The sequence below is a fragment of the Chamaea fasciata genome, unplaced genomic scaffold (genome assembly GCF_029207755.1).
Source record: "Chamaea fasciata isolate MVZ Bird 193981 ecotype frontalis unplaced genomic scaffold, bChaFas1.0.hap1 SCAF_14, whole genome shotgun sequence".
Classification (NCBI taxonomy): Eukaryota; Metazoa; Chordata; class Aves; order Passeriformes; family Sylviidae; genus Chamaea; species Chamaea fasciata.
Window position 1 is genome coordinate 6,412,115 of NW_027094099.1, and position 60,707 is coordinate 6,472,821.

A 60,707-nucleotide genomic window follows, 5' to 3' on the forward strand; every position below is an offset into this window, starting at 1 on the left:
ACATCTGTTGTTGACAAAATAATTTCAAGCGTTCCCTACAGAAAATGAATGAAGTGGAACTAAGAGGTAACATCTTCCATTACGTGGTACAAGTAGAGCCTAATAAATCATAAGAAGACGTACTTCGGTAAAAATTTAAAACATTAGTATTGTGCTTCTGGAATACTTTCAATAACAAACAGTTACACAAACAGATGTTCATTTTCTAACCTCAGACAAGTCAGTGGCCAGAACACACAAGAATCACAGAAGCAGTTAGGTTGGAAAAGACCTCTGGGATCAAGTCCAACCTACGGCTGAAAACAATGTCAGCTGGACCATGGCACCAAGTGCCACGTCCAGTCTGTCCTTAGACACCTTCAAGGACAGTGACTTCACCGCCTCTCTGGGCAGACGGTTCCAATATCACATTTTCTGTGAGAAAATTCTTCCTAATGTCAAACCTAAACCTCCCCAGGTGCAGCTTGAGGCCACGTCCTCCCGTCCCGTCGCTGTTCCTGGGAGAAGAGACCGACCCGCACCCACTACACCTCCTGTCAGGGCACGGTAGGGAGGGATAAGGTCACCCCCGAGCCGCCCGTTCTCCAGGCTGAGCGCCCCAGCTCCCTCAGCCGCTGCTGACAGGACAGGCGCTGCGCTCCGCGGCCCTGCCGGCACCGGGGATGTCCCCGCACGCCGGCGGCGCCGGGACGCGCCGGGCCCCGCTCCCCGCGCGCGCAGGGCGGGCCCCGGGCGGGGCGGCCGCTCCGGGCCAGGTGCGCCGCGCCGCGCCTGCGCAGAGCCGCGCGCCGGCCGCGCTCCATCCGGGCACCGCGCTCATTGTGCGCGCGGCCGCCGCGCTCGCCCGCCCGCTCTAAAATGGCCGCCGCCGCCTCCGCTCCCGCCGCCGCCGCCGCCGCGGGGGCTGCTGCGGCTCCCGCCGCGCCCGCGGCGCCGCCCGCCGAGAGCAAGCGGATCAGCGACCTGCGCGTCATCGACCTCAAGTCGGAGCTGAAGCGGCGCAACCTGGACATCACCGGGGTGAAGACGGTGCTCATCGCCCGCCTGAAGCAGGTGAGCGTTGGGCGCAGGCCCTGCCCGGCCCGCCCCGGCGGCCGCTGCTGTGGCCCGGCTCCGGGGGCGGGGCGCTGGCGGCCCTGCCGCTGTCCCGGTGTGGGGGGCGGGACCTGGCCCCGCCGTGCCGCCGGTGCCCGAGCGAGGGTCCGCGCCGCCGGGCCCCCCGGCGCGGTGTGGCCCCTGCGGGCCGGGCGGGGCGCGGTGTCCGGCTGGCGGGGCGCTCCCCGCGGCCCTGCGGCCCGCCCGCCGCCGCGGGCGCCGGAGCTGGTCCGGCGGGCCCCGGAGCAGGTTGTGGCCGAGGGGTGTCTGCTTGCCGCTGTCCTGTTCTTGAGCTGCCCTTAATGCCATTATGGGTGTCGTTGTGGCTTTCTAGTGTTGCGTTTCCAAAGAGAAACGTGTGGATCCGTGATAAGCTGTACTTTCAAAGTGTCGTTTTAACAGCTGAAACTCTCAGCTTTTATCATTAGTGTTCCCTTGCTTTGACTGAAAGGTTTAACCCAAAGTGTTTTACCAAATATTTTTGAGATGCCGAAAGAACTATTTGGCGTACTTGCTGAAGTCAAACTGTCCAGCTTTCCGGTGAAAGTCATTAAAAACTGTATATTTTTGTCTTATTTAGGCTATTGAAGAGGAAGGAGGTGATCCAGATAATATTGAAATAAGTGTTTCAGCTGACACACCCACCAAGAAACCAACTAAAGGCAAAGGTTAGGATCTGTTGTTATACTTTATATTCTTACACAGGTTTTTTTTGCATGTATCACCTTAAAGAAGGACTGTGGTCTATGGTTTGGGTGCAGTTGTAGTTTTACTGTTTATAACTTCTGTCATATAAGACATCCTTTGCCGCGCATGTCTGTTTTCATTGATTGTATGTAGACAATGTATGGGGATGCTGGAGCAGCGTATGTTGAGAGAGGAATAGAGAAATGGAAAATGACTGGGTTAAGAGATGTGTGTTCTGAGGTGGGGCTGTACTCCCCCCGGCTCCTGCAGAGCTGTGCTGTGTGTGCTGAGGTGCCCTGGGTGAGCTGGGGGCTTTGGTGTGTGCTGCGTTCAGAGATCCTGCACCTGGAGTGTTGGAGGTGCAGGGTGGAGCAGGAGCTGCTGTGGGCTCTGTGGGGTGTCAGTGGTGTCCAGAAGGATCTGTGTAACAGCAGGCCTTCTCCAGCCGCGGGCAGGTGCTGGACTCTGCTGCTGCTGAGGGCCCAGCCGTATGTGGTAAGGAGTCACTCCCTGGAGAGAACTGTGGAGTGTGGGTGTATTAGCATGCTCTCTACTGAAGACAGGATTTATAAACATGAATTTTCTGAATAGGCGTTGAAGTCTCACAGTGAAATGTCTAATTAAGAGATTTTAGTGGTTTTGTTGTGAGAAATTAATATTTAAATTTTGTGCTGATCTGTTTGGCAGTGGTTTTTTTTCAGATTTTTCAGCTCTGTTTTCTTTTGCCTGAGAATTTAAATACTGTTTTGTGAGTTTGGAGTCTGGGGGGTTTTGGTTTGGGTTTGTGTTTTCAGTTGTTTCGGGAGCATCTGTGATCTATTAGTACTGGGAAAGGGCCTATGTGCTTTATGCACAGCATTCTTCATTGAACAGACACACTGAGAGTGTTCACACATGTGCTGCAGGGTCTGCTTTGGACATGAACAGGCTTATACTGCTGCCTCATGTCATGGGCTGAGTTTTGTGGTGAAAGTGATTATTCAATCAGTCTGGTACTGTGGATGGTGAAGTTAGTAAGAAAATCTGTCTGCTTAGAAAGTTTGAGTAACTTCTTTGCACTTTTCACACATTAGAGAAGTGAAAGGAAATAAGCTTTCAAATGTGGTTTCATTTTTTTTTTCTATGACATTACTTTATTCCCTGCTTTAGAAAGGTAACTGCTGATTAAGATAATTGCATGGAAGCTAAATGAGGAAACTCTTCCACAATTTTTCATACAGAGATCTAAGTGGCTCCATGTTCTGCTGTGACAAACACTTCTCTTATCTGCTGCTTTTAATCCTCCTAGTCTCCAAACTACTATCATGATATGCATGATGTTCTTGGACTGGCTTCTTGGGTAGTTAGCTGGTTTGCTTCTGCAGAGCTGGTTTGCCAACCAGTGCTGCTGCTGCCTGAGGCAGGGCTTCACTAGCTCCTCCTTGCCACCTCTCCTGTGCACCAAATCCTAACGCATACACATGACATGTGCCTTCTTGGTAAACCTCAAAGGAAAACACAGCGTTTGTGGAGTTCTTATCAGTTCACTTTGCAAGCTCAGGAGTTTTTCCTCATTACTTTTTAGATTACAAAAGTCTTACGGACAGATTTTGTGCCAAAAGTATGGGGAGTTCATGGAGGAACATGAAAAATTCACTGTTTAGTCTAGGGGAAATATTCTTTTCTTGTATCGGTTTATTTCTAACTGTATGAAATAATACGTTGTTTGATTTTTAACTACTGACTGTGAGGTGTTTTTTCCTCCTGATTTTGCTGACAGATTGATCCGAGCCTTTTTGCTAATGCTTGTTTTCCCCCCCACCCTACAGCTTCAGACTAATACTGATGGGTCATTAATTATTTCACTGCTGGACAGCAATAAAATTAATAGCATTACTAGTTCTATAATATTTTTCCCTGTGCTATTCTTGCTGTGCAAGGGAGGGTAGAAGTATAATGTACTCATTTACAAAGAAAATACATCTTCAAGGAAGGCCAGGGAGTGGAAGTGACGATTAAACCTCCTCATAGCAGCCAGAAGGGGAGGCCAGTGGGAGGGAAGGAAGGAGGTTGTCCTTCCAAAAAATCACAAAGTGTGTCAGGTGGTTGTAGAGTTTAGATCTGAAAGTCTCCTGCAACCAGTTTTGCTGGAGCTCTTAAGGTCTGTGGAAAAAGCATGATGTCTGATTCCCTAACACTGTCCGTTACAAAAACCCGATCTGGAATATTGAGACAGGCCAAACTAGAGTGGGAATGGGCTGTGTGTGGGGGGAGGGAATGATACATTTGTCTTTCCGTGCTTTTTTTTTGTGTGTATGTTTACGAAAAGGGAGAATACTCAAAAGACTGAAGTGGGACTTTATTTCATACAACTTAAAAAATGCTTGTAGAGGGATTCAGTAATCCAGCAAGAATCCTTGATCAATCCTCATGCAGAGTTAGTCAAAATTTAACACCTTTTCCATATGCTACTTTAGTTAAATAATTAGGGTAAAGAACTGCAGAGCAGCTGAGCAGAAGATTATACAGGTATATAGGTAAGATCACTTGGTTTTGCCAATTAAAGTTTGTAAGGAACAAATGCCAAGTGCTCCTTTAGGTGCCTCAGCTGTGCCTCTCCACCCTAGTATTTAGTAGCTATGGAAGAATTTCTCTTTTGTGAAAAGATGACTGTTTTGGGAAAAGCTAATCTTTTCAAGCCTGACCATTCTGCTGCCTAGTCTGGTATCTAAAGGAAGTTACCTTACTACCAGTATGAAATATTTTTCAGATGTTTCTGATATGAATGCTCCTTTGAAGGATCTGCAGTCAAAAATGTTGTTGAATGTTGAAATATTAAAATTGGTAATTGAGAGTTACTTTCCTGATAAGTTCTGGAATTAGTGTGGGTGAAGAACAAATTTCAGGCTTTGGAGCCCTCCATTAATTTGGAGAATTAATGTGAGCAAAGGTGTCTATTTGCTGCTCTACAAGTTTCTGAGGCCAGTTAGATAGCTGTTAGTTTGGGTCTTTAGTACCAGTCTAGTTTGCAGTTGAATTTCCAGATCGGCAATAGTGTTTCTTGGATCAAAGGCTGACAGCTGACAGTGGCTGGCTCATACTATTGCCCAAATAATTTTGACTTATTTATTAAAACTGTTTAGTTACTTAAATATAAGAACAAAACAAAGTAAACTAAGTTGTGCACTTGGTTGTCACAGACCTTTCTTTCTAAAACCAATGAACGACTAAGAACTGTATCTTTAGACACAGTAGTAGACTTAAATATTCCTGTACCTCATGATACCATTTCAGAATTAGAAAAGGATTGTTTACTTTTGTTAATATTGTGGCAAATTATACTTTTCAAATTGCACTAGACCTCTTAATGCTATAGAGAGCTTATTCCATTGTAAGGATTTACCTCTTATCCCTTGTTTTTGATGAATCTTTAGCATTAGGTGTGACAGAACCCTGTTGGGAGTTTCATCTGGAATACCAGAAGAAATACAAACACTAACCCTTCCAGAATTTTCTGATGAGTGTGTCACTCTGCTTCTGCCTGAGATGCAAATATCTAATTCAAGAGCTCCCCAGAATACACTCTTCTATAATTCTGTAAATACTCAGGTAGCCTGAATTTTTCACATGGGGAACCATGAATAGGTAGAATAAGCTTGTGCTACTGTGAGGCTTGTAAATGAAATGAAAGCTAAACCTGCATAATGTAAAACCAACATTTTAAAGATGTTCTAATTCTCCTTCTTACTTATAAGGAGAATGTTTGTTCTCTATGTAATAGTCTGCTGCAATTTTATGGTGTGTAGCAGTTGCCTGTTGCCAGACAAGGGATTGAGCATGGCTTATAAAGGAGTGCCATCACTCCAAGGTAAATGGGTGTTTGTGTTGTTAAACACCCGGATGCGTGGTGAATGCTGCATACACACTGACACTTTCAACAGCCACTGCTTGGATAAACCTGTACAGAAATTTAGGTGTTGACAACCTGTGTGACTTGAGACCAGCTGTGCCTGTTGCCTGCAGAAGGTTCAGCTGTTCTGGCTCTGTTTGTTAACTTACCCTTGAATAAGTTCAGAGAAACAGTCGTTTTCTGCAAGGTGTTTGTTGCAATCTGACTTTGGTTATGTGAATTTAAGAGCCAAGTGTGCCTTTAAGTAGTCCACTATAAGTGGATGCCAGTCAGACAACTGTTGAATTTTTGTGGGTGCTGGCTCTTTGGCAAGTTACTGTACCAACATCTGAAAACTGTCTGTATCAGAACCTTGAAATGCCACTTTTGAGCAATGTAACTCTAACCAGAGCAAAGTAACCTGAAGCATAGAACTTGAGAGGGAGAGCAAACTTACACCACGTTCTGGCTTGAAGTTGAAAAGTGAAGGTCCTTGTGTGGTTCTGCCCTGGAATACCTCTGGTACTCAGAGTAAATGAGACTCGCTGCAAAGACAGCAGACATAGTAAAGAAGGGCTAATGAAATCATTACTTAATCTAGTAGCAAATAAAAGATAAAACAGCTTCATTACTGAATGCTGTAACTTGCTCTTGATGAGGACCAGTCAATAAAACGTAGTTCCCTAGCTGCTATTGCAGAGTAGTGGGGCTAACTTGAGGTAGCTTTGCTGTTGGTTTTCTTTTCTCTTCCCTATAAAGTCCCAGTTCTAGTCCACCAGCCATATCTCCTCAGGCAAAATAAATTATTTAAATAGCTTTCATCATAGTCTGTGCTAGAGAGTTGCTGAATGTGTTGAGTATCTGCCCTGTGTGCTTGCCTGTCTCTGTGGATGCTTCGCTGGATATGGGATGCAGGACAAACTTGGTCTTTCAGGTTTAACAAACGAACTGAAATGTGAGAGGGTAAAACAGAAAGCAGTGGAATTTGTGTAGAAATCCTTGCTGTTTCCTCATTGCTTTTTATTTATGTTGAAGATAGCTGGGATCTGTAGACTCCATCAGAGAATGCTGAAAAGCTAACACAAAACTTGAGTTAGTCTTTGTTTCAGGCACCAGCTGTGATGCACATCAGAAACTGTTCTTTCCAGTGTAAGTCCTCTTCCTGAGAAGAGCTGGCTTCCTTTAGCATACCTGTGCAGGTGGCTTTTTGCACCAAAATCTCACAAACCTATTGCATTACAAGTATAAAACAGGACTGTTTGGGGGTTTTTTTGATTGTTTATTTTAAGTGAAGTAAAATCAGTGACACTGACTTTAGATTTGTGAGTTTAAATCTCATGTTTTGCAGTCACAGAAATAGCTTCTGCCTTGTGCCCTTTCCTGGAGATCAGTGTCTGTGCCTGTACTGAAAACAGCAATGTGGTTTTTTCTAGGAGTGTGGTCAGAGTGCTGCCTTTCAGGGAAATGAGTAAAAGCAACTGGAATCCAGGCAAACCCAAAACAACAGTGTCTCCTGTTGCCCTGTAGTTGAGTACTTTGCAGTTTTGAAGCGCATTTAAGAACTGCATATGAAAGACCACGGAAATTAATGGCTGAAAAAATTGAGTATTTCAGCTAGCAGAGATGTCCATACTGCACGGAACTTTGGCTTATGGTTTTCTTTTATATTCCTTTGGAATAACTGTAAAATTGGTTTAGCCATTCATTAGAGGTTGAAGGGAGGAGGGAAGATGCAATGCCAAAAATGCGGAATTAAGTGTTAATTATGACTGCCATCTCATTTGCATTTGAATTGACACTAAGTTTCAGTAGAAGATACAGTAAAGCCAATTCCTAACAGAGCTGCTTTTGTACCTTGTGCTGCTGCAAACTGTTGCATAGGCTAATCTTTGATAGACTGAACCGAAGAGACAGGACGTTCTTCAGAGGGTGTGTTTGTGTGGAGATGTTTCTATCTAGTGTTCTTAGGTCTTGTTTTTCAGAAGAGTAATGCCATGGGTTCCAAAGGGAGCTGTGTCTAGTCATCATCCCCACAGAGGCATCTCTAATAGAGAAAAATGTGCCTGTGCTGGAAGAACAGAATCCCTCAATGGAACAGGCACTTAATACAGTAAAGCAAACGTAGAGAGCAGAAGTGCTTCACCTACTCAATTCTTCTGCCTCGCTTCATCCTCTGGTGAAAAGCTCTGAAAAAGGTGGCTTGGAGAGGCCTGTAATTGCCATGCTTGTGGATATCCAAAGATGCAGCTAAATAAAGCTCTGAGACATTCCATTGTCCTTGGAACTTCACTGTAATTTTCAGCAGGCGATTGCGGGGACTAGATGACCTTTAGAGGTTCATTCTAACCTAATTTCTCAGTGATGTTAGTTTTCCTCTAAAGCAAGACCTTTCCAAAGTTACAATGTCTAGTTAACCTCAGTAATTCTAGAAATGTTTAGTTTCTAGTTCAGTGTTCTCCAGAATTCCATTATCACTCAAAATAGGATAGGTATTAAGATCACTAGCTTGTTTTTTGAACAACATTGATTGTTCATTCTCACTCAGCTGACATTTTATCTCCTTATCTTAAAAATTCCTCAGTTTTTGGAGGGTTATATTATAGTGAACAATACAGCTAAACTTAAACAAGTAGAGAATAATAAAGCAAGGCCGAACACATAATCAGTATTAAAAGTGTACTCTACATAGCAGGTTAGTCACAGCATATCCCATCATTTCAGGTAAAAAGCAGGAAGCTGATGAATTGACTGGTGATGCTTCAGTAGAAGAGGACTCTTTTGTCAAGGTAATAAAAGTATGTAAAAACTTTTCCTATTTTGTACTTAAAGTCAGTGTTTGACGTCAGTTAATGAAAAAGCTTCCGTTTGCTTTGTGGTAATTTATTTGGAAATTTGAAGCATTGTTTTTACTGCATTTACAGTGTGATGCCTAAGGGTGTGATGCTGGGTGGGTTTTAAAATGTGATACGAATTTTACTCTGCATGTAAGACACTGGTACAGCAGTGATGTAGACTGATGCTAGCAGTGATTTTTTTCAGAATAAAGCTAATATTTTTAGTTATACCAAGTATTTGTGTTCACACCAAAAGGAAAGTGAATTGGAGACTCAAGATGCAAGTGATCAAGATGCAAATGATGAGTTGAAAGACTTGAAAGAATCTGTTGAAGATGAGAACTTGAATTCTAAAGGACTACCATCTGCAGAAAAGAAAAGATACCATGACCTGGGGCCAGTGGAGACAACAGAAGAAGTGGAGAAGGATTCTGAAAGTCAGGTACTTGGCTATATTTTACATCAATTTTTACCAGCAAAATGTACATTTTTCTTAGTGTTTATTACTAGGAAGTCAGAACTAGTTTTTCAGTTTGTCCTGCTTATCTCTAAAAAGTAGGTTTTTTTCTTTTTACTCTACTTTACTCTTTTATTTCTATTTGCTTTGATTTGTATTTGAATAGTCCTGAAACAAATGTGGCACTGACTGATAAAATACTGCCAGACTCCATACAGAGTTAGTTCCTAAGTGGTCCTTTCCCCTTGTACTAGCAGTGGCTTGTGCCTTTCGGTTCAGTGTTCGGATTCTTTACATCAGGACAGCTGCTCACTGATGTTCACATTGTTGAGTGTGTATCCCCTTAAATGTTTACTGAGTAATGGAATCTCGTGACCCTCTGAATGTTTGAGTGTTTTATAAATAGTTTGCTTATCTAGTCCCTTTTCTATTTCTATAGGAAAATGAAGGTCCAGACATAGAAGATTACACTTTTCCAACTGTCCATGTGAGTTCTAAATCCATTCTGTTAAGCTGATTTTCGTGCCTGTTTAGCTGGAAAACATCACTTTAGACTGATTTTTCTATTCCAGTGTGCATGTTAGTGAGACTATAAAGGTAAACAATATGGGAAGCTTTCATTCAAATATTTAGTTATGCAGATAATTGTGATACCAAGTAGGTTGACCTATTTGAAGATATAATTCATGTCTACAATTTGGGAGTGTTCAGTGCATAAACTTCACAAAGAATATATTTCACACTCCCTTTAAAAACACCTCAGAGGGCTATGCCAGATGCTGTTGTAGTGTATACAGCTTGTACAGGAGTTTAGAGCTTCTGTTTAATGTAGAAGTTTGCCCTCAGAGAATGTGGGGAGTGCAGAACTGAGCGTGGTTGTTCAGGTTGCTTTTTGGTGTTAATAGTAATATCTGGTATCTCTAAGTTTAGAAATTCATACTGAGTTACATGGAACTGGTGTCTGAAAAGTGACATCTCTTACAGCATCTCCTGCTCAGTAACACTAATGAGAAATAAGTCAATACCTATTAAAATCAGAGTTTTGTTTTTGCGTACTTACTGGAGGGATGCTACCTAGTTTCTGGCTTCTCTTTTGAGCTTTTAAAGCTAATGATGGACTGCTTGCATTTCTCTGAAAGCAGTAATCAGCAGCTTGACATCCATTCTGAAAGCGTTGGTAAGACATGGAATAGTTTAGAAATGTCCCATTGAGTTAAGGGGGTAAGACAATATCTTCATGTCCCAACTAACTGCAAACTGGAAGTGTTGCAGATAAATGCAAAGTTGTTTCATAAAGAAGTTTCATAAAATTTTGTAGTGATTTGACAAGGGAGATGCACAAGTCTGGTTCCTAGATAATTTTTGGAAACATTTTTCATTTCAGTATTGGCCTTCATACAATAGAAATTCTATGAAAAATACAAACTGTTCTGTTTAAAGTTGCAAAATAGGAGACATTTAGTGTTGACTTCCTTTTCTTGCAGGACGGGGAAGATGAAGAAAATGAGAAAGGTATGTCTAAAGTTTAATAGAGTTCAGAGGTCTTACTCTGGTAGAGCAGGCGACTTTTTCTTGTAATACTCAATCTCTACTAATACTAGGCTTATCTCCAGCACTAAGTATCAGTTGTCTCCTCATTGAGCTCAGCACCTGGAATCACTGCAGTCAGTTTATTTCACTCCTAAGAGTTACTTTACTCTTAAGAGTTGATTACAGTACCTATCAGTTACTGTGGTGGATGTATAATACAGTTGCAATACTATGATTCTTAATAAAAATCCATAGTATTCAAGGACTGATTGTAATACACGGTAAGTCTTGATGCCAAAGCCTCCAACTTGCACTGCAGTAACTGATGGTGAGTGAAATGCTGCACTCTCACATTGAAGTTGAGCACCCCACAAATGTATGGACCATCATATGCGTGGCTTATGGTCACTTAGAAATACCAGTTGTACATAGGATGGTAAAACAAGTGTTTGAAAACCTGTGGAGTGGCTACCATTTTTTAAGCTGTGCTCGTTAGTGAAACTATAGAAGGAATGTCATGCATCTGGGCAAACAGACTTCCTGGACAGAAGTCATAAGGATTCTACAGAAGTCATAAGGATTCTACATTTTGTGGACTCAAAAGGACATGGAACACCATCACTTTACACAAGATGGAATAAACACATTACTGAAGCTACAGGATAAAACTCCAGACTCCGTGTTTACGAGGGACCCCATGGCCGAAGTGTGTCATCTTCGCAAATCCAAGAATACAGCTGGAGATGTCTGTGGGACTGAGATGGAAAATCTTTCCAGTGGATGAAGACTGAGGACCATTTGTCTACGAACTCTGGCTTAAGGCTCACCCATCCCATGCAGCAGCCTTGTACAACTCACTTGACTGCCAAGCAACTGCTTGGACAGGAGAGAGAACACCGTCGTGGAAGATTGGCTGGAATTCTCCAAGACTGTAATTCTTTCGGATTTGGGAAGGTTAGAAGTTCTGGAACCAGGAAGATTCAAAGACAGATTAAATCAAACTGTGAACATCCAAAGCAACTATGTTCTTCTGGAATGCTAAATCCTAAACTGGAAAATGGATACTTCTTCTGAAGAACGGGTATCTCCAGGATGGAACCATACTCTCCCTCCTAATGTTTTGGTATTTGTCTCTAGAAAATGTGTTTTGCCATGAAGAATAAGTGATCCTGGGTAAAGGATTTATATTTGTGTTGATACACCTTGTGTTTTTTTCTAACCTTCCATCAGTGCTAATAACTGGCTTTGTATTTTCTAGGTCCTATTCTAGCTTATGCATATGAAATTGTTTAAACTTCTTGTTTTGCCATATTTATTCCTGTTAAATCCTCTTAGATAAAGCAGGTTCTGGTGATGGTACACAAGAAGTATCTAAACCTCTTCCTTCAGAAGAAAGCCTAGCTGAGGCTGATCACACGGCTCATGAAGAGATGGAAGCTAACCCCTCTGTGAAAGAAGCTGAGGATGATAACATATCGGTTACAATCCAGGCCGAAGATGCCATCACTCTGGATTTTGATGGTGATGACCTCCTAGAAACAGGTAAAAATGTGAAAATTACAGATTCTGAAGCAAGTAAGCCAAAGGATGTGCAGGATGCCATTTCACAGAGCCTGGAGAAGGAAGGCAAGGACTATGAGATGACTGAGAACCATAAAGATGGTAAGAAGGAAGACTGCGTGAAGGGTGATCCCGTCAAGAAGGAAGCCAGAGAAGGTTCAAAGAAAGCAGAATCTGGAGACAAAGAAAAGGATACTTTGAAGAAAGGTCCCTCGTCTACTGGGGCCTCTGGTCAAGCAAAGAGGTTTGTTTTTCTATGTCAGTTCTTTACGATACTGAGTACCAGCATTCAATAAGATCACTCTACATTAAGGGGGTAGCAGCAAGAATCTTATAATTAATATCCTATGCTCCTGCCTATAGGTTTTTTGACCGCCATAAGTTACTTTTTAAAATTCAAGATCTTCGTATAGACACTATGTCCTACTGATTGCATTGTCGAATTGTCAGCATTTATTTATTTTTTTCAAATTGACGATTTTTTTAAATGTCCTTGTGATGATGGTAATGAACAGCTATCAGTTCTAAGAACACAAAATGAAGTCAAGTCCCCGTCCTGAAATCTGGAGAAGATTGCCATATGTCCACTGAATAGAGTTGTCAGAAAATCTAGATCTTCAGGCATCTTGGGGAAAATCAGTGCAAGAATCCATAAGGGAATCATTTGTTCAAATATACAGTCTGGCCCTTTTTCATTTTTATTTTTTGAAATGTTAACTTGTTTGTTAGTGTTAGTAGTATAAAATACAGCACCAAATTCTGTAGTTTCAACTTTCTTCTGATTTTTTTAATTTGCTTCTCTAGCTCTACTAAGGAATCTAAAGAAAGCAAGACAACATCAAAGGATGATAAAGGTAACTATTACAAATTCGGGTAGTATTGTCTTGTAATAAATGCTTTCCTGTTTGAGAAGTTGCTTGCTATGTAATAAAATGATTGAACTCAGCCATCTATAGTAAATTATGCTAGAGGCACAGTAATCATTTGCTATATGTATGTATCCATGTATTTTGTTTCTCCTTATGCCAGGTTTCTCATAAGATCAGAAATACTTATTCTAAAGACTTGATGAAAATATATTCTTTGGTTTCAAAGTACTTTTGGAAGCAAATTCCATTTAACGTTTCCCAAGTCTTTGTTTTGATGAGAAGCTATCATTTTCAGATAAGCCTACTGTAACTTAGAGGAAAACAAGCAAAATATAATTGCAAGTACTTAAATGTAATGCCAGTGAAATTTTTGTTTTGTTTGTAATTCTAGCTCATTTTTAAATAACTGAACTCTCAACCAAGTACTATAGCTGAGATGCAAGCTTGCAAAATTGCACTTGTGGCTGTTTAATGTATTAAATTTGAACCTGTTTTTCTGCCTTGGAGTTTCCATCTGCTCCCATAAAACCCTGTATTATGATTACAAATTTGAAGAATGGAGCTCAAGAGCACATTAATGCCGCCAGTTATACTGATGCTTCATGGTTGAACAAATGCATTTGTGTGAGCTCGTGTGTTTCCTTATTTTACCTACTCCCTTTCTGCCCAAAACCTTTGTCACAGAATCTCTGGCATAATACTAAGGGACGAACGTAACTTTACCTGATAAATGAATTTGAGAGGAAATTTTTGTGGCAGACATAATTAGCTCTTCTGTAGATGTGTCTTTTCATGCCAGTTAAATGCTTACGATGAAACTGAGAGCAGATTTACTGTGTCTTCATTTGTGTAGCATATGTGATAACTGTAATAGTAACTGTTGTAAGGCTTCCTTAATATACACAGCCAGAGCCAGGACAGTGGCTGTTTATTGGTATTTATTGATGTTCTAAGGGTATCACAGGACCATGGAGTCTTATGGGTTGGAAGGGACCTTAAAGATCACCTTGTTCCAATGCCCTGCCATGGGCAGGGACACCTTCCACTATCTCAGGTTGCTCCAAGCCCTGTCCAGTCTGACCTTTAACACTTGAGGGATGGGGCAGCTACAGCTTCTCCAGGCACCTTGTGCCAGGGCCCACAGGGAAGAATTTCTTCCTTATATATCTAAACTGATATCAAGATAACCTTAGTATGACCATAACTGAGATATGTTGCCTTTTGCTCTTAGCTAATCTTGATGCATTGAAGAACCAAAACAATGGTTTTTTTTCTCAAGATGGTTAAATCACCTTTTAAAACTCCACACATCACCAGATTTTCCAGCTGTCAAGACAGATCTAGTTCTGGTCTTGCCTGTAGGACTGGCTACTTTTTAATGTATTCCAAAGCAGTTCATACATTTAGCAGTAACCAACAACAAGTTGAACTACATAACTGAAGACTAAAAGATACTGGGAATGAGATTACGTGAATCTCTTGAGTTTTTATTGCTGTGTTGTTGCAAAAATACTTAATATATGGAGTGGGGGGAGTATTTAAGGCACAAAAAGTTTTTCAGCTTTTATTGAGTATTTTCTTCAGGATGTGGGAAATAATTCTGCTGGATTGTATCTTGTTCTACATCCAGTAGTATTTTTAAAAAACTGCTCTGGATGAGGCCGATACTTGAAGAAGTTGTGGGAATTGACCACATGATTCTGGAGGCTGGGTTCATCCAAGTCTCCTGTCTTTGCCTTTCTGCTGTCTCTGGTAACTTGAGCAGTGTACAGACATCAGGATGGAGAACAATTACTCTGTGAAAAAAACCACCTGTTTTTATGGATGGTAGCTAATGATAAGAGCCGGATGTTGCAGCTCAATGTACATACCCAGATGAGGAGTAAAGCATGCCTTTAACAAAGATTTGTATTATTTTTCTGTCTCTGTCCTTTGGGTACAAGCTAGCCAAGCTGTTGGTCTCAATATATGGTGAAATGAATGAAATCTTATGGCATATTTTTTTTTTCTATAGAAGTCTTTACGAGAAAGGTAACCAGATAAACAATTACTTAGAGGTAACAGGCTAAGTTTCTCTTTTCAGCAACGCTTTAGTTAAATATTTGTGGTACCTTTATCTCCTTAATTTTTTGGCTGTTTTGTAAAACTTGTTTCAGGAAGCACGAGCAGTGTTAGTGGTAGCAGTGGAAGTTCAACTAGAAACCTGTGGGTTAGCGGACTGTCTTCCAACACAAAAGCTGCTGACTTGAAAAATCTCTTTGGCAAATATGGAAAGGTATTTCATGGGGTGTGATACCATGTGTGTGGTGTGTGTCTCTTCCTCCTCCTCTGTGTTACAGAAATTGAGTAATACCTTTTAAATAAAGGTTTGAGAGGAAGTGTCTGACCAGTGCAATCTAAAACCCCATATGGCAGTAGTAAGAGTGTATGCTTCCAGGAAGAAACATATGTTTATAAAACAAGTTTTTCTTCCTGTGGAGGTAAGATAAGTACAAAAGAAATTTCACAAATACTTGAATACTCTGGTCAGGCCTGGCTTTTAAAATAATGATGGCTATGTTCCTGTGTAGCAACTGCATTTAACCATGAGTGCAAGATAATGTACTAACTGATAAAATTGTAATACAAATAGTGTTTATAGAACATCCTGCTTTGGGAGACTGTTTTTAAAACTTGTTATGAAAGCTTATGAATGGGAAGAATTGGTAAAAAACCGTGACATTTAATGTATGATGCTTTAGGGACTCTTTCAATGATTTAATGATTTTTTTTTTTTACAGTCTGCTTAAGTTAAGTCTCTTTTCCCAATTTTGGTTAATTGAAACATACAAATTCCATAGAACAATGAGGAAATCTTGAAAGCTAAGCAGTCTTCTAAACCCAGGGTTCTCATTTTCCCAAAGGAGTTTCTGATAACTATGTGGATTTGTAGTGTTTGTGTAAGCCTGTGCAGGTATGGCATTATTGTATCTTGGGAACTAGTTAGAGCCCGAGCACTGTGAATATCAAGCAGAGTATTGATTATGGCATATCTGATTTTTCTGATGAATTTAGTAGGTGGTTTTATATAATGCATTCACAGGTGTAGACACCTGAGAGTGTATTTTGTTGAAACTTCCAGTTATTTGGCTGTTTGCACTGTAAAGCTGGTTGGTACTTATATTTATGTAGCTTCCCAGTTTTAAAACTGATAGGGAAATATTTAATGACTGTACCACTGTACCATGACAGTCTGCTAGAAAGATAAAATTATTGCCATTAGAGCATGACTGTCAAAAGGACTGGCTCCAGTGGCTACGGAAATTCTAGCAAGGAGGAGGAACGCAAAGATTAATACCTTCCCAGGAAGCAGATATCAGAGCTGAATGCTAAAATGGCTTAACTGACACATTTGCTAGATGACTTTGAAGAATTGGCTCCCTTATTAAGTTACTATATAATACTGCTTAGACCTTCCTGCCATTAATTGGCAGCTGCTGGCTTCTTTTGTGGCGATTCATCTGTCAGAGATGAGCCAGCAAATTCAGGTCTGTGTGTGGTGTTTGTGAATGAATTTTGGCAATAACTGAAAAGAAGCATTTACCTAATGGGCATGAGGAGGTGACTGGTCAAAACAGGATGCAAGCATTAATATGCCTTGAGGTGCAAGTTGGGATAAAGTTCTCAAAGCTTTTGAGAACTTGGGAGTGTCAGTCAGTCTTTCTAGTGGGGTGGGAATTACGCTGGTGCTGGGCTGAATTTGTTTTGTTTTCTTAGATACTAGGGTAAAATTGGGAATACCATAGCTTCCTTAGTAGAAATGTCTCTCTCAGAACCGGAATTCTCCCTGTTTGCATAGGTACTTGGTGCAAAGGTGGTCACAAATGCACGAAGCCCGGGGGCCAAGTGCTACGGCATAGTCACAATGTCCTCTAGTACAGAAGTGGCCAGGTGTATCGCACACCTGCACCGGACAGAGCTGCACGGACAGCAGATCTCTGTGGAGAAAGTAGGTTTCCTAACATGAAGACTTCTCCCAAAATAGACCATCTTTTTACAAGAATCTGTATTAACCTCTTTGCTTTTGGAAAAAAAAAAAATAGGTGAAAGGTGATCCCTCCAAAAAAGAACTGAAGAAGGAAAGTGATGAGAAATCTAGTTCGGGTAGGAGCATAGGAGATAAGAAGACTGCATCAAGTGACAAAGCCAGCAAGTAAGAAATTTCACATCTTCTGAAATTGTGAAAATCCTCTAAGCTGAATGGCCCTCATTGGATTTTTGTGTTCTTTTTTCTAATAAGAACTCCATCAACCAAAAAAGAAGAAAAGAAATCAGAGAAATCTGAAAAAAAAGAAAGTAAAGAAGCCAAGAAAACAGAAGGTAAAGATGAGAAGAGTGATAATGGAGCAAGTGGCCCTAATCAAGAATCCACTAAAAAAACAGAAGAAAAGAAAAGAATAAGTATGCCATATAGCTATATTTCCTCCTGTTGAATCTGTGTGTCTGACTTGTCTTGGGGCCATGTTGTTGCTCTTACTGGAAACCAGATTATTAAACACCTGTTCTTGTTTAGACTCCCATAACACATTTATTACTTCCATACTTTATACTAATATTTGATTACAGGCGTGTGTCATATACTTCTCTTACCAGTACCAGTTCACTTCAGAGATTCAGAAATTTCACTAAGGAGAATTTCTAATAGGCAAATAGAGATAGTCGTGTGTGTGTTTTTAAACCTTCTTTTATTTTTTTTTTTTTGTTTCCCCCCTTCACTAGGTGGTAAAAGCCCAGGTCAAGTTGTAGTTTTAGACCAAACAAAAGGAGACCAAGGCCACACTAGGACAGTTAGAAGGGGAAGGTTTGATAAAGTAAGTATCTATAGATTTGATGCAATCCTTACCTGATTTGATCCTACCTTGCAGCTGATATTTGCACTGGAGAGTCAATAAGCTATCACTAACTGTTAAGCTTAGATAGAAGCTTTGTATGCTTTGGGATTGCTAAGTCATTAATGATACTTGAACATAGCATCCAGAAATCTCCCTAAATGAATGAGACTTCTGAAATAACCATTGTAATCTCTATCTATAGCCACAGATATTGAGGAACAAAGAGCGTATTATTCAAGATAAAGTGAAATTCAGGGAATACAGGGGTAGAAAGGATATCTTGCCTTTTGAAAAGATGAAGGAACAGAGATTGCGAGAACACATGGTTCGATTGGAAAGAATACGACGAGCTGTTGAACTGCGAAGGTAGTAATTCAACTTTTTGCTAAAGGCTATTTTATACATTAATTGATCAGATACTATATTTAGAAATCTAATCAGAATGCATTCTGTCAAGCCTTCTAACCAGATGTTAAAGTCTGGGACTCCACCCAGGAGTATCTTTCTGTGAATTAACAAACTCCAAAATTTTTGTGTAATCTTGGTAGCTATATATGTACACACACAGCTTAGATTTTGTTACAGTGGGGGGTGTACCTCATAAATGTTACTGCATGCCAGTTTTCTTTTTGGAAAGGTGAGAAGCAGACTGGGAGACAGGGCCAAAAGTAGTGTTTGGGATTTGTTTGTTTGTTTTTAAATAGAGAATGTTGTATATCTAAATGACAAATCAAGCATAATACAATCTTGACCCTTTAAATAGCGGGACCAAATTGCTACACTGCTCTGTTCTACTGTTTCCATATGGCCAAAAGCTTGTGAAGAGCAGTTAAATGAGCTGTGTTGTTAGCTGGGTTTCCCTAAACAAAGGGAAACAATTCCTAAACAAAAGAATTCCTAGCAAGCATAAAGCTTAAAGGAGAAAATGCCTTTTGTGCTTCCTCTGGGCTGTATTATGGGAGGTAAAAGGAAGAAAGCAAAGTGAAGCTGTTCATGAGTCTGCTAACCTGTACAACTCAGAGTGATCATGATTGGCTGTCTTACTTTTTGGGCAGAAAACTCAAAGTAAATTTTTTGTTAGCTTGAAGAGGACAAGAGCTAAAATAGCATTTATTTTTTAAATCCAAACTTATTCTTGGCTACTGAATACTGTTGTTACTGTGTGCCACATGAGACATGAGAAATCTAAATTAAGAATAAAACACATCAAGAAGTGATTCTTGAAATAACTTTTCCTATCAGTTGTCTGCTAATGGTTCTGTAGATAAGCTAAAACCACTTTGGCTACTTGGGGCTAAAAGGAATACACTTCTGGTGGATGGACTTCTGTGAAGAGCTTACTCTGAAGTAGTTTTTGAATGTCTGTGCCTAAGGTGATGTTAGTTTTGGATGACAACATTTTTCAGATGAATTTCTACTACCTTTTTTTTTTGGTTTTTTCTTTTTTTTCTTCAGGCGAAGAGAAATTGCCGAGCGAGAGCGCCGCGAGCGAGAACGAGAACGGATCCGGATAATGCACGAGCGAGAGGAGTGCCTGCAGAGGGAGAGGGAGCGGCTGGAAATTGAGAGGCAAAAGCTGGAGAGGGAGAGGATGGAACGGGAGCGTTTGGAGAGGGAGCGTGTTCGGATTGAACAGGTGGGCACGGTTGTGCTCTGCCCTGTGCAGGAGCTTTTTGGAGGATGGCCCAGTGTGCCCTCGTGGGGAATTTTGCTTTTCACTCTTCTGCCCAGTCCTTTTTTCTTTCATAAAACCCAGGCAAACATTACATAATTCCCAATGTACAACAACGGGCATCTTCATCTTGGGAGTAATTTGATGTAAAATGCTTGTTACTGTAGCAGCTATACAAGTCAGTCTCTAAACTTGAAGTACAGCAGATCACTTTGTCTATACCACTCTTCCATAATTTAACTAGATCTTTCCTGTAGAATACCACAGTAGACTTCCAAGAAGTGTTTCTGGGCAATAAATACAGTAGTAATACAAGAAATTACCTGGAGACATTTCCATGTAACAGCCAGTAGCATCTCCAGATCTCCTCTACTTTTTTTAGAGAAATATTCCCTGTGCTCTTTAATCTTAGATGCTACCCAACGATGAATTTTAGCAGAAAACTGTCAAGGGATAAGTCTGTATCCTTGCTGACTGTTCTCTGGGTATCTCTAGTACAGACCTGCTTGTTTGTCGTTCCTTTCATGGCAGGAACGTCGGAAAGAAGCGGAGCGAATTGCACGGGAGAGGGAGGAGCTCCGGCGGCAGCAGCAGCAGCTCCGGTATGAACAGGAAAAGAGGAATTCTTTGAAACGTCCGCGGGATGTAGATCACAGGTAATTCTCAAACTGTTTTTTTGCTGTACATAATAAAAAGGAGCAGCTCCAAGCCTTGTATCAGACTTGAAAATGCATTTGTACCTGAAGCAGGTCTTCACAGAAGAACTGGATTTCTGGTATTTGTTTGGTTTGACATTAGTTTATGACAAACATGAAACACTCCTTATCTGTAGGAGGGAGCTTTGAAATTAGAGAAGCATCTCATGAATTAATTCTTGTGTGAAAAAGCCCCAATTCAGAGCATTTGCTGAGAAAAGCTGTTATGCCTTAATAGTCAAAACTTGTAGCTTCTACTTTAAGAATTCATATTTCTGCTAAACGGATGGTTAGTTTTGGGTGTCAAATGATTTTGTCCACCACTCTTTAAAGAGTCTACCTTTGTCAGTGGCTTCCCAAAGGTCAAATGAGCATCTCCTAAAATAGACAACTGACTCAACGGTTTTCTGTGTATTAGGCCTTGATTTGGCTACATGTGACTGATGAGGGTTCCTTTGTTTTGGCCGAAGGAGGGATGATCCTTACTGGAATGAGAGTAAGAAGATGGCTCTTGATACAGATGCACGTTTTGGCCATGGCTCAGATTACAGCCGCCAGAACAGGTTCAATGACTTTGATCACAGAGAACGAGGCCGATATCCAGAAGGTTCTTCTGTTCCATCATCTTCCTTCGATAGGTAGGTTTGGGTAATGGAACAGGTATTTGTCTTCCAGCATCTCTGTGGAATTCACTCTTTAACTGTTCAAAACTGAATGTGGTTCTAAAGGCTTTACACAGTTCTGGCATAATAGAATTGTAATACTGTGCTGACATTTCTTGTGCCTTCAGGACTGGCCACTTTTATCGTGGATTCTAGTATGCTTTTCTCCGAGGACTTTAAATTAGCTGCCCGGTGGCCTTTTTTTGTGAGACATTTCAAAAGGATTTTTGTAATTATTCCTTCCTCTCACATCTAGTCACAGGTTCCAGTGGATTACCTGTGTAATTTACTGTACAGTACATGCTCGTTCCAGATGCAACTTCTTGGTTCCATTAAACATCTCCAGTAACCACTAGTAAAGCTAAGACCACATAATTGTAGCTTCTGGGATTCTGCTTTTAGGTTGCAGTGAACGAGAATTGTAAATACAATTCTGACTTGAGAAATCTAGCATTCCCTGTTTCATTCTGGGCAAAAAGGCGGCCCCATAGTTGCTTAAATTACACTGACCAAAACAGGAACAAATAAATGCATAAAGAAATGAAATGCTTAACTGGCTGTTGTAGAAATAAATACAATTTGGGGTGGGAAGGATATTTGATTTCTATTCCACATATATAGTAACAAAGAAGTAATACCAAGATGGGAGATATTTTATATCCTTATATAAAGGATATAAAATGCTTACATGTGCACAGAAAGGCAAAAACAGGAAACAAGCAAATGACTCTTTCCTACTTTAACAACTTAGGCGAGATCGTTTTGTAAATCAAGGTGAGGCCAAAAAGACTCGCCCAACAGCACGAAGAGAAGAGCCGGGCTTTGAGAGATATCCCAAGAGCTTCAGTGAGTCCAGAAGAAATGAACCACCACAGCCAAGAAGTGAACTGCGGGACACGGACAGACGGGAAGTGCGAGGAGACAGAGATGAAAGGAGAACAGTGATCATTCATGACAGACCAGAAATTCCACACGGCCGACATCCCAGAGAAACCGGTTCCAACCCACCTAGGCAAACAAATTGGAAGAGTGAGGGAAGCATAAGCACAGACAAACGGGATGGCAGGTAAATGTGCTGACGAACCAGTGAAAATACTGATTGTTGTACAATTTATCCATAGTAGCGATTCCTCAAGAATTAGTGTCTAAAGAGAGACTAGACCCTCACCTCCTGAAGAGAAGTGTTGGAAGAAATACGGAGGTTGTCAAGTGCTAAATCTCATCTAGGAACTGGATGCTGACTCCCAGCAGTCTGTTCTTAACCATGAGTAGTAACACAGACTTCAGGAGGCTTTTGTGTAGAATGCAGATAAACGAGTAGCATGTGAGCTTTAATTATTTAAAAAGCCACATCGATCTAAAAGAATGTTTCTAAGAAGTCAGCTGTAGGTTGCTAAGGACCACAGGAATCTCTGCTGTCTACATGTGCTGTGATTTGGTACCAATTCAACAATACTGAAACCAAAATTTTGATGGAAGCAATTTTTACAGAGGCGAGCGGCCGGATCGGTCGGGAAGGGAAGTGTCGGGCCACGTGAGGGGAGCACCTCCCGGCAGCCGCAGCAGCGCCTCCGGCTATGGAGGCAGGGAAGGAGAACGGGGCGTCATGGGAGAGAGAGGTGGAGGACAAGTGAGTCACCTTCTTGTGTTTGTGTGCCTGAAGGAGAGGCTGGAAAATGCAGACTCATGCTGGAAAAATGACCATGTAGCATCATCAAAATGATTCACAAGCATTCTGCCTATCTTCAGCTTAGTTTTCTTTATGTTAAAGGCTCTGTTTAATAATCCAGGAAATTGCAGAAAAATATACTATTCTCTTTTTTTCTGACATCTTTATGATCAAAACAATATGTGAGAGAGTAGATGATTAAGCTTTTGAGAGTCTGTTGTCACCTTTTCAGGGTTTTAACCATATGTTGCCTGCTACTTTCAGTGCAGTTTATAATTGTAGTTTGTAATGTGATCCTGAGCAAAAATCCTTCTGCAAGACTTGTATTTAAGGACTACAGATACACTCACTCCTGCTGGTAAATCCTGAAGCATTTTAAAAAGTATTAAATGTTCTTCCTGAGTTCTATGCCAGTGATTGTGATCAGGGCAGAATTGGGAGTAAAGTGCCAGTCTGTGGAACCTCACTGTCTGCATACCCACACACTTGTCATTGCAGCTAAGTTTGTTACCTGGAATTGACAGGAATATTGTAAACACGTGTGAGCAGCCTGTGGACTGAAATCTTAAAAGGGGCTGGACTTGTGTTTATTCTATCAGCTGTAAGCTTACCTTTCTTGACAAGCCTGTTTCCTGTAGATAAATCGGCCCCCTCTTCGTGAGAATGACTGTCACTCTCTCCCCAGCACTACGAGGACAGACACGTCGTGGAACGCCACAGTCGTGAAACTGGACCAAGGAAAGAATGGCATGGACCTAGTTCTCAAGGAAGTGGCTATCATGACACAAGGAGAATGGGAGATGGCCGTGGAGGAGGGGGCATGATGGCTCCACATACAAGGTACAGAAACCACTCCTTCCTCTCCGTTCCCCAGTGAGCCCCTGCAAGCTCTGGTGTCCTTAGGCGGAGCAGCAGTGTGGGCAGCAGCAGGGGAGGCCCTGTGGCTGCTGCCCAGCACACAGCCCCACCTGCCCGGCCAGCACAGGCGCCCCGGGGGTGTTGATGTACGAATGTTACTACCCGTGTACCGGTTTAGGTATGTATCGTAACGCTTCTTTTAAAACTTCTGTTTCCAGTAACTCTTCACCCATTAATAGAGTTGTACAGATCACAGGCAATTCCATGCAGAGGGGAAGTGGCTCAGGATTTAAGCCATTTAAAGGTGGACCTCCACGAAGATTCTAAGATCTACAGCTGTTTGGTTTCAAGATAACTTATTGAAATCTCTTGTAAACTTTCTCCGATTAAGAACAGGAAATCTTGTCTGGAAATCCTGGTTAAATTTTTTTAATTTAACATGATTATTTTCCTCTCAATTTTGGAGGCATTTTAATAGTTACGTTGTAATTTTGGATAGTTTTTGTGTATCTTTGATAAGCATTTTCCCTGAGGCACTAGAGCTATGTATAAAGAAATTGGAACCAAAATATTTGTTAATTCTGTATAAAAGAATAGTTTGCAGCTGTGTGCTTGTAGTTTGATTTGCCAACATTAGCTCTGTGGTGTCATGCTTTAAAGTTAGCTACTTCTCACAACATCCACAATAACCTCCATTTTGAAGGTTGTCCAGGCTATTAACTCTGCTTTCTAATTTGTAGAGAAATAAGATTTGTTCTTTCATTACTGGGTATTATGTAACCTATTTTTGCAGAAGGTACTGTTACATTGAGTGCATTTATGTGTATTCTTGCAAATGTATTCTTTTGAAATAAACCTTCATATTCTGTATAGCTTCTAGTAAGTCTTTACAGCAGTCTTTGGGGAAGGAAGGCAGAATTAAACAGACATGTTGGTATGGTAAATCAAAGCATGGGTGCCATTAGATTCTAACTAAAACTTCCTCGTCTCCTTCACTGTTACTGAATTGAAAACTTAGAAGCACATTTGCTCACAGAAGATAGATTAGAACCAAAAACTAGCACAACACTCAAGCAAGGCCCAAAGAAATAACTTTAGTTTGCTCTTTGTGTTTAGCAAAGCTCTGTGTAAGTTTGAAACAGCTGGGGCTTTACACCAGACTACCACAGACTGCTCCCTCTGCTTGGGGACTCCTGCAGCTGCTCACTGATGTGGCCTTGAGGAAGAGGCTGCATCTTGTTAAGCCTTTTGGTTTGGGTCAGCATGGAAGGGTCTGTATTAAACCTTTCTGGACCAGGCCCAAAGAGAAATGCCAGGCAGCCAGGCCAGGGCTCATTTCTCACCCAGCCAGGGTAAAGGGTATAGTTACAACTCTGCTGTTCAGCAAAGGAGAAAAGCAAATGAATCCCATTTGGAAAAGCTGGGTGGTGGATGGTTACCCAAATGAATAGGGAACTCCGAGCAGAACAGAAGAGCTTAGAAAATAGTCCTTGAATAAGAGCTGGAAGCGTTTACTGATCCAGACTGCCTGTGAAAGAAGGATTTAAGTTACATTTTTTTAAGGCATGAGGCAGTAGGAAGATGCTGATTTCTGCCTGCTGTGTGGAAGGATTGCTAAGCGCTTGTAGTGTTCCAGGGGAATTAAGAGCAGAGCAGAGAATGAGTTGGGCTACTTCCTCAAAACCAGTTTAGTTTTTCAGGAAAGATGGAGGAGAGAGAAACCTGCTGTGTAACAGCATTCTCTCTCATTAGTCCTATATGGATATTCACATTTGACAAATATTTAGGTTTAAACAAAAGAAATGCACTGTCTCAGCAAGTGTGCCACTTACCTTAATATATTTAATACATCTTGTTCAATTCTTGAAAGAAAAAAATCTAAGAAGTTTAATTTGTTGAGTTTTGCTGCAGGAGTTTCCAAGAGAAAAGTACAAGTTCCCAGTGCATTCTCAAAAGTACTTGTGCATTTGGCTGCAGTCTGTGCTTTATCAGGTGTGACAACACACACAAAACAAATACCTGCTCCAAGATTATAGTGGCTAATGGATCGAATGGGCAATTCCAAAGTTTACAACCTGAAAAGACAAAGCTATAGAGAGGTACAAAAATAAAACATGAGATGAGCTTGGTTCCCTGTAAAAGTCTAGATGTGCAGTCCAACAGTTAAAGGTTAATTAAATTAAAAATGTGATTGTGCAGGTGTAGCCATTTCACTTAAAATACTCAAACTCGGGCAGTGGGGAAAAAATGTGATTTAAAACAAGTTGCTGAAACCTTTGAATTTATCAAAAGCTTAAGAGCACCAGAAGTCTATCCTTTTCTTTTCCAGAGTGAGTTTTTGTTGGGTTATTGCTTGTTGGGTTTTTTTTAAGTATATCATCCAACCTTTATTATTAGGAAAGAACTTAAATATCTAAATGAAATATTTATTTAAGTTTGCTCACTTAAATTTATTTACATACAATGAGTTTCAGAAGACTGTTAACCAAAATAAATCTCAGTTGGGTAAAGACTTTGAACTAGAGAGAGGCTGATAACAGGAGACACTATTTAAAAGGTTAACAGAATTTAACAGCTTTGTGGTACACAAACAAAAAGGGGTATTAAGATACAGAACTGGATTTCTCTGAAAATTATTTGTGTTCAAAATTATTTTAACAATTTACAAGGAAACTGTTATTTCCTTGTAGTCTTTAAAAACACATTAATACAATATAAACAATTAAGGCTTTTAAAATGCAAAACATTCAGTAGTTGAACTTGTAGATGCCATTATTACAGTGTTGGATAATGGTGGAACATGATGGAAAGTATTTAATTCACATACATTGGTACAAATGCTACTGCATGACTAGATTTAATTGTGTCATGCACCTCTAAAATACAAGTTTAAAAAATTAACTTCTCCCCTCTCTTGGTAAATCCAGAGTCACTTGCATGAGCTTTATTTTGCATTTCCTTAGAAGACTAGATTTAGAGATCAGGTAAGCATGGGGTGACTAACAGACTCACAGCTAAACTGCTGATTTGACACAGGAATTGCACGATTCTGGTGGCAGCTTGAAGACGTTACTAATCTGGAAGTATTTTGGAACTTGGCTAAAATATGTCAGGTTTGTCTGTGGAGCTTTTTTAAAAAACATTTCATTGTAAAAAGATGCAGTCAAGGCAATTAAGACAACAAATATTTAACTTAGCACTGGAGAACTTGGGGTGACTCCTGTAGAATTCATTTTTGTATGTTCCATCAGTCCTTTCTTCACTACGGTTACATGTATGTGTAAAAGGTGATTATCACAAGTGGTACAAATAAGGGCTGTGCAGCTGGTGACCAGATAAAAGGATAATTGAAAATTGCTTTAAAACAAACAAACAAACAAACCTAGATAAGAACTTGTTTTGCTGAAAGCTGTAATATAAACCAAAACCGTGTCATTTAACATTAAAGCTCTATCAGGTTATTGTGGGCAAACTGCTGACAGTATTTCTCATTCCCTTAGAAAGAAATTGCTATAAGGAATTAGCGTAATACTGAGCAAGATGTAACAGATTTAGAACAGATTTCTGTGGCACAGCACAAACACTTGATACGTCTATAGTTCTAAGAATTGCTATCAAAGTTGTGAGGCTCAGCCTGTAAACAGTGACTACACACTGCAGAAACACAGGGAAAAAACATTCACAGGTGCTATGACTTGTCCAGTATAATCTGATAGCAACCTGCATTAATTGGGGGTGTCTTAGCCAGTACAAAGTGTATCCAAACCAAAACCTGCTTACTTCATCAATGTCTGGACTGTAACTCCCTGACCAGGCACACTTTTCAGCATGTTACAGCACTAGTGATTTCCAGAGTTACCAAAATACGGGTGAAGAAACCCTTGCTACAGTAGGTTTGTCCCTTGAAATCACTGTAGCTACAGTCACTTTTTTTAAGGAGTTCTCGAAAAGTTTTTCTGCTTGCCAATCCCTAAGAAAAAGAAATCCAGAAATACAAGCATACTGCTGTAACCCGAGTATATGGAATGCAAACATAATTAACTACTGATGATAAAAAATGCAAAAGCTGGATTACAAATAGTTTAAAGTCCATATGCAGGTTCCTTGGTTCGCTGTGACTATCTGCAGTGTCTTGAAGACACCATCTACTACTCTGCTTTTCCAAGCAAAAGAAGGATTTTATTTCCACAGCAATACTTTTTTTCCTGTACTTAACAGAATCAGTGGTAATATCTACCCATGGAATTGGCCAAAATCCCCATCCTGGCACCTCAGAGAGAACCTGGTTTCAAACTTTCAGTGTGAAGGGCTTCACTGAAACTCAATTGTAAACAAAACAGTAACCAAGATAAACCAGTTTCTGGCTCTGATTAATTTGCTATAACAAAAGCCCCAAAATTAACAGACCTGTTGCTGGCCTGATAACAGAATACTAGAGAGAAAATCGGCTGTTTTGCTGGTTATTTTGGAGTTCCCCAAAACAAGAGATGAACAAACCCAAGGGTGTTCCCAGTACTCAGCTGATTGAAGTTCCTAAAGTGATTTAAGACACACTGGTGTTGGTTCTAATTGCAATTTTGACCTTTTCCTTGGCCAGTAAGCAGGAACAAAAGCCATCACAAGGTTTCTGACAAAACTACAAGTTATCCCAGCTTTTTTGGAAACACATTCAGAAGAAATCTAAAAATGCTAAACTAGGGTGAAATTTTCAAAACTGCTTAACATAAACTTAACGTTTCAAAGTTACAGCTGAAGTTTTAACTCAAAACGCCCATCCAAATTTTCCTAAGGGCTTCAACAAGGAAGGAGAACATGAACTTTCAAGACAGATGGAGCATCCCATTCTTTGATCCAGCTCTGTGGTGGAGAACCTCAGTTTGTCTCAGCTAAAGGCTTTGGCTCATGCGACACTATTAGATCAATCCCCATATGTTTCACAATAGGTATCACTTACGGTGGATGGGCCCTAAACTGAAATTGGGTCAGCGCTAAAGGAAGTTCAAGAGAGTAATTTAAAAAAATAACCAAACTCAGCTGAGTTTGTGTCCCTGTCCACCCCCAAGATCTCTGTGCATTTGGCTGAGGGTTTGACTCTATCAAACAACCCCATTCGTTCACTTCTGGCCACAGAACACCGGCCCTGCCCCAGCCCCTGCTGCCCTGAGGGCACAGCTCGGCCAGGGGGGCAGCACGGGCAGTGCCTCAGCCCCGTGGGCACTGAGCACAGCAGCTGCCCTTGATTGCAGCAGTGTTGAGACTGAGCTAGCAAAAGTGCTGGAACAACTTCTGAATTGTCCCCTAGGATTTCCCTAAAATACCATTATTATGTTGCACATTTTTCTGTGTTGTAGAGGCAAACATGGAGTCTTGACTTTCTAGTGAAAATTAACTGAGTATTTAAAGGTTTTAACCTTGAAAAACAAGGAATTGCCCATTTCAGCACATGAAGCTTCTCCATGAACACAAGTAATCCTACGAACGAGAAAAAGAATGGGGAAGGCAGATTTCAGCAAGTTCTCTAGAGAGAACTCTCCAGCAAAGAGAGCTCAGTCGGATAGCAGCTGACATTGACCAAAACTGAACGTTAGGCAACTGACATTTAATAAGAATATCTGGGGCTATCAGAGGATCAGCACAGCTAGTCCTGACTCTGAAGCACAGTGAGAGTGAAGAGCAGTGTGTCCAGGGACAGACACTGCCAACCTGCCAGGAAATGAACCTGCTGGGCATTACCTAGGTGAGAAAACGTAGCCACTGCACGCTGTGCCACAGCTATTTGTGTCCAAAATAACAGCAGAACTAAGGACGAAGCCTTAAACAATCTCAAGAGGTAGCATAGGGACTTTTATGTTCCAGCTTCTCTTTTCTCCTTAGCATTCCCCTGTGGCACTCCCCCATCAAAGCAGATCACAGCCAAGCTTAAATTCATTGCTTTTCTCCTGGCCAAGCTGTGAACAGGAGGGAGGTGTACAGGAACACTGAACATCAGACAAACTCTGTAAATGATGCGGTTTGAGAAGGTGTCACTCACCTCTTCCCATCTTCCCACTCAACCCTAAGAGTCTCTGGCTAGTTATGCTGGAAGAAAAAGGATGAGCATTTGTCAAGATGAAATGCCATTTTCAGGCCTTGCACGTGACATTTGCCATCATATGCTGGACTGAATGAGCATTTTTTAGAGTTGGATTTTTCTTGCTATCAGGGTGTTCGTTCTTCACCATAGCACAGATGGAAAAAATGGGAGCAGTCTATGGCAAACAAACTACAGCTTGTTATTTTTGTTTTTCTGTAGTATGCTTTCTAATGAGGATTCTGCATCAATTCATGTGCATTTCCTGAGTCACCTGTTTAATGCTGCAACCTCTAAAAATCTACTTTTATATAAAATAAGCTCTTAATTCAGCATGTTGTCTGGAAGGATGTAGTTTGTATAGATTTCTCTAATAAGCATCCTAATGCAAAGACCTGATCAAGCCAAGAGCTGACTTTGTTACAGAACCAGTGGAGCAGGAACATCAACTTTACCTTTCACTTGAGTACTTCCTGCTGAATGCACAAGAAAATTCCATTTCAAGAACTCAAAACTGCCTTTTATTACATACTGGAAAATTTTTTTCAGAAGCTTGTGTATACAAGTTTGAAGAAACATGACAATAATGTGAAATACCAAGTGAGTAAGAGCCTGCCTGGCAAGCTGAGGTTCCCAGCAGAGCCTGTGCTTCCCTTGGAGCTCGTGTGCCTGTGAGCCACAAGAGCAGCTCTGCAGAGACACTCTGAACACATTATTTCTTACAGGAACGACAGGGACAGCTACAAAACGTAGGTTTTGCATTGTGTTTAAGTGAATTTTCAGGAAGGCTAATTTCGTTCTCTGGAGTTACTTGGATCTGCTTTGTTGGGTTGCAGATTCCATGAGTGTCACAAGAAAACCGGTGCACATTTACAAAGTGCCTTATAGAAAAACATCTCTATGGCAGTGCTCAGTTTTTTGCTAATCTTAAGAATACTTGTATGTAGCTTTTTTATGTCACAACTATAATGCAACAACAAAAATTCTATGATTTTGTTTTCTGTGCTAGCATTCACCTAGTGGAAAACAAGTTCTACTCTACTTTTCTGGACACTTTCATATATATTATGTAGGAATTTGCAGCATGTGCACGCTAAATTGTATAAATAAAGTACAAATCTATACCCTTTTGCCAGAACATGAGCTGGAAAAAAAAAAAAAGAAAAAAAAAAAAGGCAAATGAAGTAAACAGAAGTAGATATTGTCTTCCTGGTACTCCGAGACTATATTGTGCAATACTGTTTTCCAAGCTCACTTCATACAGAGAAAAGCAATTCTATTCATGTGTTTTGATCCTCGGATACTGTCAGAGATACCAACTGTGACAGGTGCTTTTGGAATGGCTACTCCCAGTAGGGCATAAATTAAGCTTCCAGATGAATTTCATTTTGGGTATTAGGAAGCTCAACTGCTTATAACTTTTGCCACTAACACGTTCAACTCATGCAGCCCTAGATTTCAGGAATTCTTTACCTTTTTTCCAAAGCTTCAAGACCTGTAAAGAAAAAAGGATATTAACAGAGAACAGCATGCCTTCCATCTCAAATACCCTGAAACCCTTTACTGCTCTACTGCAAGCAACTGAATTATCTGGGAGTTGGAACTTCATGATGAGCACTGCATTTAACTCTTCTTCCTGTGACCAAATGACCATAATTCCTCTAACTACAGTTTATTAAGTTTCAGGCACATCAGTCTGAAACTGGAAATGTTACATGAGTTCTTCTAATACCAGCAAGTGTCTTAGGCAAAGAGATAAACTCCATAGCCACAACAGCTAGATTCCTTCCAAAAGGAGTTAAAGTGGCAATACTGTCACTGAAAATAATAACAAACACTTAGCTTGACATATTTATTTTTCAAGGTCAATAAATAAATGTAAATACACAAATTTGGAAAAATCTTAGTAACAGAATGTTTTTAAACAACATTCTGGCTTAAAGTCTCTGTTATTGACACTATTGGAATAGTTTCTCATCTACTTAAAGTAGCTAAGTCATTATGTTGGTGATCCTCCATCACATTAATTTGTTTGAAGAAGTTAGGCTGCTGCAAAGGAAAAAAGACATCAACCTTTGCTTTGACATAGAAAATTATCTGAACTGCATACATTAAGTATTAAAATTACTTCTCTGGGCATGACTTTTCTAGAGAAGATATTTTTAAATTTACAGTTTATATATTAGAGACCTCCTACTGTTCATTACTTCATCATTATAAAAGGGAAATCGTAACAAAAGTGGAAAAAAACGAAAGAGGAAAAGGCATGGAAGAAAAGTGATACAAATTGGCCCTTTAGTTGGTAAGACATTCTTCCCTTATCTCATTTTCATTCTAGGTTGGTAACAGATGTGTGTGATGACTGGTTGCCATCAGTGCAGCAAGTTTGCCTGAAATAAATGTCAAGTGACTTTTTATCGGTGCCTTGTGTTAGACACCCACTTTTCTAGACATTCTCCAAACACCTGGAAGCAGGAATGTCATATTCCACCTTGGCTTGCCCAGGTTATTCTGTGTGAACACTAAGGCTTAGAGCACAGATACAGAACTTGTCCAGGAGAAGCAGCCTTTTTCGAAAGTATCTACAAATCGCTAAATAGAAATTTTTATCAAAAGCAAGAAGGTAATTGTTATTGATTTAATGGGAGTGGAGGAAGATTTGTGGTTCCCTCAAAATTCATCAAGTGTTCTGTTTCTGCATTCTATAAATACTACAAGACGCAACATGTTTATTTGGTTCCCATAAATTAGAAAAATCTGGTTTCCAAAAATTCTAAATTAGTGATTTAAAAAACAAAATATTACACCTGACCACCTTTCAAACCATCTCAGAGAGCAGTTTTACTCCTCTCTCACCCCTTCAGAAGTGTGCTTTTTTTAAGAATACATGATTTATAAAACAAACAAAAAAGTGTGTTTTTAACTACAGTACACTTGCTTAAATATACAAGTGGACACGTTAACGTCATGTTGAAGTTCAAGGTACTTCTGGATAAAAGGCAGATAGTTAGTTATTTTAACTCTGCATTCTTATATAGAATAACGATTATTATAGACTTTAGTATCCTCTCATCATTCATCTATCATATGGAGAGGTCAATAAATAAAAGCTTATCTGGTCCAGTTTACCTACAAGAGAAAAAATAATAAAAGAAAAAGAAGTTACCTATAAAATTACTTGTTTAACCCTGATAATATCTGAGTTGCCATACCCAGTTTGTAGTTGCAAGAAAAGCAATCAGTATTCATCTTGCTTTTTAATAAATGCCCCATTTTTTCATGACAATTTTTGTATGCTGCCTATCAGGTCACATATTCTTGGGGCAAGAAAGCTGGCCAGGAGATGCAGTGATAGCAGTAACAAGTATAAATCTGGGTTCAAAAAAAGAACATACCAGATCCAGAAGCAAAGAAATCTGGACACACTGAGGAGGCAGTGCCCAGCTGTTATTTGGGCTCTTGTGTCGTGGAGACCATACCCAGCCTAAGATATAGTTTCATACTATGGAATTAACACAGAACTCCATTGTGCTCGTGTACAGACTTCAGGAAAAAGCCTTACACAAAATGAATTACCTTTGTTTAGAGTAGAAGATAAAATAGCTTACTAACTGTTGTAATGAGTAATGGATGTCACTATGACACAGGACTTGCCATGAGTTGTGTGTTCAGCTACAAGGTGCAGTATTTCTTATGACTAACTCAAAGCACAGCCGCATCCAACTGTGGTTTGGAATTCCCTCTTGAGCAGCACGCGCCATGACTTTGAAGGAAGTCTGTCTGATTGTTACAAAGTCATCCATCCTCTCTTGGAACATGAACTAAATCCATGGGGTAATCAGGCACAGGCGGCATGTAACAGGTTTGTCTTCCTTTTTACTCCTTGTTTTTGCTTCTGAGGACATGCACTTGGCTCCAGGTGGAATCCATTTTCTGTTACAAGAGAACACAGCTGTTCTTCTCTTTCTCCCTCTCCTTCTCTCGAGGCTCTTTGCGTTTGCGCTCGTTACTCGCGGATTGTCTTGCGCTGGCTGGAGAGGCAGCACCTTGTACCTGCTGTGTAGGGAAAATAACACGGGAATAAACCCAGCACCACTGCACATACAGCCTGAACTGTCACTGTGTGCTCAAGATCACAAACAAAGAGTTTAAGTGTTATGCAAACCAGCAGAATTCAGGTAGGGGTTTTTGGTATACCTACTCTAGAACCTCCACAAAACTGCACATTTATTGAAAATGAAGTCAGCTGAATATATATTTCAAGTTTCATGTGTCACTTCTGTTGTGTCCACATATTCAGATCAGTTTCAATAAAATATGGTTTCAAGCATTTTCTGGCACTTCTGTGTTATTGTACTGGAATTTTTTCTTAGTTTCTCTTTTAAGTACATAATCCACATTTCACTATCTGCAGAGTAAACTGTGGTGTGGACCATGTGATAATGGTAAGGCAGCAGCTTTTTGTGACTAGAAACTCTTTAATAACTTGGCAAGGGGGTTGGTATACAAAGGCAACACAAGTTTTGTTAATTCATCATCTATTCCCTCTGTTACCCATTCATAGCTGCAAATGAGCAGGCTCTTAATCCTGTTCAGCAGGTTCTTCAGTTCCCTCTGCCTTTGGCAGCCAGCAGTTACGATTCTGTGGTTTAGACAGTGTGCTATTAAAGCAACGAGCAGTGCAAATAACACAACTTGTACCTGTCAAAATTCTTGTTTCGTGCTTAACAAACTTATCAGTTAATGGTTCTGAATTACTTCAGTCCAAAGATGCAGGCTTTATATAGATTATTTCTGATGTATTTGTACATAAAAGCAGTTCTGGAAGTCCTCAGTGGTTAAGAACTCTCTAAATCCAAAACACCAACTTAATATTGTCCTTGGCACAGAAGATTCAGTTAAATTGCACTTTTGCATAGACATGTGCATTAATCACATTTCCAGAAGATTTTGAAATCAGCTACTTATGGGTATGGGATGGAAAGGTGTACTGGGATAAACTGTGAATTGCCTAATTTGGAACAACAGAATAGATTCACATGAGATCACATGCTAATTCACCTAAAAATGTACAGCAACAAACTTCTGCAAGACAAAATCAAGACAAAGCTTCAACTATTATAAAAAAGTTTAGTAGAATGCTCTTCTGCAAGTAATGTAAAATACTAGCTAATGGCCTCTTTTGAACGTGATACATTAATTCATACCATCATTACAAATTAAGCAGTATAAATGAAACCCTAATTTAGAAGGTTAAGCCTGCTTTAAAGTATTTAAATATTTGTAGTTGCCACATCTACATGCATACTCCAACAACTGTAGCATATTCCTGAAGATTCCTATGTTCACCTAGGCAGAAATACATACAAGCACAGATGTGTCTATGCAGTTATTAATACTTTCTAAAAGTGATGATCATATTCTGTAGTACTGTTTTCTTACCTGGACCTGAGCAGCTGCCTGTTCTTGTTCCTGATAGTACTGAGAAGCTCTCCTGTCCTCCTCTTCCTGGAGCTTCTTCGCTAGCTCTAGATCACTGATTCCTTCTGGGATCTGTTCCCAGTTAATCTCTTGATTCTGCTGCTCTTGTTGCAGAGACAATGCCATCAGATAATCCTAAACAGTAAATTTGTTAATTAATGCTCTTTCACAGAGAAAAGAGTCAAGTCCTATCAGGTGAATTTTTCAGCATGTGCAGCTACACAGTACCACCACTTTTCTCCTAGCCTTATCGTCAAATGGAGATCAGGAATTTGTTTCAGAACCTGTTCATAACCTTAGCTGCAGAAAGGCTGAGACCAGCTACTTTACATGCCTGCTTTCACAATGCCTAAGCTGCAGCACAGAACAAACAAAAACTAATTAAAATTTTTTGCTCTCAGGTTTAAATTCTGGTACCTAGACAGCAGCAAATTCTCTCTCAGATTTTTTTTATTTATTAAGAAGCATCTTATTCATTTTCCCCTAATATTTAAAAAACATGAACGGTGATCACTGTAAACTTGTTCAGAATGTAAGATTTCCAAGGAACTTCGTCTTGCTCTGCACTTGTGCATTAACTGCTACAACTCAGCCCCACCTCAGACATGATTTCTGCAACTCTGTGTCTCACGAGTAACCAACAGCCACCATGACACACAGTCTGCTGCCAGGTTCCTCCCACATTCAGCCAAGTGGGCAGCTGAAGGGAGTTTGTTATGTAGGAGGAAGTTCCACAGTCTGCTTCTGTTTCCACATACAAAGCAGAGGTGACATTTCACCTGAGTGAGGACTTGGCAGAAGTGGATTCTGAGAGATTAAAATCCCATTTTCCAGACTATCCAGTCTTACTTCTCCTCCCTCAAAACCATATTAATACTTTCAAATGGCACTTTTGGGAACCCCAGTCTGATTACCTAAAGTCTTACAGTCCCACATATGCATGAGTATACACACATATCCACACATCTGTGGAATTACACATAAATATGACTAAAGATCAGTACTATCTTCCAGCGGAAAAGCACAAATCCAGTACCTGATCTATTTGATCCTGCTGCCCTCTGTAGACAGTTTCAGGGTCTGATGGAGGCCGCAGGTGGAATTCAGAGTCACAGAAATTCCCGTCACCATCCACGTTGTGTAAGCTTTCCCACACCACCTTCTCTTCTGTAAGAAAGCCCTGGTCTGTCACCAGCAGGTAAAGCTGACCCTATACAGAAGAACAAGAAAAACTTGTAAAACTAAAAAACCCCAACTTTTTACAATCTAAGTAGCAGAAATGATACAAGTGTTGCATTCCAATAAACATTCATTTAGAGTTTTTAACAAGTTTAATAATTAAATAAATCAGCAAACAGCATTAAACGACCAGATACTAGTATTCAATGCTAAATTAACAGCCACACAATTTCTGTATTCCATCTTGAAACTCTTCACTCTTAATGAAAGTTCATATTGACTAGAAATTAACATAAAACATTAATGTATATATATATGAATGAATATACTAATATATATCAAGCTATATACCTTGACAGCTCTTTAGAAACACATCTAATAAGTAGATTTAAAAACTAGCAACAAACACTTTTAATCCCAGGAGTAATCAGATTAAATTCTAAAGGCAAGTTATGGAAACAAAGGTAATCTTTCCAAGCAATCCAAGAGGCATTACCTCAAAATGGCCATGTCTCAGACTTCATGTTTCCTAATGAGTTTTGATAGAATTTGAGGTCTGTGTCAATTGAAAGCTCTACATTTAAGATTCTTGCTATGACTTATCACCAATAACTGCTTGTGTTAGCATTTTAGTAATTTTACAGTTCCATAAAACCAAATTTCTTGATTTCAAAGTCTGAAATTATAAAATGGGCTGGTCTGGAGTGAAGGAGACAATAAGTGCAGATACCAAGGCACTGGAAGGATGAAATATAAGCTTAGGCTGTGAAATACAAGCTTAGGCTGAAGGAGTGGGAGAGGAGCTGAAATCCAAGGGAAATAACTGAAGGCGGCCCCAGGTCAGAGGAGATGGTGCTGCATGTCTGAGGGACAGCAAAGCAGCACAAAACACCTGTTCAGATTTCCATTTAAATCAATCCCTTTGTTTCATCCTACCTTTTTAATCAAGTTTTTAGTATTATACTCCAAATCGAGAATGTTGTTACTGACCATACAGCACATTAAGACTGAAGCCTCCATTAGTATTACTGAATGTACCAGATCAATACACGCAATACAAAACTTGTAGCAGGGGTTTAGCTGTAAAAATCAAGGCAGTTTATTGTGGCATCCACAAAAATCTGGTATTTGTATTCCAGCAGCACACGAAGGGTTCCCAAAGATCACTGTGCTAAAGCTGTACCAAAGCAAGAGGCAGATCCTGTTCTAATGATTTCTAAGGCTAAACAGGCAAGAAATGGAAACTCCGTCCATGCCCAACACATACAGAACGAGCTCCCGGAGTTGCCTGATGTCATTAAATAACTCTAAGAGAGATGCTGAAATTCCAATCACATCTCGTCAGTCCCACTCTGTTTACAGCCACCCCTCCTGGGGCTGGGAAGTCACTTGATGTAACAAAAATATTATTTGAAGACTCATGTGCAGCAATTATTCCAATATTACCTAATACCATAACACAGACCTATACACAAGGCCAGATGGAGCGGATAGAAAACCCAAACCAAACAGCTAACACTGCTGCATGTTCAAGCTTGGCAATGGGAGTTAACCAGCACAGGGGGGATTCACAGACATAGACACAAGCGTCAGCAATGAGTCTGATCACATAACATGTTCAAAGAATCATCTGTCCCTTGGAAACCTGATTAAGGGCTGAACAATACTCCTGACACTTAAGATGACCTGAAGAAAATAAAAGGAAGTAGTTTCGCGACGTTTCCAGTTTGCACAGAATACCTATTTCACAACATTTTGTGTATAAGAAGTCTTCAAAAAGATGTAAAAAAAAATTCCCAGAATTTCTAAGATAAAATGTATTTGAACTTCTACATTTTATTTTGATCAGTACATCGACTCAAAACCTAAAAAAGGGGGTTATGTGTATGTCTCTCAGGTTTTCCTCTATTATGCCCATACATTTTTAATTACAGCCCATAAACTGTGTAGCTTAGTAACACTGAAATTGTGAATACGAGTTTTCCTATCTCCAAACTATTATAAGCTTAATTTTACCACACACAAATATTGCAGCATATCATTGCCTTCATGGAATTGGAATCTAGTGTCTAAGGATGGATTAAAGCTAACATTTTTTTGAAAGAGACCTGTTTCAAATCTTTAATACAATTCATATTCTTACTTTGTAAGAATTTCTCAGTCGAACACTACTTGTAAAAATGTCACGTTAGAGTAAGGAATAGAAAATAAATGTAACACAGCTCCCTAATGAAAGGCAATAAACTGCATTACATACCACCACACAACCTGAACACCAGCACTGCAACTCCAATGCCAACTGCATACCTTAAAACATTCTGCTTCACTTGGACAAAGCTCAGCAAACCAACAAACACAGGCTCCCTAGTTCCTGATAAGAGACAGAGTTCCTGTTCACATTATTGGAATGAAAGAAAACTGGGAAATCACAGATCAGAGATCCAAAGTCTTATTTTTAACCAACTAATCTGTTCTCTACATCATATTAGTATAATTAAGTTGAATCCCACCAAAAAAAAACCAAAACCAACCAACCAGGACCCTCACAATATTGCTAATATTCACAGAGTCTTTGGCAATAATTTCATCTATAAAGTAAGAGGAGTTGGCTCTTTCGCTATGAGCTGTAATGTGCAGCCTCTCATCACGGGTTTCTTCCTTCTACTTGCAACAAGAAAATAGAGGCCCTATCCACACACTGGCTTGGTGGGCACCGTTTTAATGCCAGGCACGTTCTCTTCCCCACGCTGAAGGCACGGCCACATCCAGGGGCACAGCCAGGCTGCAGCAAGGAGCGATCCTGGAAAGGCCTTTTATCCGCCGACCTTCGCGCTGCCTCCGAGCCGGGGCTGCACCGAGCCGGGCCGCGCCTGGGGCCAGGAAGGAGCCGCCCTTCCCCGGCACTTCCCACAGCCCGGGCCGGGGCTGCCTCTCAGGGACAGGGACAGCCCCGAGGACAGGGACAGAGAGCCCCCCGAGGGACAGGGACAGAGAGCTCCCCGAGGGACGGGGACACACGGCCCCCGAGGGACGGGGACAGAGAGCTCCCCGAGGACAGGGACACACGGCCCCCCGAGGGACGGGGACACACGGCCCCCCGAGGGACAGGGACAGAGAGCTCCCCGAGGGACGGGGACACACGGCCCCCCGAGGGACAGGGACAGAGAGCTCCCCGAGGGACGGGGACACACGGCCCCCGAGGGACAGGGACAGAGAGCTCCCCGAGGGACGGGGACACACGGCCCCCCGAGGGACAGGGACACACGGCCCCCCGAGGGACAGGGACAGAGAGCCCCCCCGAGGGACGGGGACACACGGCCCCCGAGGGACGGGGACACACGGCCCCCGAGGGACGGGGACAGAGAGCTCCCCGAGGGACGGGGACAGAGAGCCCCCCGAGGGACGGGGACACACGGCCCCCGAGGGACAGGGACAGAGAGCCCCCCGAGGGACGGGGACACACGGCCCCCGAGGGACGGGGACAGAGAGCCCCCCGAGGGACGGGGACACACGGCCCCCCGAGGGACGGGGACAGAGAGCTCCCCGAGGGACAGGGACACACGGCCCCCGAGGGACGGGGACAGAGAGCTCCCCGAGGACAGGGACACACGGCCCCCGAGGGACGGGGACAGAGAGCTCCCCGAGGACAGGGACACACGGCCCCCGAGGGACGGGGACATACGGCCCCCCGAGGGACAGGGACAGAGAGCTCCCCGAGGGACGGGGACATACGGCCCCCCGAGGGACGGGGACACACGGCCCCCGAGGGACGGGGACACACGGCCCCCCGAGGGACGGGGACAGAGAGCTCCCCGAGGGACGGGGACACACGGCCCCCCGAGGGACAGGGACACACGGCCCCCGAGGACAGGGACACACGGCCCCCGAGGGACAGGGACACACGGCCCCCGAGGGACAGGGACACACGGCCCCCGAGGGACAGGGACAGAGAGCTCCCCGAGGGACGGGGACACACGGCCCCCCGAGGGACAGGGACACACGGCCCCCGAGGGACGGGGACAGAGAGCCCCCCGAGGGACGGGGACACACGGCCCCCGAGGGACAGGGACAGAGAGCCCCCCGAGGGACGGGGACACACGGCCCCCGAGGGACGGGGACACACGGCCCCCGAGGGACGGGGACACACGGCCCCCGAGGGACGGGGACAGAGAGCCCCCCGAGGGACGGGGACACACGGCCCCCGAGGGACAGGGACAGAGAGCCCCCCGAGGGACGGGGACACACGGCCCCCGAGGGACGGGGACAGAGAGCCCCCCGAGGGACGGGGACAGAGAGCCCCCCGAGGGACGGGGACAGAGAGCTCCCCGAGGGACAGGGACACACGGCCCCCGAGGGACGGGGACAGAGAGCTCCCCGAGGACAGGGACACACGGCCCCCGAGGGACGGGGACAGAGAGCTCCCCGAGGACAGGGACACACGGCCCCCGAGGGACGGGGACATACGGCCCCCCGAGGGACAGGGACAGAGAGCTCCCCGAGGGACGGGGACATACGGCCCCCCGAGGGACGGGGACACACGGCCCCCGAGGGACGGGGACACACGGCCCCCCGAGGGACGGGGACAGAGAGCTCCCCGAGGGACGGGGACACACGGCCCCCCGAGGGACAGGGACACACGGCCCCCGAGGACAGGGACACACGGCCCCCGAGGGACAGGGACACACGGCCCCCGAGGGACAGGGACAGAGAGCTCCCCGAGGGACGGGGACACACGGCCCCCCGAGGGACAGGGACACACGGCCCCCGAGGGACAGGGACAGAGAGCTCCCCGAGGGACAGGGACACACGGCCCCCGAGGGACGGGCACAGCCCCGGGCCGTGCGGCGCCGTGCCGCCGGCTCCAGGGCACAGCCCACGAGGCCGAGCAGCGCACCGGGCTCGGGCAGCGCAGGTGACCAAGGCACACAAAAGTGGCTTTCAAATTCCCCTCACCGAGAACAGAATCAACGCTTCACAAAACGTTTCCACCTTCAGAAAAATCTTAACCGACCATTTCTAGAGTATTACCAGCTTATCTTTTAGATTTGTTTTTAAATGTGGGGATTTTTTAACAAATACCCAATCTCATGGGTTAACACTGCCCCCCACAATACCAGCACACACCAGACAGCCCAAAAATCTACTACAAGCTATAGTCAATAGGGATTAAAACAATAAAAGAAAGTCTCAAGTCCATAACTACTGTAGACACAGTTTACTTTAACAAAGTTATGACTAATTATTTATCCTAAGAATCAATATTTAGATATTGTAGACCAATGCCCAGATTTTATAGTTTCAAATATAAAAACCTTGAAATAAAGCTGAGGATAAAGCAAGATTATTGTCCCGAACAGGGATGTCTCAGTCTTCTGGTTTGCACAAAAATACCCTCTCTGAAATGCACAAATATAGGCCACAGGGGATGGTACTAGACCTCCTTTCCTTGGATAATTTCATAATCAGATTAAATAATTTAAACTACTTGTTCTAATGCAAATTACCAAGTTTCCAGCAATTCAGAAAACCGAAGAAAAAACAAAACACTCATCCAATAGCTCCATACAGTAAAGACAAAACATTTTAAGCCTTATATTTTGAATAGTATGTAAATATTCTCTTGGACTTCTGGATCAGATCCCTTCGTTTTTGTGAAGGTTGATGAATGAGTGTTGTTTTAATATTTCTCTAACAGTTAGAACATTCAGATATACTAATATTAGAAGGATTTTGTAAAGAAAGTACATACTATTAAATTCAGAGTAACCCTCAGCATAAGAACTGTATGCTTACTAAGAAATTGAAAAATAAACATGTTTTTAAGCAGTTGTATTCATTGCCTCTACAGTGCCAATCTTAAATGCCCAAGGAAAAAGTGCAATTATTGTTACAAAATGCACTTTGTATTGGAATAAAAGTACCTGTTGAGTTCTCAAGCAGAAACACAACATTTATAACACAGAAAACACACATACTTAAAAATCCAAACAGGTGTCTTGATACTTTTCATTAGAGAACACAGGTTCTATCACAAACAAGTCTGCGGGAAAAACGTTCCAACTGAACTAAGATCTTCTTACCAAACTGATCCCCTCTTTACAGTCCTGTTTTTCCTTGATCTAGGGAATTATCATTTGATGTATTTATTATCTGCATAATGAAAAGCAAAGGCAAAAAAAATATCACATTTTTAACTGCTGAAAATTATTGCTGTATAATCACATGAGCCTAGACTATTAATATGCAATTAAAGGGACAGGAAGTAGAAAAAATTATTACTTGGGTAAATGGAAAAGGTATGGAAATCCAAGTCCTTTCACTAAAATATCAGCCTTAAAAAAATCACACTGCACTTAAAAAATATCTCCAGTGTACAAGTCCTTGTATCAGCTGTAAATTAAACCTGCCAAATAGAAGTTGAAGCATTAGCTTAATTAGAATAATAATCACTAATTGCTCAAGCTGGGTTTCTAAAAATACACCAATTTTATTACATGGACATTACTTATTAAATGTGTGGTTTAGTTTTGATTAACTTTATAGCTGCTTTATTTATACATTTCCATGTATTGGTTTGGAGGGGGAAAAGGGAAAGGCAATACTAGAGAAAGACATAAAATAATTGCATCATTCTTGCCCTAGAAGTTGTACACCTCCTTTCCCTGGTATATGTTATGTCTCCAGTTTTCCCAATGGATGGGCTTTTCCTGACTACTGCTCAAACTGTGAGGAAACTCCATCTGCAGAGTGAGCACTAAACCCAGGAGATGCAGCTGGAATGAAGCAGTTGGAAAAAATCTCCACTCTGTAGCAACAATGCATTTGGCATTCATATGAGTATCCTGGGGGTCCAAAAATTTCTGGATAGCTGATCTTGGCTAAAAGCCCAAATTAAGTCTATTTCTGACTTGATACAAAAGACTCCCTAGACCTATAGCTACTGCAAACAGCTGGATAGGTTAGAAGAAGGCAAAAGAGTTACTGCTGGCCTTTAAATATCAATTTGTTATTTTCTGTCTGTATTAAGAAGTTCATTGATATCTCAAATTCTGTCATGTACCACTCAGCAAAAATCCAAATCAAAATGAATACTGTTTACAAGCAATAACCTCAGGAACTAAAACATGTAAATAACATGGAAATTAAACACTATCTACAAGGGAGGTCCCCATAATTATTGTGAAAAACAAGAATAATGGCCTCTATTTCCAAACTCAGCATTTCAGAATTCTAAGAATTCATAAAAAGCACAAGATTAAAACCATTGTGATTTAGCAGCAGCAAACCTTAAATATACAAACAACACTCTTCTTCAAATATTTTAACTTTTTATTTCTTAGGACTTGTATTTAGTTCTTACAGGTAAAACTCAAGACACAGATTCTTAGTCATTGCCTTAACCTGTTCTGTATTATTAATATTGGCTAAGGATATTTAACTCATTGAAGTGTTGCATTTTATTTCTATAAGGAAAAAGGATCTCAACTGAGAAGTACATGTTTACAAGTATGAAGCTGATAAAGCACAAACACACTCCAGGTTCTTGCCTTTAATCTGAATACTGGGCTGCAAAAGACTAGGAAGAGCACGTTGTTTTACAAAACTAATCTGTATTTATAGTCCACAGGTCAAAGTGATACTCATTGACTCTAAAGCAAACAATGTATTAGATTTTAAAGGCTTTAATAATAGCACAAAACAACATTATTTCCAGGAGGATTTATGCATTTTATCAGGAATAGCCTTTAAACAAAGTAAAAGAGGTATGCTGCGCCTCTAGATAGCATCTGTACCCAGAAAGTACAGCTGTACTTTTACTCTTTTCTTTTTTAAAACCAAAATATGTTGAGGTTGGGGTTTATTCTTTCCTCGCCGCTCCATAATGAAAGCATAAAACTGTACTTGCTTCACAAGCTACCACCAGCTAATCTAAGAACTAAATTTAGAAAAGCAGAGAGTGGAAAAACCATACTCAAAATTGTGATTTAAATGAGCTGCATCAAGAAGTGTAATATTTGACCACAGAGATGTATTTAATAGCTTTTGGTTATTTAAATGGAAGAAGAGAGGAGAAAGATCCTTTTACTTGCCCTATAGCTTTAAGAGAGTGGCATTGGCATGCACAGATTGAAAACACATCTCAGATGTACTCAAATCAGAAAACCAAATGTGTTACCTGCTTGTAGAGTTAATCATTATTTATGAGGACTGTTCAGACCTTTAGCTTAGGAGAAGTTACTCAAAATGCCAAAGATTAGCATTGACAGTCAAGATTAACTAACAGAGGGAGGAAAAAAAGACTAATAGTGACAAATGAAAGTGTAATTCACATGAGGTACGTGACATTATCATATAATGGCAAAACCAGTGGTTTCCTAACTTTTTTGCATGCTACGCATCTCTTCTTTTTTTGCCTTTATTTACATTTTCCCTAAGTACAAGTGTACATGAAATTAAAGTCTTATTAAATAACAGATAACCAAAACACAGTTTTTAGAGTTCTATACAAGGGAAAAATCTCATACACTACCATCCCAGCAAAAATAAAGTTGTTTCAGCATGAAGATGCTCCATAAATGAATGTAAACTTGCCAAGCCAGATTCTTCATTCCATGGAGGAAGGAGTCTCAGAAGCACTAACCAAGCTGACACTTGCTTTTTGTATCCTGGAATACTTCTTTCACAGCTGCTGCCATTTTGCTTCCCCAGATACAGATAAAAAACGGTTTTTAAAAATTCTCTTCCCTAACAAAGGGAACCAATATTGTAGCTCATCTCAACTTCTCCAAACATTTGGCATTTTGCACGTGGGCATATTCATCTACTGGCCCAAATGTAATGCAAACTTTTAGATCTTCAGAAACAAGAAATTAATTAAATTAACCTTATTATGCCAACCACAAACTGCAAGAAAATTTAAGCCATGTAAGAAAGTTAACACAGGGAGTAAACTGAACATAAAGGGAAAGGCTACAAGAAGATTTAAAGTAGTAATGGATCCCAGTGTCTAAATCACTGCAATCAGTAATTCCTAAGTAACATTTGCTACAGACCTTACATTCACTGTAAGCCATATTTACATATAACAACCTGGAATTTAATTTTTTTTCAAGACAGTGAAAAACCATGAGTGGCTTTGAAATGAGCACACAAAACACAGTAAAGACAAAAATGTTGGATGTACCTTGTATTTGGTCATGGTGCTGAAATGGTTGTTCCTGAAGAACACACAAAGTTCTCCCTCCTGGACAGCTGAAGTCAACTCACACAGTCCATGGTATGTCAATTGTGTGGCTGTGTTATTTAGGAACTGCTCAGCTACAAACCCTACAAAAGCAACACATACTGTTAAGTGTGTCTGTTACACACTTGCTAATATAAGACCTGGTAACAACAGTAGTATTTTTCCTATCTCCCCCCCACATCCCCATATTGCCACAAGCCTTAGGGAACACATTCAGAGAGGGGACAAATTTTCAAAGTTCTAAAACCACAACATTGTAAACAAACCTCCCCAAGTTCAGAAATGCTATATCCACTTCTAATATTACTCATGCTTTTCATTGTGGTAATGGAGTATATAATTCATATTCTAATTATAGGAGATAATACATAGCTAAATTGAAATCTGAATGCTACCACAATAGAGGAAGTTCTTGCCAGATTTGAAAAAGTGTCTTGAATAGATCAAGAGAACGCATGAGAGGAGTTGAGAAGACAAGCACAGCACTGTGTGCCTGCCTGGGGAAAGCAGCTCAGCACTCAGAATGCAGCTCTTCCCACTTGTATCTCTACTCAGCATGACCCACATGGAAAATATGTAACTTAGATTTGGCAGAGCACATACTTTGATAAAATACAGAAAAACATCACCTACCTTCACTAACCAGTTCACTGTTTTCTGACTGTTTACAAGAAATGATCTTCTCCACCAGCTGATTGTAACTGCAGTTACCAACTGCTTTTACTATGTCAGCAACCTGCAGCAGGAAGGAGAACATGGAGAATTTACTTTTGAGAAGAACATGACACAACTGCAACCCAGTGGCAATTATTAATAAGACAATAAGAATTCAATAAAGAGAGGGTGTTATCCCCTTAAAAAACCTAGGCCGAAACATTTTAAGCCCAGAGCATTACACGTTTTGCTATCTCAGATCCTATTTCAAATCTTTCAGTTAACCCTTAGCATCAAAAGCTAAGGCACGTGGAGAACATGGCATGAGCTGGATCAGCTGGGCCAGGGTAAGAGAACAGCAACTCTCACCAACAAGGCATGAAAAGAAAAACTCTTAGGCATAATTATTCCAGCAAAACTCACCAGTTTCTCCCTAAGTAAACAATACCGCTTCATTGTTTATTAAATAATATAGTTAAAAATAAATTACTACTTTGCTAAAGATGCAGTTCTCTCCAACCAGTTCCACCATCCTCATTTCTCAACAGCAGTGACTAATAAATTAGAATTTAAAAAGGAAGAAGGTAACTTTGTATTCCTTACAAGTGTTCTCTAATAAGCTTTCAAAAATGATGACTGGGACACCATATCTGGGGCAACTTGCTGCTTCCCTCAGAAAAACAATTCTCCTTTACAGAGTTACAGAAGGCTTTTAAAGCAGTTTGACTACAGACCCAGGCTCTGCAAAGCTCCTGCACTAAAAAGCACACAGTCTGTGTTCACTTCTCAATTTTTCTGACTAGATTTAAAAAAATCCATTACCATATTCATTATTGACTTGTTAAAATTCAGAAATATCTCCCTTCCCACCAATAACATTGAGAATGATGATTATTTTATTTTTTTTTAATAATTGAAACAGAATAAGTTACCTGAGGGTCCACTAACCATCCATGGTACAAGGGGATATCAAGAAGATCAAACACTATGCATTCAGGTGTGTATTCAAATACTCGGACACCTGTGAACTTCACATTGACATCCAGACCCGTCTGCAACTTATGCAGAATTGCCATTGCATCACTCATATTCTGACAATAGAATGAAAAAAAGAACAGATGACCCAATAGAACTTTGTATACTTGGTGGTTACTCTTGTAACCATTCATCATTTAGTACTCATCAACTCAACACTTCAAAAAAAAAAAAAAATTAAAAGGATAAATTACCTAAACAAATGTTTCAATGCACATTTAAGTTACACATTGTGCCAGAAAATATTAGAAATATAGGAATCTCTCTCTAATCACCTCTACCTGCTTGTTTCTTCTTTTACACCCATAAACTAGTATTAAGCAGTTCTGATTGCTTTTAGGTCTATTTCCCAAAGCCACAAGTCAGATGTTTGCAAGAAAACTGAATTACAAGGGAATCTTTAAGGGACTTTTCTTGAGGTTTCTTCTCCCCTTTTAAGCCTTGCCTTACAAGCCAGGCTGAAGTACCTAATGAATGAACAATAAGACCCACTTGCCAACTCCAATTTCAGGGTTCAGTGCTAAGAATCTTAATTGTTCACCACTTTTTTTTCTTTAATAAAAAAATCATTTGCTATCTTATTTTGGGCATACCTTTAAATGGCCTGTAGATTCTACTGTAGAAACAAGTCATGAAAGTAGCACTTATTATAGTAGTGATCCCAATGGAATCCTGAGGAGAATTATCAAGTTATGAAGTTCCAATCACAGAAAGGAAAGATGAGCCAAAGAAAATGTGCTTTGAGAAAACAGTTATCTTGAACCAACAGATTAAAAAAATTCCTGACATGCAGGAAAAAGAATTTTCCACTAAGCGAGAAAAACCCACAAAGAGTAAGGTCAGAAAGCCCGTGCAAAATATTTGGGGAAATTGAAGCACTTTTTTTGTTTGTTTGGGGGTTTTTGGGTTTTGCAACATTCTGTTGTTTAAGACGAATTCAGGCTTACATCAATGGGAAAAAAACCAGGACAAAGACCAGAAATACAGATTGGACAGGAGATGGAGACAATGAAGATTCACAGACTGACACCACTGATGGTGAAAGACAGTTGTTTCTGTTGCCTTCTGATCAGAATCTGCACTTGAGCATGGCTGCCATAAATGAGAGTTTTAATGCCTGTAGCCCCTTAACTGCACCGTTCTGTCAAGTTTCCATAGCCAGGAAAGGAACAGCTCCTACTACGTTAGCACATTTTGCTTCATCTTGCTGACAGCTTTGTTGTGTCACAAGGTTTAGAATTTAGCAAGATTTTGAAGTAATTCTCAAGACTGACTTCCAACTTATAAGTTTTTATCATTTTAAAAGCAAAGCAAACCACCCTAGGGAAGTGCATGTCATTAGTAGGGACCAGATATCAAACATAAAAACTTCTCTGAGATGTTTTGAAAGAAATTTTGCCAAAATCTTACTCTGCTAAACGAATAAGAAGTCCACAGTAAGTCAGCTTGAGCTGTCCACAAATTCAGATTGTACATCTACAGACAATCGCTGCATTGATTTTTTAATGTTTACTTTGCAAACAAAGCAGGATTACATCAAACGGACCAGAAAACCACAGAAGTTTCTCACTACAATTTCAACATCATCACTTCTACTTTAGCTATTTCCACACCTTCAAAACAACTCAGAAGATTTCTACAACAGAAGGCTCCTTTGAAATTACAGTTAAAAACTTAAGGTACGTGACATTTATGTAACAAATCCATATATTTGAGCATGAGAAAGCTATAGAGGTTGTACTTTCACCAGGCATAATAGTTTTCATCACCCTCCTGTAAGTTGATTATAGCTATAACGTTCAACAGCACGGAATTGTGTGGGGAAAAAATAGCCAATTTTGTTACTACAAAAGTAATTCCTATAATCTGATACAAATCAATCTGAAGTTACTCCATTTGGTTTTCAACACTGAATGAGAACAGGAAAAAATTACTTAAGAATAAACAGAACTACCTTGAAACCTTACACCTATTAAAAAATTCAAATTCACTTATCTAGGAGTAACTAAAAAACCAGCTATGACTACAGACAAAGCTTGGAAAATACATACTAAATCAATAATTTTTAGAACTAATGGCATTATCTTTAGTATAGAAAGACTTCTGTGGTGACATATAAATAGTGGCCAGTGCAAATAATATTGCCTTCCATAACATGGCATCAACTTTTTTAGTCCATCACGATTAAGAACACAGATGTGTCTCACTCAGTTTACATCCTCAGAGAAACTCTGGCAGGCACCACAGAACAGAACAACCGAAGGACATGTAACAGAAGACTTCAAAAAGCAACCACCCTGTTATATACATTTATTAGTACCTCTGTGTTACAGTTCCTCAATGAAACCCATTTTACTTCATTACGCTCATAATGGGGAAAAAACTCAATGTGTCTTGTGTTAATAGACACTGAGTTTTCCTTCACTAATAGCACATAAATAAAATTATTACTCTACATCAAGCCCAGAAAAAAACAAGCTACAAACAATGGTCTGTATGCTTCTGGTTTTCAACAAGGTGACAAACCCTAGGTGAGAAGCGCAGTTTTAGTTTCCTCGGACATAAGCAACTGTGTTTCAGGAGCAGCTCCTTACCTGCTCATAATTAAGTCGCTGAATTTCAGATATCTCTTTAGGTTTTGCGTCAAGAATGTAGTCTCCTAAAAGAAAGCAAAAATGAAATTAAATTTATTCCACTGTCAAAGCTTCAATATTTCTATGAAAATTTCTGACTGAAGCTGACTGATAATAAATACCACAACTGAAGTTTTCTACCGAATTAATGAGATCACATTGTTTTATAACCTGAAATATGATTATGGAGTAAAATATGAATATAAAAAACTTAATAAGATCATATTAAGAAATAAAATTCAAATGGCCAACACTGTTCCTAAAGCAACATTTCATAATCTCTTGGGGCACCATAACAATCTCTTCATTATTCAAAAACTGACCTCCCTCTGTGCCTCAGCTTAAAAATATAAAAAGGTCAAACTGCTCACAGTAAGGTGTGTACACAATTTAAAAAAGCAACCACTTATCCTGACTGATACTGCGAATGTTTTGCCATGTTTTATACATCAGTAATTCTGTAAAACTTGTTGTGCTGGTTTTGACCGGAGTATAGTTAACTTTCTTTGCAGTGGCTGGTGTGGGTCTGTGCTTTGGATTTGTGCTGGGCATAGGGCTGATAACACAGAGATGTTTTTGTTATTGCTCAGCAGGGCTCACACAGAGCCAAGGCCCTTCCTGCTTTTCACAGGGCCATGCTGGTGAGGGCTGGGGGTGCACAGGAGGCTGGGAGGAGGCACAGCCAGGACAGGTGACCCCACTGACCACAGGGATGTTCCAGACCACAGGACAGCGTGCCCAGTATATGAAGGGGAGGAAGAGGGAGGAAGGGGAAGCACTTGGAATGATTTCTTCCCAAGTCACCACATGTGACAGGGCACTGCTCTCCTGGGGATGGCTGAACACTTGCCTGCCTGTGGGAAGCAGTGAATTAATTCCCTGTTCTGCCCTGCTTTCTCTATACTGAGTCTTTAACTCAACCCACAGGTTTTCTGGCTTCTACCCTCCCCATTCTCACTGATCTCACTGGTAGGGGAGTGGGCAAGGGGCTGCCTGGGCTTAAACCACAACACTTGCACTCCACCTTCGTCTACAACACAAAGGTAATAAATTAGTTAATAGCTAACCAACACACTGAGGTTCAAGATTTATAACATCTTTAGAGACTAGTATTCACTTTCCAGATTTTATTTCAATGTTTTTGTACTTATTGCTTTGCTCCATTACTAAACCCAGAAAAATATCATTATAGGTTTCCTGATTTATACTCTTTTAACTTGAAAGTGGTTGAAGGCTGTTTTGTTGGTTTTGACAGTTTTTTTAAAGCTGCAGAAGAACTGTAACTGCTAATCCTGTTGAGTGAACACAAATAATTTGAACACAATTTTATTATTCAATTTAGTAAAATAATTCCAGAAGCTAAAATATGCCTTCAAGAAAGAATACACATCTAGACAACCAGAATTGTGTAGTGACTTCAGACAGTATTGTGTCATCAATGCAATTAGAAGAAATGTTTAGACACAGTGAGCAAGATTTCTTATTTTTTTGGGAAAATTAGGGAGGTAACTTTTTTCTTCAACCAGAAGAGTCAGCAACTTGCTTCTGAAAAAAACAAGCTATGTTCTCTACAAGCAAAAAGAAAAATATAGTAAGAGTTCTTTTCTCCTGCTTTAGAAAAAAAAAAATCAAACCTAGCCTATTAAGTTTAAACATTTTATATTAGTCAGGCTACAAGGGAAGGAACAGTGGTACATACAGCTTAAGTACTATCACAACTGCACTTTTAACACCTGGATCATCAGGGGTATTCAAGTTCCAGCCCTGTCAGACACAAAGGGCTGCAGTTTTGCTGAACGCTGAATATGATACCAGAGAAATGAGACCCCAATCACTGCGGGGACTACATTAATTTTTCTTGTTATTTGAATTGGATCATACTTCCAAAGATTAAAGTTACTATAGACAAAGACAGAGTTGACTTACTACATTCTATCAACTATAATAAAACAACACTGTAAGATACATGAATAATTTTAAATCTGTCAATGTGTTGGTGCACTAAGCCATACCAACACCACCAACCAGGCAAATCACTTTGGAAAGCAGTGCAGAAAACTTCTAAAAACAGTTAAGGAAAAGCATGAGTAACTGAATACTCTAAGCAGTTTCCTTGAATCAAATAAAAAGCTGAATAAAATATTAAATAAATGAAACAGTTCTATGCACTACAAAGTACAACATACAAGTGAAAGCGATTCATTGCAATTACTAACCTAAGTATTCCATCAGCTGTTCAGCCGTTATGATTTCCATCATTGGTGGCAGTTTAATCTGTCAAAGGAAAAGTGTATTATCTTTCAACACCAAAACACTACAATTTAAAAAGCATGGCATTTCTAGGCAGAAAACTTCTGGTTGTATTTCCCTCACCAGTTTATAAGGCCATCAGCATACTGGACCTCTACTAAATATCAGCCACTAAGAAGAGGTTAAAAAGGCATTTTGGTTTTTAGAGAACACACATGCACACAGCACTTTCTCCCACCTGCACGTCTCTGCATAGCGCTCCCTTCTCCCTCCAAAACATTTCTCCAGCTTCACAGGAGCTCACACCACTCACTGCAGTGGCTCAACTGCAAACACTCAGAATTAACAGACTGGGAACTGTTAAGAAAACTTCATCCTCCTCAAGTCTTTGACTCCCTACCTGCATTAAAATTCTTAATGGAGTATTAGCTCAAAAAGTTCCTGTGTACAGACAAAGTCTGTAAAGGATCTAGTGTCATAGCTGCTGGGGCAGGGAGGCCAAAGACTTGTGCAGGTACAAGGAAATGACCTCCCAGCCTCTCATCCCACGCTGACATTCCAAGGGTTTGGTTTAACTCCACAAAGAGCAGACCAGACACACACAACTCTGTGGTGAAGATTCCATTCCCCTCTTCCCTGATCTATTCCCACCATCATCACCTGCTAAATCCAACCACCTGGGCAGAGCTAAAAGCTTCCTGCAGTCTCATCTTTTCCAGAGTCCTGGGTAAATTCCATTTACCGCATGAAGAAATGCAACAACCAAAGCACAAACACATACAATAATATGCTTCTGGCAATCTGAAGAAATACCACAGGAGGATACAGACTTTAAACATAGTTCACTCAATTTTTCTCTGCATAAATGTGAATTTTATTTTCCTAGAGTTTGGGGCTGGTTTGTCTCGGGTTGATTTTTAAGCTCTCTTCAGTTTTTCTCAACCTATCACCCTCCAGCATCTTCCATTCAAAGTCTAGAAAAGGTATTTATTTTATCGGGAATTTTTAAAATCAAGTTCCTCAATACTGATCACTGCTCTCCTTGGCACATATAGAAAGACATGATGTGAGACTCTTAACTCATGTTTGAGATTTAATAGGTTCCACCTACTTTTCTGGTTGTGGAGAAGAGAGAAGAAGTAGAAAACCAGGACATGGAGGAATAACATACATAAAGCCTTTGATTCAGCACCCCAAACTCAAATATACAGTATAGTAGCACACTACTTTGTTCACATGGTGATGGAGATGATTTTCAGTATGAAAACTGAGCTATTTTAATAACTTTGCAGGGAAAATGAGGTGTGATTGGTAAGACAGATAAATCTGTCTTATCAATTTTAATTATATTTGACAAAAGGTAAATGTGTTAAATATATGAATTTCCAAGAAGTTTCATTAAATTTGGAAGAAGAAAGAGGCCCAAGTTAATAAGGCTTTGTTATTTATACTCTTAAGAAATATGCCCCCACTTGGGTTAGAGTTGACATAGGCCACACACTGACCAACCCAGAGATGGTGGGCATATAAAGAAGCTGGTAGTAGTGGCATTTGGGAAATGAATTAAAGAAGAAAAATCAGGCCTGCATGCATAGGCACATGGTTTTTTGAAAATATTACATTAATGACAACTGATTGTAACTTACAAAACTTAACTCTTCCCAAACTAATGCTCAATAGGCTAAATGCTTTCATACTCTTTGATCCTGTTCACAACACTCCTACTAAGTATTCACATAAATATAGTTTATTGAGCCATGTAAACAATAGCACTACAAGTTCAAAAAGCTGCTTCTTAACCTTTCAGTTGGGACTGGCAGCATTCAAGTCTTAGCAAACAGTGGCTGTGGACACCCCTGAGCTGGGGCTCATCAACCTAAGGCATAGAACAGCATCCCCCCACCAACCCTGCCTGAAGTGCTACAGCACAGATGTGCCAGTACAGTATGAAGGAAAATTAGCACTGCTCCCTCAACTGTTAACTGGACTCATGTGATGATCCCTTCAGGTTAGAAGTTAGCTCTTTTCATTATTTATTTAAACCATTTGTATCAGCTCAGCCAGCATTGCTTGGGGGTTTCTGCTCTGCACCACATCTGGAACTTCTAGAAGCATGCTTACATGACAAACACCAACACTAAAGCACAATTACATGGCTTACCTATATTTGAGCTCTATGTACAAATAGCACAAAATATTATTTATATCACTGGTTAACAAATGGAACTTTTCTTCACAACTGTAAAGCTAACCATTTATTTTTTTACTGCAGAAAAAACAAAGTGGTTTTACTCATATCTCCAGGATCTCTCGAAGCTAGATATTTTAGCAAGCTACATCTCAAAATTAACTGCTTGATTAAATGCTGAGCAAAATTAATTGGTTACTTCACGACATAATTTTAGGGCTGGCATGGGTAGTGGGACCTTGATCACACCTTTGAAGTGAGCTAATGGGGTTCCAACACAGCTCCAAGTACTTCTGAACAGAGCTGACTTAATGATGTAGAGAGAACATGACATTTCCCAGCTATCCAGAGCTTCATTGCAAGCACTTCAGTGACAGGAAATGTACAGTGAAGAGGAAATGGGAGAGAAAAATACCTTAGAACTTAAGGGAGAGCAAAACATCAAACAGAACCACAGTCATTATCCAGATAAATCAACAGAAGAAGCAACAGGAAGCAACAGTAATAGAAGGCAAGCAACAGTAGTAGAAAGTGCTGTTGTCCACAACAGTCTATTATTTTGAGGGGCACATTTTCTCAGTAGGTTTCAACGTTCAGTTGCTAGATCCTACATCAATTCCACATTTTAGAAAAAATGCATTTCCTCAACTCCCACCCATTTCCTGTACCCCTGTACTGCAGTTCCCTGGCCTTTTGCCCTGATGGCTCTTTCTAACTCTAGCTACATTTATTTCCTACACTCAGGAGTGGGAAACTTAGTCGTTCTCACACAACCACAGCATGACATACCATTAACGCATATTTTAATTAAAAGACAAGAGTGGTAACCAAATTTCAAGTGGAATAGATTGTCTAATAAAACTTACACAGTTTCTCTGAATTAGACTACAAACCCCCAAACTACATAACGCTAATTTTCCGCCGTATTCTTCCACACTACAGAAGGGCTTAAAAAAACTTAAGCGATATAGTCATGCACAGAGGATAACACTTCTGAAAATATTATGAATATCAAAAGAGTCCAAGAAAATTTCTAATGGCTTTATATAATAAGTCTTATATAAGACTTATAGTCTAAAAACAAGTTTATCTAAAACATGCAACTCCTCCGAACGCAGTGCTCCAGAGAGGTAAGGGTAGCTTCAACCAGCTTTGACAAAAAACAATTAACATTCTTTGCAAATAAGTGCCCGTGGCGTGCCAAGATCAGCTTCGTGAACCTTCACACGACAGGCTGACAGCGCGCGCTGCCAGTCCAGGTCCTCAGGCAGGATCCCTCGGTTCCCGGGAGCGGGCAGAGCTCCAGGCGCGGCCCGCGGGCCCAGCCCGTGCCGCAGGTGCCGGAGGCAGCGCGGCTGCCAGGGCAATCTGTGCCGGCCCCGGCCATACGGACAGCGCGGACAGCGCACCGCGTGTGCGGGGCCGCTGCCAGCCCGCACAGCCGCACCGCACCGCAGCCTCGGACAAACCGAGACCTGCGGGAGCCTACTCTGCTCAGCTCCGCTCCTCTGGAAAACGCCATTTTCATGAAAACCTAACACTAACAATGCCTAACTAGAATCTTTTACTCTGCCTCTTCGCTGCACAGCAGCTTGGATACACCTAAGCAAGAAAATGGTTATATAACGTTTACTTACATAATTGTAACGATACCTAAATAGGTAATTCATAGTGTTCTAAAAGTTACCAAACTTTTAGTTCAACTAGGTGTGTAGGGAGCATAGCTCCTTCCATTTGTTGAAAGGATTATGACACCAAAAAAAACTTTCAGAGATATTTTCAAATATGCGACTGGCATTGTTCTCCTACGTAAGGACAAGATATTCCATATGCACGCACTTCTCAAGGCAATATTAATATTATTATTTAAATTGCATAATGTTTTCCCTTTGTTTATTTTATGTTTCAAAATCTTCCCTGAACATTTCAGATATGTCGTTTCTGTGCAACACGTTAAGGTTCACAGAGTTCTTCAGCTGCAAGACATCGCATCCTACCTAAGAAGCACAGAGCAGAACCACACGGCACCCTCACCACGCTTTTCACATCTGATGATTGCCACATTCCCCCGCCCCAAATTACATTTAATGAAATGCCCGAAGTTATCAGGAAGCGTTGCATGAACTACATCTAACAAAGATCACAAAAGGCACTTAGAAAAGCCAACTTTGCATTGCTAAACTTAACCACATAGTAAGCCACAGGCCCGAGCAAAAACCGAGCAATTCCAGATTTAAATAAGCTGAAAAACAGTGTGCTACACTACAACAGAGGGGACAACTCATGCTTGTACACACGTTTAAAAACGTTTCTTTCAATCCCTACTTCTGCTTCATTTCCATCAGGCAAGTCTAAGTGGTTACGACACTGTTTTGCACAACAGCTGTTCGGCACAACAGCTACTTTTCCAAGTTGATATCACAGTGCTTTTGTTTTTCTTAGAACAACATTTCTGTAACGCTGCTGTGACAGAACTCCTTGGCTCTCCCTCCTACAGGCTAAACTGCAAGTTACACTTAGACAGGCAGACTGCAAAAACACTTCAAAAGAAAAGTAATTTCATAATTTTAATATTTAAAATACAGCTTCTGCAATCTGCCACCTCAAAGTTTTATACATCCTTTGAAAGTAGTGGATAAAAGCACGGCAGCAGTTTTATCACAAGCTTTATCACAAGTTCCAAAACCTGGTATTTTCAAAATGGAATTTGAACAGTCACAGTGGGTGCTACTATTTCAGAATTTCCAAAACCCCAGCTGCCAAAGCAGTACTGCAGTTAGGTTGGCTGAGACCCGATCTATCCAGAACTATGACCAGAACTCTCAACCCTGTCAGGACAGAGTTCTGAGAAGGAAAGATGATGGCTGAAACAGGGAATAGAACCTGAAGCTGAACTGTTTAACTTCTTATTCCCTATTGTGATTCTCTTTTCCCTCCTCAACTCTTACTTATGCCCTTTTTTCCCATTACATGTAGCTTCTTTTCACCTAGTATGTACAGTGGTATTCTCACTCTACTTTTGTCTGTTTTCATGATTCGGTCTGCCTTCCTGTTCCCAAATCATAATTACTTGACCCAATCTAGTGTTCATCTTGGTTCAGGAGGAGTGAGGAGGCGGACGTCCATCCTCAGCCTTCACAAGCCACTGTCAGTGATGTACAGATGAGCTGCCACCCCAACCACTGTCAATGTGGCTCTTGACTATGAACTGGGGAAAAGAAAGACCAATTTGTAGAGGTAGTAATTAGGAAAACCAATTACAAGCTACTACAATATATAACCAACTAACATGAAAATCCTCAAGCCTATAAATAATAACAACTCGTGATGACAGTTTCACCAGTTTAGCTGCTTGTCTGCAACTCATGTAAATTCTGCTGAGGTTTTACATAGACAGAAGTATAGAAAACTTCCTGTAATCTGAGCAATAAGAAACAGTGGGGCACTCCCAAGGGGTATTTTGGTTTTTGCCTATTTATAAAACTGAGTATTACCTTAATTCTCACTAATGTAATGTTTGATCCCAGCAGAATGTCAGTTAAAATTCTGGTTGGAGAGCAGCAGCAGAGGGAAAAGGAAGAATTAAAGAACAAAACCTTCAAAAACTTGAATTCAAACAACAGGACCAGTGCTGTCCCATTTACATCTTTTATTAAATCGAAGATTAAAAAGGAAGATCCTGTAACCAGCAGTTTATTTTAAAATGCCACCACACAAAATGATAAGGAATGGCAAGTTTTTCAAGTCACCCCCAGATGCTGAAGAGGAAGCACAGAAAGCAAGTGCTCAAGACCAAAGCCTGTGACAACATTCTCACCCTCCTGAGGATAGCAGAGCGTACATAAGGCAATACCTTAAAGTCACACACAACTTTCCTCTACTGCTTTTCCTGATGCTTAAGTAGCAACATCACTGTACCCAGAGTTTCTCCTGATGTTTGAGCCATTCTGCTGAGAAAAATGTGTAGAAATTGTAACTCAACCAACAGCATTGATCTTCTGCAGTTCTAAATAAATTTCTTCTCATAACATATTTTCATTTTGACCTTTTCCTAAGTCACCTGTCACACTGTGAACAACCTCTTCTTCTTCCAATACCAAATTTCTTCCCCCTGCTACTACAACATAAAAGCTATTCCTGTAAAGCTTTCCTATTCCAGGACTCCATTCTATCAGCTCTTCAGTCTTCCGGGGCAGAATTGTCAGCATTTCCTGAGACGTGCCCCTCATCCTTGTTTTGCAATGCACGCAACCTTACAGCTTTCCTCCAGCAGATACTCCTTTCACATAAACATCTTAGTAACAACATTATGCCTTAGATTTTAATTACTTAAAGATTAGAAAACATATTTTAAGACTACGGGAAGTCTACATCTACAATGGCTATGGAGCATAAGAACTTCCAGGTCTCAAAGCTGTACTTGATCACTACCTGATTTATTCATTAATTTAAATACAGTCTATACTGTGTAACTGTATGAATGTGTCCCTATTACTCAGCAGTTATTTGTACAAAACCAAATTTTGTACAATTCTGCATTTTGTACAACTCTACATATACTTTATTATATGAAAATAACCTATTTTCCAAAAATATCCCCTGTGGGCTCAGTGCCATAAACAGTAATCTTTACTTACTAGAAACCTGTATACATCTGCAAACTATTATATGTTATATTTTGTTCAGGTTAGTAAACATCACCTAGATAACTTTATTTCTGTTTTACGACAACAACGAAGTAAGTCTATATAAGACAGCAGCATCTAAATAGTACACTGGCAACATACTGCACGGCAGTGTTTATTTTCCAAGTTCTGTATGTGAGACATGTGCTTAACAGCAGAAATAAGCCTGTGCATTTCTTGAAGGAAACACGGAATGGTTTGGGTTGAAAGAGACCTGCAAGATCATCAAGGTCCAATCTCTCTACCATGGGCAGGGACACCTTTTACAAGACCACGTTGCCCAGAGACCCAACCAACCTGGCCTTGGACACTGGCAGGGATGGGGCATCCACAGGTTTTCCCTGGGCAACCTGTGCCAGTGCCTCATCACCCTCGTGGGGAAGAATCCTTTCCTTGTACCTAAACCTGCCCTCCGCTAGTTTAAAGCCATCCCCCCTTGAGCTATCGCCACATGCCCTTGTCAGAAGTTCCTCTCCAGCGTTCTCGATAACGTCCTTGTCATAAACAGCACAAAGTTCCCGCGGCGCCCTCACGCCGCGCTGCTCAGGAGCCCCGAGCGCGGCCGGCGCCACACGACCCGCCGCCGCCACACGACCCGCTGCTGCCCGAGCGGCCCCGCCCGCCCGGCCCCGCCATGGCGCCCGCCCGGTACCTTCCAGGCCAGGAGCAGCACGTTCATGATGGCCAGCAACGGGCAGGGGCCGTTCTCGTTCTGGGTGATGACGGGCGTGTTCTCCTCCTTCCAGCGGACCCACTTGATGTGATAGACCGACTGCCCCGGGAAGCGCTCCTTGGAAGCGGAGAGGAGCTGGGAGCCCGCCGCCGGCCTGTCCCCTTCGGGCTCCGCGGCCGGGGCCCCCGAGGAGGCCCCCGCCACCACCGCCTCGTCGGCGTCGCTGTTGAGCTCGGAGCTGCTCGGGCAGCAGGAGTGCAGGTTGGAGAAGGACTCCAGGGAGTCCAGGCTGCGGGACTCCTCCCCCGGCGGGCTGGGAGCGCCGCTGCTCCCGGAGCCGGCTCCCGCGGGACCGCTCTCCGAGGCGGGCGCCGCTCCGGGACTCTCCGGCACCGCCAGCCCCGCGCCCTCCGCCGCCTCACCGCCCTCCGCGGCCCGGGAGGGGGACGCGGTCCGAGGGGCCGCGGCGGGAGCGGGGGCCGGCGGAGGGGAAGGGCTGCGCCGTCCGCCACCCTCCTCGGCCTCCCTGCAGCCGCCCTCGCCCGCCGCCGCCTCTCCCGGGCGGAGCCGGCTGGCAGCGCCCCCGCCGCCCGTCTGCAGCGAGCCCGGGGGCGGCGGGGGCTGCGCCAGGCTCTCCATGCCCGGCCCGGCCGCTCCGCTCTCTATTGGCACCGCAGCGGCTGCGCCTCCGCCCGCAGCGCCCGCGACGCCATCACAGCAGCGGCGCCGGCTCCGCCCCGCCGGGGACGTGCGGGCGGGGGGGAGCGGCCGCGGGTCACGGCGGGGCCCGGGGCGGGGGGGCCCGGGGCGGGGCGGGCGGCGGGAAGGGGAGGGAAACAGGTGAGCCCGGCTCTGCCCAGGGCGCTCGGCGCTTTTCCTTGCGGATTCTTAGACAGTCGTACTAGAAAAAAAACGACTGTGGTGGGTATAATAGATAACTTCAACAATTTGACTGAATCGACTAATTGAAAGAGAGAAAAACTAGGTTACATCTTAGGAAGAAATCCTTTCCTGTGAGGGTGGTGAGGCACTGGCACAGGTTGCATAGAGAGGCTGCAGATGCCCCGTCCGGTTTGGATAAGGCCTTGAGCAACCTGGTGTAGTGGGAGGTGTTCCTCTCCATGGCACGGGGCTGGAACTAAATGTTCCTTAAGATCCATTCCAACCCCTTAACGTTCTGTGATCCTGTAAGAATTAATGTGGGTGTATTATTCAGACTTTACTGCAATGAACCTCTCCTCTCCCTACAGAAATCTTAAGCTTTTAATCACGAATTTTGAATAGTGCT

General features: G+C 41.4%; 2 protein-coding genes across 9 annotated transcripts; one reads left to right on the plus strand and one right to left on the minus strand.

Moving 5' to 3' along the window:
* Positions 1-847: 847 nt before the first annotated feature.
* SLTM (SAFB like transcription modulator) lies at positions 848-24,199 on the plus strand. Of its 8 annotated transcripts, none has more exons than XM_066196058.1 (21): positions 848-1,053; positions 1,676-1,763; positions 8,372-8,445; positions 8,741-8,926; positions 9,381-9,428; positions 10,426-10,453; positions 11,807-12,275; positions 12,836-12,885; positions 15,057-15,175; positions 16,739-16,888; positions 16,983-17,092; positions 17,180-17,340; positions 17,659-17,750; positions 17,974-18,137; positions 19,227-19,407; positions 19,975-20,099; positions 20,609-20,776; positions 21,552-21,866; positions 22,280-22,430; positions 23,155-23,309; positions 23,546-24,199. In XM_066196058.1, the coding sequence occupies exons 1-21, from the start codon at positions 859-861 to the stop codon at positions 23,652-23,654; spliced, it is 3,138 nt and encodes a 1,045-aa protein (XP_066052155.1). In that variant the 5' UTR covers positions 848-858; the 3' UTR covers positions 23,655-24,199. The 8 variants fall into 8 exon arrangements, with proteins under 8 accessions (XP_066052155.1, XP_066052157.1, XP_066052160.1 ...); XM_066196060.1 differs by having other exon boundaries at positions 22,292-22,430; XM_066196063.1 differs by having other exon boundaries at positions 17,180-17,259.
* A 1,540-nt stretch (positions 24,200-25,739) lies between these two features.
* Positions 25,740-60,124, minus strand: MINDY2 (MINDY lysine 48 deubiquitinase 2). Its single transcript, XM_066196066.1, has 9 exons — positions 59,399-60,124; positions 51,840-51,897; positions 49,585-49,649; positions 46,888-47,046; positions 45,935-46,037; positions 45,242-45,384; positions 35,915-36,088; positions 34,840-35,013; positions 25,740-33,453 (listed from the first exon to the last, which is right to left on the minus strand). The coding sequence occupies exons 1-9, from the start codon at positions 60,056-60,058 to the stop codon at positions 33,334-33,336; spliced, it is 1,656 nt and encodes a 551-aa protein (XP_066052163.1). The 5' UTR covers positions 60,059-60,124; the 3' UTR covers positions 25,740-33,333.
* Positions 60,125-60,707: the final 583 nt, after the last annotated feature.

Excerpts from the sequence above, each read along its gene's own strand:
- SLTM (XM_066196058.1), top strand. The coding sequence starts at position 859 with ATGGCCGCCGCCGCCTCCGCTCCCGCCGCCGCCGCCGCCGCGGGGGCT. Across the intron at positions 1,054-1,675 it reads TCATCGCCCGCCTGAAGCAG|GCTATTGAAGAGGAAGGAGG; the intron begins GTGAGCGTTGGG and ends TGTCTTATTTAG. Across the intron at positions 12,276-12,835 it reads GCCTCTGGTCAAGCAAAGAG|CTCTACTAAGGAATCTAAAG; the intron begins GTTTGTTTTTCT and ends TTGCTTCTCTAG.
- MINDY2 (XM_066196066.1), bottom strand. The coding sequence starts at position 60,058 with ATGGAGAGCCTGGCGCAGCCCCCGCCGCCCCCGGGCTCGCTGCAGACG. Across the intron at positions 49,650-51,839 it reads ACAGCTGATGGAATACTTAG|GAGACTACATTCTTGACGCA; the intron begins GTTAGTAATTGC and ends GCTTTCTTTTAG. Across the intron at positions 33,454-34,839 it reads AGGCAGCTGCTCAGGTCCAG|CAGGTACAAGGTGCTGCCTC; the intron begins GTAAGAAAACAG and ends TTCCCTACACAG.